The sequence below is a fragment of the Panthera uncia genome, chromosome C2 (assembly GCF_023721935.1).
Source record: "Panthera uncia isolate 11264 chromosome C2, Puncia_PCG_1.0, whole genome shotgun sequence".
Taxonomy (NCBI): domain Eukaryota; kingdom Metazoa; phylum Chordata; class Mammalia; order Carnivora; family Felidae; genus Panthera; species Panthera uncia.
The window spans coordinates 19400869-19472957 of record NC_064810.1 but is presented as its reverse complement, the minus strand read 5'-3'; the positions used below and the strand labels follow the sequence as shown (position 1 = coordinate 19472957).

General features: G+C 36.4%; 1 long non-coding RNA gene across 1 annotated transcript; it reads right to left on the bottom strand.

Annotated features, from left to right (window-relative positions):
- Positions 1–34361: 34361 nt before the first annotated feature.
- Positions 34362–50191, bottom strand: LOC125921731 (uncharacterized). Its single transcript, XR_007457474.1, has 3 exons — positions 49615–50191; positions 46945–47059; positions 34362–34551 (listed from the first exon to the last, which is right to left on the bottom strand). It is a non-coding gene; the product is annotated as an uncharacterized LOC125921731 (long non-coding RNA).
- Positions 50192–72089: the final 21898 nt, after the last annotated feature.

The following is a 72089-nucleotide window of genomic DNA, read 5'->3' as shown; positions in this document are numbered from 1 at the left end:
CACAGTCATGAGCTCGATCCCTGTGTCCAGCTCTGTGCTGATACACACCGAGTACGGAAGCTGCTTAAGATACTGTCTCCCTGGGGAGTCCGGGTGGCTCAGTCAGTTGTGACCAACTCTTGGTTTTGTCTCAGGTCATGATCTCACAGTTGGTGAGTTCAAGGCCCGCATCAGGCTCTGAGTTGACAGTGCAGAGCCTGCTTGGGATTCTCTATCTGTCCCTATCTGTCTGCCCCTCCCCACCTCTCTCACTCTCTCAAAATAAATACATTTAATTAAAAAAAAAAACAGATCCTCCCTTTCTCTGGCCCTCCCCTACTTGTGCTCTCTCTCTCAAAAATAAATAAACAAATACATAATAAAATAAAAAGAATATAATGAGAATTTATATATATAAACAATTCTTATTTAAAAGGAAATGTTTTATGATTTGCGTGAAATCTGTTCTTCTAAAACACATGCGTTCAGCTGAAATGGAAGGTATAAAGCATGGTAAATTTTTTGCACTATGAACCATTTATATATTCAATCCGTCTTGATGATATGAAAATATGTCTTCCTTTTTACTGATGTCTTATTAAAAATGCTGCGGAATTGGGAAGTTTTAATACTTGAGTAGAACACATCAACCTCTTCCCCCCAACACACACACACACACACACACACACACACACACACACACACACTTAAATGCTTCAACAAAATTAACAAAAACAGCCGGTTGGTATTTTAGCAATGAACGCTACCTGAATTCAAGCGCTCATAATGTCCCCTAGCTAATTCAGCTGTGGAAAATCTGGCGTCAATGTGATGGTATATTTCCTTTCTTCTTTTCTTTTTTTTCTGGACAGGGACATGGAGAATGGGAATGATGCTGTGTTTTCTGCCCTAAAGTGATGAGGAAGCAGGCGATTAGCTGGAAAGGAAAATGCACACCCAGAAAGGTCTTGTCAGGGCTCTGATCTATGGAGTTGACACGTTTCAGCTTTCGGCGTACTATCCTCTCTACTCTCCATACATCCAAGGATTACTGGGCACCTTCTGTATTATCGGGGCGTCTCCAGGCTTTTAATAAATTTTGGTAAACGCTTTCTCTGGGTTCCTGTAATTGTGAAAGCATCCCAGTGTCAATAACAGATAGAGATAGATACTTGATTCTAAGTTATACTGGGTTGTTAGTATGCCCCTAGGGGACGACAATCGTCCAGAGCTCTCTGTAACTGACTCCTTTTGGGGGGCATTAACTAAGAGAAAACAGTAAATGGAATAGAATTCCACAGACAAACAGAGACGGGGCAAAATGTATACATTATAATCTACATGAAAGGAGAAGAGCTTTAGTTTGTGGGAACCAAGAAACAGCAGCTACAAAGGAGAAATTTTATATTCCTGGAAGGGAGATTTGAAATTCCCTGGAAAGGAGAAAACTGAACTGGGGTCTTTTGTGAAGAGAGCAACAAGCAGCAAAGTTTATGTTACATCCTGAAGGTTATTCCCCTTTCTGTGTGATGACATTCTGTACGATTGAAGGATGCAGTGTTTTGCAAAAGCTTCATGGTCTTTTTATTGCTTTCTAGGTGTTGTTTAAATTACTGAGTAAAACTGAGCATTTGTTTTAAATTTCTGACAACGGAAAAAGCCTAACAAGCATAACGTTGTATAAATTTGGGAAAGCAGAGGAATTTTCGATTACATAAAAGAATAACCACATATCTACGGACATGCAATAAGACATACTGAAACAAAAACTGTTGAGTCAAAATTCTAAAATTGTAATTTATTATACATTTTTAATTCTACAAAGACACAAATAGCCGCTGAGTCATTTTATCAAGAAACAAACAAATAGGTGGGAGTCCTGTGTAACTAATTTATCAAATCTAAAATCTGACGACTAAGCCAGACTCTGTGGTGTGTGTGTGTATGTGTGTGTGTCTGTGTTTGTGTGTGTGTGTGTGTGTGTGAGTGTGTTTATACTTCTCTATGCCCACATGGTTCTGGAAGCAAAGTATTGATGTGAAAGTAGCACAATGCTGGGGGTAAGGGAACAAGGCGACAGGGATAAGGGAAGGTAACATATTCCTTAATAATTTTTTTCAATGCTAATTTTGCTGACTGAGAGTAAAGAAAAATTCCTATGATGGAGTTAAGAAGGTTAGGCTTCACATAAAGCTTAAATGTAATTGAGTTGATAGGATGACAAATTGTCCAATTACCTAAACTCTGCTCCATTCTGTCTTGTTTCCTCCTCTGGTTGATTCTCTGTGCCACAGCCCCCGTCAGCTTCTCTGCACTCCGCTCTCACTCTCCAAATTCAAGAAATAGCATCTTGTTTTTGTCCTCTTAATTTAATAGGAGTAATGGAATTCTGTTATTAGCCCCAGAAAAAGGCAATAATCCTTTTGGCTTAATAAACCCTACACTTTGATTTATTCAATGACCCTGCAATAACCCAAATGATTCATGTCCTCTGTATCTCGCCAGGACTGATACAGAGTAATGGACTGTGATATCATACATCCATGGCAAATTAAGTAATTTGGTCAATTAGGACATCAAATCAATTTGCAGAAAAGTTATTTTTTAAATTGTTCTGAGGGAAAAGATAAAAGAAATAACACAATAAAGTATAAGAAAAGCTATAATTTCTGTGAAGAATATTTTGGCTTATTATTTGTATTGTAGAGTGCCAACACAAATGACATGCCCCAAGTACAACTTTCAGTTAGGAAGATCATGTTATCCCTTTTTGTTTCCATGACTTCCTGTTTAATAAGGTGAGAATTTCTTCAAATATGATCTTTTCCCTCCACTTCAATGAGACCAGTCTTTTGATAATCTTACATTTCCCAACGAGTGACCTATTTATCCTATTTTGGCACAAAGCTAGGGGTGCACATATGTTTTAAACCTTACATTTACTTTGAAAGTTGAAAAAGGTTTCCACTATTCACTATCAACATAGTGAATTTATGGTTCAAACCGTACCTTTCACCCCATTTCAAAAATTGTCCAAACTTGTACAGCTATACTATGAAATAGATTATCCAAATGGCCAAGAAGCATGTAAAAGGGTGCCAGATGCCAACAAGAAGGTATAAATGAAAATCACGATGTGATACGATTACACAGTGAACAGAATGCCTAACAAAAACTATCAAGTTTTGGAAGGAATGTCATTTATTTATTTTCCTCCTGATATCTTCCTAGTCCCTTCTCAGATTAAGCCAAATGAGGGAGGATTTTTTTTTTTTTTTTTTGTAATCTTCACCATCATGACTGTCTCAAGAGCACAACTGAAATCAGGGAAGATAGTCAACCATCTCCTAAATGACTAACGGTTCCCTTTGCTTGGCACCTAAGATCATTTCTTACACACAAACACACAGAGAAACACACAGAGATACTCTTGGCAAATCTCGCTGCTCTGAGATTTAATCGCAAGTACCCTTATTTAATTGCAAGTAAAGTAAGGGAGTAACGCTAAGGTGTATGGGACCACTGTATGATACCCTAGAACGGAGAGATCTGCCCAAGAAAGGACTTGAAAGAAGTTCAGACATGTTGGAGAAGATGTGGTTCACCTTAAACTCACTTGTTTGGTCAGGTCAGAGATGGTCCAGAGTTGTTGGGTAATCAATGGACCACCAGGAGAGTGTAGGTGGGGGAGAAAGCAATGTGAGCATGTAGTGGGAGGCCAGGGAGGGCAGGACGCCTTCAGAGTGTGGGGTTATGTGGGGGCTGCAGAAGGAATGGCACCTCCACATGTGACCCCCCCCAGGCCACCAGCAGCTGCCTGTGGGCTCTATTGAGATCTACAGAACTCTCAGGCTGGTCAGGGGCTGTAGTCTTCAAGTAAAGAGGTAATGAAAAGGTCAATGTCAGGCTGAGGCTATGAGGTGAGGGGAACCCAGATTATTGGCCTACCGGCCTCCACCAGATGCTCTCACACCCAGACAAATACACCTTCTCACTCTCGAAATGGCAGAACAGTGTCTTTTTCCTGCAATGCCCTTCCTGGGGTCTCTCCTAAGAATGCTTAACATCCTGCTTACTGTAAAGGATCAACACTTTAAATAACTTATTTATCACAGAGCATGTATTGTAGGGTACACTCAAAACTGAGGGGCAACAGATTAATAACGGATACAGGGGGCCATCCAAAATTCTCAGTACTTTGTCAGTGTTGACCTGGAGGTAGCACTAGGCCATAGTCGTGACACTATGCTTGTCTGCTGGAAAGAACTAGTTTTTCCTTTGATATCTCTGAAGGAAGAAAGGGGAGAAGGAAAAATAAAGGATTAAGACACAGTGGAGTGAAAAGATGTATGTATTCTTTTGCGAGGGATGCCATAGCGAAATACCACAGACTAGGTGACTAAGTCTGGACAATTTCATTTTCTCACAGTTCTGGAAGCTAGAAGTTGACCATCAAGTTGTTGGCAGGTCTCCTTCCTTCTGAGCTTTCTCTCCTTGGCTTGTAGATGGTGGTGTTCTCTCTGTGTCTTCACCTGCCCCTGCTCCCACCCTGTGCAAACTTGTGTCCTAATCTCCTCTTTCTATGAGGATATCAGTTTTACTGGATTAATGCCCTCTTCTACGACCTTCTTTTACCCTAAATAGCCCTTTAAAGACTCTGTCTCCAAATACAATTACATTCTGACGTACTAGTGATTAGAGTTTCAGCATATGCATTTTGAGGGGATAAAATTTAGCCTGTAGCAGGATAGTAACTATTTCTGGAGTGATAGGTAATTCTTCTGTAGCAATTTATTTAATATATATTCAATAAGTCAGCCACAGGGATGCCTGGGTGGCTCAGTCCGTTAAGCATCTGACTGCAGCTCGGGTCATGATTTCATGGTTTGTGACTTCAAGCTCCACATCGGGCTCTTTGGATCCTTCCCCTCTCCTTTCTCTGCCCCTCCCCTGCTCTCTCTCTCTCTCTCTCTCAAAAATAAACAATAATAATAATAATAATAATTCAGCTACCAACTCATTCTGACTCTGACATCATTCTAAGTATTGGAATTTTCATCCCCAACTTCAATCCTGCTCTTATGGTGAGAAGCAGCTTAACGACAACCCTACTTTAATTGAGCTAGTTAGTATTCCATTATATTTAAGTCATTTTCTTTTAAAAATTACTTTTAGTTCATTTTTAAATTTATTTTCCTCAAAGAATGGAAAGATGTTTCCAGATAGTATTCAACTAGGATTGAAGAAGGGCAAAAATCTAGATCAATCTTACCAATTCTCGTCATAAAAAATATTTGTCTATAATGTTCAGAGTACTAAAAGGAAAGAAAGTACAATTAAAATTATCTTAAAGTAATACATAAAACAAAATTTTGGATTTAAATGTAGGCTTGATATGGACACAATATGAGAGGTAGCTTCGCGGGAATATAAATTATATAAAAATTATATTATATAATAGCCAATAATTAGTTAATCATTACAGAAGAAAAATACCTCTTCTGCATTTCTGGTTTCCATCATAAGGAACCTTAGAAGAAGTATATCTTCCTTTCTTCATCCCATTAAACTTCCATTGGAAATAGAGGAAGTTAAATCTTTGTTAAGTAATCTCTGTTGGTCCTATTGCTGGAGTTAATCTTTCGAAAGCTCCGGGTAGAGTATTTGACCTCCTTTTTGTTCTTTATTCATAGCATGCTGGGAAATGCTTCCCTGAACAAGTATTTTTTTTATTTAGGGATTCAAACTTTCCCTCTAGTAGAATGTTCCAAGATTTTGCAGAAGTAAAAAGTCAGGAAGATTATTTGTCTCTTAAATAAGTTTACCTTTAAGTGTAGTGTTTGTCAGTATTAAAGAGGTATTTTTTTCTCTATATATTATTTTGTCTTATTTCTTAATTGATTTAGAATTCAAGCGGGGAGAAAACTTGCCATTTATGTACTCCAGGTTCCTAATAATTATCTACTATTACTCTGGCCCTGAAGCTAAAATAAAAATAAAGAGACCTATAATACATATAATTGAACAACCGAGCTTAGAAATTTACTGAGATTAAACATTCATTTTAGTTTTTAGTATACCACTAGGGTGCTATGAAAGAAACCTAGAGAAAAGTTGCAAAGCATAAAAATGATATGCTCTCTCTTCTCAGCAAATGTGAAATACGTCCAGTTTCCCTTTAAATGGAAATAGATGTAGTAGGGAGTGCAATTTTACGTCAATTAATTGTAGATGTCCGTTCATTATAGAACTTGAGAATTATTCGTTTTAGAGGTACATACATAAATATATTTACTGCACAATACAAAGTTTTGTTTTTTTTTCCACGTAGAGTATGTAACAATTCTTACCATTTATAAAGGCTGAAAGCTTTTCACTGCTTTTTTTCCTCCACAATAACAGCATTTCATGCAGAATTTGCAAGAAGAGGGTTGCCTGGGTGGCTCAGTCAGTTAAGCATCCGACTTCAGCTCAGGTCATGATCTCCCAGTTCACAGGTTTGAGACCCGCATCGGGCTTGCTGACCGCTCAGAGCCTGGAGCCTGCCTTGGATCTGTTGTCTCCCGCTGCCCGTGCTCTGTCTGTCTCTCTCTCTCTCAAAAAATAAAAATTATTTTTTTAAATAAAAATAAAAGCGTCAAAAGAATAAAAAGGCAAGCCATAACAGGAGAAAATATTTAAAGAACATTTATCTGATAAAAGAACTCCTACCCAAGTATACAAAAAAAAAAAATCTTAACACTCCTATTAAGATATCCCAACATGAAGAACATTGACAATACCAAAAATTCCCTTGCTGATGGGAATGCAAAATGGCACAGCCACACTGGAGAAAGTTCTGGCAGTTTCTTACAAAATTAAACAAGCTCTTAACCTACGATCCAGTGGTTGCACTCCTTAACATTTACCCGAAAGAGTTGAAAATGTATTTCTACACAGAGCCCTACACACGGATGTTTGTAGCAACTTTGTTCACAATTGAAAATCTTTGGAAGCAACAAAGATGCTCTTCAGTAGGTGAACGGATAAACTGTGTTCCATCCAGACAATGTACTAGGACTCAGGGCCACGAAGAAACAAGCTACCAAGCCACGAGAAGGCATAGATGAACCTTACATGCATTCCTAGGTAAAGAAGGTCAACTGGAAAAGACTAACTATTGTATGGTTCCAACCATATGAAATTTTGGAAAAGGCAAAAGGATGGAGACAGTAACAAGATCAGTGGTTGTCAGGGATGAAGAGGAGAGGGGAGTACGAATAGGCAGCACACAGAGGACTCTCAGAGCAATGAAACTGCTCTGTGGGACACTATTACGATGTCTGCTGTAACTAGGATGCTATCTTAGTTTTACATGTTATTATGAATTTTTCAAAACTTATAGAATGTACAACACCAAGAGTGAACCTTAACATAAACCTTGGACCTTGGGTGATCATGATGGGTCAATGACGGTCCATCAGTTATAAAAAATGAACCACTCTGGTGATGGATGTTGATAACGGGAGAGGCTATGTATGGGTGGCAGGCAGTGAATGTGTTGAAATCTCTACCCTCTGTTCAATTTTGCTATGAACCCTTAAAGTTTTCATCTAGGGGCGCCTGGGTGGCTCAGTTGGTTAAGTGTCCGACTTCGGCTCAGGTCGTGATCTCTCAGTTTGTGAGTTCAAGCCCTACATCAAGCTCTGTGCTGACAACTTGCTCAGAACCTGGAGGCTGCTCTGGATTCTGTCTCCCTCTGTCTCTGCCTCTCCCCCGTTCACACTCTCTGTCTCTCTCAAAAATAAATAAGCATTATTTTTTTCTTAATTTTTTCAACTATTGGGGTGCCTGGGTCAGTTCAGTCAGTTAAGCAACCAACTTCAGCTCAGGTCATGATCTCACGGTTTGTGGGTTCGAGCCCCACGTTGGGCTCTGTGCTGACAGCTCAGAGCCTGGAGCCTGCTTCAGATTCTGTGTCTCCTCTCTCTACCCCACCCCCGACACGTGCAATGTCTGTCTCTGTGTCTTAAAAATAAATAAATGTAAGAAAATTATTTTAAAAATTTCATCAATTAAAAAAACAATAGAGACAATGCTAAATAAAAAACAAATAAACAAACAAAAAACAAAAATAATGTGTGCACATACTAGGACATATTTCTCTACCCTACAAACACCTTTTTCAGTTCTGCTTCTTATGACATTAGAACACGTCCATGACATATTCATTCATGTTCCGTCTTATAACATGACATACACACCGAGAGTTCTGGAAGCAGTGTGGGTCCAAAAGGTTTGAGAAGTCCTGAATTACCTATATTTAAACTTCTAGGTTAGAAACAAAAGGACTTTTACCTTGTTTGGTAAGTTTTTATTTTATTACTCATTTTAAACGTTACCGACCCCCAAAAAGCTAATTGATTTTTCAAGCAATAGAAGAAACCGTTTCTCTTTGGGTGTTTTATAGATATTGACAGTTTAATGCGTTGCTTACTAAAAAGCTCCCCCACCAGGGTGGTTTAAGTGTTAAAATCTGTTTAGTCACCTCACGTCCATATAAGGATATATATGCTCCATATATATCTTTATTAAACTTTATTACACTTTCGGAGTAATTATTTTTATACTCACTTGTCACCCATTTTTCTCCTACTTTAATCGAAATAACTAATGAAAATACCAGTCGTCTTACTCATGTTTTCAATATCAGAGTCACTGACACAGAATTGGGATTAAAACAAACACACAAAAACGTTTGAATTAAATAGTCATTATCAAGTAGATGCTAGCAGTAGCTAAATAAGAATAAAAGGCTAACTAAAGAAAGTAGAAAATAAGTCATAGTTGAAAACTATTTTATCTATCTGGACCAATATTTGATCTATCTGTGCATGACGACAAATCTGACATCAGATTGATGGTACAAATGTAGCTAGGAATATGGTCCCAAAAGACTGGACTTCAGGTGCGATCTGAAGGTAAATAGGACAGGGAAAATAGATGAGGAAAATAGGGGTGTGTAGGAGGTGGATAAAATTAGAAAGAAGGCTATTTATTTAGAACCCAATTGTGTAGGCACCCTTTTCCATAGCGAACTCACCCAACAACACTTTATTTTTCATTCATTGTTGTCGAGTTTGAATACGAGATTCTGATTTATATCTTCTGCTATTTACAGGCAGCTATATGTTTCATGGATTTTTATCCTACCTAATAAAGCCCTATGTCAAGTGAAGTATTAGGAAGCATGTGGTTTATGCCAGCTTTCACTCTAGGCTTCTCTGGTTGATACAGGCACAAGGAGATTCAGGTTTCCTCTCAGTTCACCTTCACACTGAGGCCCTTAGACGTGATTTCGGATTGGACACAATTTGAGAAAAACAACTTCCCGGTAAACTTCACAGAAAGCAGGAACAATTTTCTCATATTCACCCCACAGACTGCTTTACTGTCTATTTCTTGCTCTAACATATGTCTTCCCATATGTCCAGAGGTTGAATATATATTTTTAAGCTCTGCATCAGCACTGCACCCCTACCTAATATCATTTGGCATGTGGTGAAGGTTTGAGTTTTGCCAAATGATAGACGACATCTGAAGTTTTGAGGCTACAGGAAGTTTGAGCTTTCCACGTATCACTGCATAGAAGAACATGACCTGAATCTTCCCTCCTCACTTACAATATACTATAGTTAGATTAAATTTCTTCACCACAAAATCAGCCTCAGTGGCCCTTTGGAAGTTAAAGATGTGCTAACTTTTCTCCAGACTTTGTATTTATTCTGGTTATGGCCTTTCCGTATTCTGCTCGGTTATTTTTATTAAAAAAAAAAATTAATCAGAACGCACCAAGTAACTGCAATATATTTCTTTTTTAGGTTATTTATTTTGAGAGAGAGAGAGCACTGCACGAGCAGAGCAGGCGAAGGGCAGAGAAAGAATCCTAAGCAAGCTCTGAGCTGCCAGCAGAGAGCCCTATGCGGGGCTTCAATTCACGAACCATGGATCATGACCTGAACCAAAATCAAGAGTCAGATGCTTAACCGACTAAGCCTCGTAACTACAATCTTTAGAATCACCCAGTAGCCTGCTTTCAGTATTGTTCCCCTCATGTAATTTTGGAGAATGCATACTACCTTATTCTGTAATGCACTTAATATGTATTTATATTTTGATATATTTGTATATATTTACGTGCACACCTAAAATGTATATTTCAAGTATGAATATTTTGCATACACACACTATACACAAGCATGTGCACATGCGTTTACGGGTGTATGTTTCTTATATGGTTTGTCATAGGTGTGCTTTCTTGATGATTTTTGCACTTTCAGGAACAAACGCTTTAAAATTTATGAAAGAAAAATGATACGAGTATGTTCCATTTCTTAATTTAGGAAGATCCTAAGAAATATTATTTTTGAGTACTGATACACTTTATTAAACCAGATGAGTTGTTCTGCCACATAATCCTTTCCTTCTTACTTTAGATAACTCCGTTTGTTTTAAAGACTGAATGAAGAAAGCTGCTGTTCATGCAGACAGCTCAATCTATAAAATATTGGAGAAAATTTCTTCTCAATAGTGTGAATAAGATTACAAAATGAGATTCAGTATAAGCCTTATTTTTCATAATGATCTTAAATGAAACAGATGGCGGTTTATTTCTACTCCTTTATGTTTGGCACATAAAATCATTTAATTTTTATATCAATCTTCTTCTTTGAGGTAGAATATGTTAAATTATTAATATGATTTGCCCAGTTTCTTTCTTTAAACCCTCTCTTCACGATTATAAATTTGGTGCTTGAAATATACAGCATGATATTTTGTAATTAGGAAAGTCTGTTATGCTCAAATATTTTCTATTAAATTTTGCATGCGAAGCTCAATTTCATTACCCATTAGTTTACCTAAGATAAACAACCAAACATGTTGGATTCCACCAACTAATCATAATTAATCGTAAGTGTAATCATAGTGAGTCATGACAGAAGCTTCCCTGTATTGGTACGCTAATACAAATAATAAAATGGCTATCTAAATATTCCATAAAATATATTCTCTTAGGTATTTTGTTCGGTTCTCCGAAGCTGTATATAGTTGATATTATTTATATGTACAGTCACCCTTAAATTTAGATATTGAAAAAGATAAGTGCCAAGCTAGGCGGCTGTTGAAAGTAATCAAAATGTCAATTGATCAAATATTGTGTGAAAGAAGTTACTGAAAGAATCCCCATGGAGGATTGGAGCGGGGTCAGTGAACTTAGGAAATATGGCAAATATGGGGGCCATACTGTGAGCATCTGGTCACAACATTTCATCAATCATCAGTACATACCATTGTTTCGTGTATGCCTCTATTTAGGAACAACTTAATATTTTTGTTAATTTATTATCATTTAATTCCTTGCCAGCAACACTATAACTCATCTCTAAACACCACCCATCTGACATGCATTTTCCCTCACAAACTCCATTACTCTTCCTGAACTTAAGAACGCTAGACTGCATCTCAAACACTAGGACCTGGGGACATTTTGAACAGTACAATAATCCAAATAAATAAATAAATAAATAGGAAATGAAAAAAAAAAATAAAATAAAAACTAAAACACCCACATGTGAAAAACTTGTCCTTAAATGGCCCACAAAAGGGATTCTTGTTTACAGTAGGAGAGCTAACCAAGAAGGTGGAGCATTGCCCATTACCATGTTGAATCTCATCCGGACATGTGTGTATCAGACAACTCAACATTTTTGGCTCTCTGCCTATGCCCACAAATGAGTATGAAAAAAATGCCACCAGTAATTCTTCAGATTACAAATAAATTTTAGCCTGTAGCTAAATTTGCAAATATGCAATCCAGGAATAATGAGGCTTGTCAGTATAAATATCATAATGTACCGTATACCATATAAATATACACACACAATATATGTATATGTATATCATATAATGAGATATATATATACACCAACAGGATGAATTTAAGAATACATTGAGAATGTAAATATAATAGGTTAATTTATAAGACAGTTTTATCTGTCAATCAATAAATAACTCTAATGTTATAGCAAATATGCCAGAATATAAAAAAGAAGAAAATACCATTTCAAAAATTTTCTAAGGTCAATGTAACCTGGATACAAAAATACAACAGGGACAATCTTAAAACAAAACAAAACAAAGCAAAACTTGAACATACTTACAAACCCAGACTTTCAGGTCAACTCCTCCTCCCTTCCTGTTAATATCAGATCACTTCATCAGAGTGGATGTTCTCCATCTGCATTGGGAAGATGTTCTCTGACTGCATTGGGAAACTGTGATTCAGATAAAGCCCCATCCTCGCTAGTCTCTAATAGGTTGCTGGAGGACTTGCAGCTTAGATAAATATTCATGGAATGTTTAAGTCTTGTATTGTTTTGATGAGTGGTTATGATTGAACACTTGACTTTCATCTTGGTGCATATTGGTTTACGTCATTTAAAAATATTTGACCAGTTGCGTGTTATTTTCCCTATAGATGTTTTAGAAAACCTTGTTTATGAAACATTTATTCTTGAGTCTATCTCCTATGTTACAGATGTAGAACAAATTAAGAGTTTTAATTTTATATTTTTAAAAAATATGGTGTCAAATGTTCCAGTGCCATCAATAATTTTTCATGTATTAAACTCCTGTATATTATCATACCTGTTACTACTGTCTATATTGTAGCTGGTCTTTAGTCAATCATATCTCACAAATGTAACTGTTTTATAATACTATTCTTTGAAAGAATCTTTATAAATCTTCAATTATTTTGTTACTTTTAAAGTTTTTCAGGTTAAATGGTTTTGCAAACTCAAGAACAAATTAAAAAGTTAGAATTTTGATTGTTATTTTTTTTAGTTTACATTATAATTTGGCAAGAAATGAACTCCACTGGGTATCTTAATGTACTCTATCCTGTCTCCTATTTCCATAGGATGTGCTAGTGTTATGAGTAGAAAAACATGCCTCAGGTATAGTAGACTAGAACAACTGAAAATTTGCTAGTTGGGATATAAATTAGGGAACTGTTATAAAGCAACACAAAAATACAGTGCTTCAGGTATTTTACATATTTTAGTACTATAGAAAAATACTATAAAATTTTATTTTCTCCCTAATATGAATCCAAGTATCTCCAGGGGTGGACAAAAAGCTTACAAAGACACAGTCCCAGGCTCTTTCTCTCCTTTTGCTCTGCCACGTGCGGCATGATTTTGCTTTTTGCTCTCACCATCGCATCCAACTGGCTGGAAACAAGATGGAGGCACTTTCCTTTCCTTGAATGGCAGAAGCCAGCACTTGTACACATCACTTGCACCCTCTTATGATGAGTCAGAGTCTAGACCTAAGCACAGATGGGACGGGAAAAAGAATTTTACAAATAGAGTCTTCAGTTGCTGACTAGGGGTGCATTCAAAAATTTCATTATTGGGGCGCCTGGGTGGCTCAGTCGGTTAAGCGGCGGACTTCGGCTCAGGTCATGATCTCACAGTCCGCGAGTTCGAGCCCCGCGTCGGGCTCTGTGCTGACCGCTCAGAGCCTGGAGCCCGTTTCAGATTCTGTGTCTCCCTCTCTCTCTGCCCCTCCCCTGTTCATGCTCTGTCTCTCTCTGTCTCAAAAATAAATAAATATTTAAAAAAAAATTTCATTATTCATCTAATTAGAACCTGTATTGGGAGATAAATATTAGTCTGCACTACAGTAATCATTGTTATAGTCTAATTTTTTTTCTTTAAAAATGCACTAATTTGTAATTATCACCTTAAGTATTACCTGAGGGAGGTTTGTTTGTTTTTCCTAACACTTTGTATCTATTTCCTAGTTTTACTATATATTGTCAGTATATATATTTTTTTTCCTTTTGAGAATTTATTCAGTTTTCATATGGTCTAATATGTTATAAATATATGGGTCCTATGTTTTCTATTGAGGCTTTCAAAGAAAATGTATTATCTCTTCTACAAAGCACTTTTCACATACAGCTATTATATAGGATATTCAAACTTCTAGATATTTTTTCTTGAATTATTTTATGTATAAAAGATTATTTTTAAAAATAGTCTGTTATCTCTTCCACCAAGACAGTGATCGCTAGCCAGGAGACAAATTTATTAATAAATAAATTTTAGTAAATATTGATGATTTTACGCAGGTAAATTTATTATGCTTCAAACGCATGACATTTAAACCTGTACATACAAGCTTGTTTATACTCTTTGAAAACATATTCTCCTGCTACACAATAAGAAAAAAAAAAAACTATTCTTTTACCTCTATATTTTGTATCAGAAGAAAAAGTAAAAATTGAATAGAATACCTATAGGAAATAAAATAATTGGAAGTAAACAAGCTTTAGTTCAAGGCAATCACAAAGAAAGCATTTATTCAAACATACCAGGAGTTCTTAAAAAGAAAATCTTTTATGTACTAATTAAAGTAACAAACTTCACAACTTGAGTTACTCAGCTCATTTGTTTCCTGACTTCTTTATTTCAAGTTAAATACTTCTAAGGTAGGTCATATAATTCAGTGACCTTTAAAGTAAAATTGAAATATTTGGTTTTACTGCTTTTCTTTATATCCTTTTCTTTCACCACATGTAGCCTATAAATGCCAGTAGAATTAATTGCCTAATTACAGGGAATAAAAACATTGCCTTTTGAAAGGTTTTGAATTTGTATATCCTGCTGTGGAGATTTTGCTTCAATACCTGACGGGTATAGTCTGCATTTCTTAAAGAAGGAAAATAAGGGGACTACTTTGGAACACATTTTTAACTTGATAATGAGTGCAACAAGAGTGCTCTGTAATTTTATATTATTTTATACTTTAAGGGCTTAAAGTATAAAAATTGAAGCCATTTTACTGTTTAATCTTTGAACATAACAATTACATATACTCTTTAATAAGCACCTTTATGTATTTTCTTTCTTGATACAACTTAATAATATGACAGAAAAGTAACAATAAGGAAAATATTAATCATCGCCAGATTGTGTATAACACAAGTTGTACTTTTCCAGCGTGAGGATTGGATGAGTTTGATTTAAAGGTTGTACAAAGAAGCTGTATAGTTAAGCAACATACATCATTCCTTTTACCATATGCCTTGAAGAAGTATATATTACTAGGTATGCTTTATATTATTTTACCTTTTAGGTAATCTTGCTGCTTCTGGGTGATGTGGGTCCAGGTAAATATAATATAGTCATCAAAATTTTATAAGATCACACTTCAAGTATTTGATGCAAACAGATAGATACATAGGCAAAATTCTAGAATAGAAAGGGGTATTATGTGATATTACAGGAAGACATAAAGAAGAGACATTTTGTAACCAAACTGTGAAGAAAGAACAGAACCCACCACCTAATACTTCCTTCAGATACCAACACTGATGATGCCACATATGGATCAAAAGGTATGAAACACTGTATTTCTCACATAATGAGAATTCTTGTAGAGTGTGCCAGCTCCCAAACAGGTCTGAAAATGGCTTGAGAAAACATGGGGAAATTTCTAGTTTGTCTTTTGTTGTGTTTAGGGTTGTGGCTAGGTTGAGGGTTCTTGTGCATTTGGGATGGGGTGTATGTGGTTTGAACTCTCCACTGGCACCAATGTAGGGAGGCTGATTACATTATTGGCTTCCTAAGATACGGGGCAGAAGAGGAAAGGGGACTGATAGGGCATGAAAATTGTCAGAAATAAGACAAAAGTGGATTCAAACTCTGTAACAACTTACCCTAATGTTTGAATAAACTACAATGCGCCATGATTCATTTAATTGTATTTGAACGTGTTGAAGTAAGCCATTATGGCACTGTATGAGATTTGTAACATGAGGTTGGTAAGGAAGTAAAACTTCCATTGAATACTTTGGTCATGACTTGTGATTATTAATTTCATGTGTCAACTTAATTTGGCCATGAGATGCTCAGATATTTCCTCAAATATTATTCTGGGTGTGTTTAAGAAAGGGGCTGTGGATCAAATTAACATTTAAATTGGTGGACTAAGTAAAGCAGATTATCTTCCCTAATGTAGGTGAGCCTTATCCAATTAGTTGAAGGTCTGAAAAGAACAAAAAGAAGGTCTGACTCTTCCCCAAATAAGGAACTTCTTCCTGCCTGAGACATTTTAGATTTTTTTTTTTACTTTTTGTTTTTATTTATTTTTTCTTCTTCCTATCTTCCAACTCAAGCTGAAACATCTGCGTTTTTTGGGTCTTGAGCGTCCCCAGTCTTAAACTGGGACCATACCACCAGCTGGTTCTGAGTCTTTTGGATTTAGGACTGGAGCTAAACCATTGGCTTTCTAGGGTCTCCTACTTGCTGACTCATTCCGCAGAACTTGGGATTTGCCAGTCTCCATATTTGCTGATTCCTAAAGAAATCTCTTTCCGGGTCGCCTGGGTGGCTCAGTCGGTTGATCTTCCGAATTCGGCTCAGGTCATGATCTCCCAGTCTGTGAGTTCAAGCCCCGCGTCGGGCTCTGTGCTGACAGCTCAGAGCCTGGAGCCTGCTTCGGATTCTGTGTCTCCCTCTCTCTCTGCCCCTCCTTCGCTCATGCTCTGTCTCTCTCTCTCTCTGTCAAAAATAAATAAACATTAAAAAAAAAGAAATCTCTTTCTAATATGGTTATATAGATATAGATAGATATAGATATAGATATTTTATATTAATTATATGTTATATATATTTTATAACTATGTATATCTAATACCCCCCACCCACACACACACACACATCCATTTGTTTCTATTTCTCTGGAGAACCCTAATGCATGAGCTCAACTTTGTATATTTTGTGAAGTGTCTTGATCACTACCAATGATATCTAGAACTCTGAAGGGAATAAAGAGTTTCTTGACAAAAACTTGGAGTGTGGTTCTACTACATGAAGAGATATGTGTGACCTTGACATATATTGTGGGCATTTCCTAAGAGAAAAAAAAAACAGACACGGAAATCTTGTTGCTGCAATAATCCTGGACAGATGATGAGACCATTGTCAGTGGACAAATGATTCTGTCAAAATATGCAGATGGAGCCTGTTGTTGTTCAAGATACTCAGTGGTAAAATGACTGACTGAACTTGGGCCAGTTGTGCTGAGCCTTGAGTTTCATCCTTACTCAAGGATATCCTAGTTAAGGGATGAACAGCAGCAGCTATCCAGTGGGCTCCATCATGTGCGATGGAGGTGATTCCATCTATACGTTATAAAAACTATCTTTTCTTTTTACACTGTCGATCCCAAAAGACTCTCCAGTTGCCAGGGGGTCCAGGAGAGGGATGACCATCTTCAGCACTGTGACATCTAGCTGGGGCTCAGGACCGGAAAGGCTGGCTCCTCCTAAAGGTTGTATATGTCTCAGGGTACAGATTTGGCTCTTGCCTGTAGACAGCATTTTCATTTTAGCCAGAGGCTGGCGTCCGTACCGAGGTTGAGGAGTATCATTTCCGTGAGTATCTGGATATAGCGAGTTATGGGCTGAAGGCCTGTGAGAGCCTCTGATACAAGGAAAGCCCAGTTTGCAACCAGCAACTAGCATTCTGATGGCACAAACAGAAGAAAAGTAGTTTCTTGCATCAGAAACCCATTGGCAACATCGTGGGTGGTCTAGAAACTCTAAAAGACATCAAAGGAGCCTGTTAAAGCCTCTAAACAAGTATCTGTGGGACTCTAATGAGAGTTCCAGTTGTATTGTAGTTTTAACACATTTTACAACCTCTTGTTGGGGAGGGTCCGTTCAAAATGGGCCCATTTGTGAGTATCAGCATACATATGCTTAAGTAAAATTTGTGAATAAAGAATGTGTTGCTTTTAGAACCTAAAAACATCTAAAAGATACTGGGTTTGGGGGCACCTGGGTGACTCAGTCAGTTAAGTGTTGACTCTTGATTTCAGTTCAGGACACGATCTCACAGTTAGTGAGATCAAATGCCATGTCAGGCTCTGTACTGACAGCATGGAGCCTGCTTGGGATTCTCTCTCTCCCTCTCTGCCCCTCCCTGTTCACCCTTTCTCTCTCTCAAAATAAATAAATATTTTAAAAAAATAAAGGATAACTGGATTTGTATTTTAATGTTGTGGGTATTTAGAATCGAGAACTATTTCTTGATAGTCTCAGGGATGGAATACTCCTTATCTAATCAAATAACACTCAGAAATTTGATTGAGGTGGTGGGACCCTTTACTTTGTGTGAGGAATAGTCCATCACTGTTTGTGAGCTCCTTTGTGGATGTTTGCCTGCCCTGAATGAATATTTACGATAAATTTCTTCAGAGGAGCATTCCATCAGTGTAATGTTGTGTGTCTATCCTGAAATTTGGATATAAATATATATTGCCTTCAAAGATTGTGTGCAATTGTAAGACTTTGAGATGCCCAATGGGTAGCTGTATAAAGATGTTTCTTTGTGTCCTTTTGAGGTAAAGGCAAATTGTGGCTGAGAGGTTGCTGAAATAGGCACTGAACAGAATATATTGACTACATCTATGACTGCAAAGTGCTTACCAATTGCTGACTAAATTGGGTGGAGTTAGCTACCTACATAGTATTGCATATGCGGGTGAAGGTATGACATTAATTTTGTCATTATCCAATGTTAAGTGTTACTGGTTATTTCAAGTCTTAAGTACAGACCAAGTACAGTCGTTAAATGGAGAGAAACAGTGGGAATAATCACCTTTCCTCAAAATAACACCCATAAAATGTGCTTCATTCCTCAAAGGCTGTGTTATTTCATATGGAACCTATTAACTAGTTTGACCACAAGGAAATGTCTATGGGGTCTGATACTCTGAAGCTGATTATTTTTTAAATGTTTATTTTTCATATTGAGAGGGGGAAAGAAAGTGGGGGAGGGGCAGACAGAAAGGGAGAGAGTTTCCCAAGCAGGGTCTGCACTGTCAGCTCAGAACCCAACATGGGGCTTTATTTACAAACTGTGAGATCATGACCTGAGCTGAAATCCAGAGTCAGATTCTTAACCGGCTGAGCCACCCAGGTGTCACTCTGAAGCTTATAATAAATGTGAAATATTTCATTTTAGTAGATTACTCTTTAGGTCATGTCATCTATGCCCAGTATGGAACATTTTAGGGCAATTTGTAAGCTTATAAATAATCCCATCTTCCTTTCTTGATGGTGGTGGGTAATTCAAATCATGCAAATCTAGGCCTTCTTGTGGTAACCCTCACTCTAGCCCCACTCCCTAACTACAAGAAAACTCAAGCCACTGATCCAAACCTTATTTCTAAACCTCTCTCTCAAACCTATTCTGGAGTTTTCCGTATCGTCCCTAGAAGGCCTAGTTAGTAACAAACTTTTCATACCTACTCGTGTGTATGTGGCATCATCATTCTTCTGAACTAAATTTTGAGTGAGATGTTCATCCTTCCTTCAGATATTGACCACAAGAAACCACCCTCATCTGAAGTTGCTGTGAAAGACTTTATAGACTAATTGAAACTAGAGGTAAACTGAGGGAAAGGGATTTGCATGAACACAGGTCAGGAAAGAAAAAAAAATGAAAGGTTTTATGGACCATGACATTTACTGGTTTGGTATGTTATAAAATATTTAATGTGCAATGAGTTCATCTAAATTAAATGATGTTTGAATATACTTTGAATTATTTGTTATTTTCCCATGTATTTATTTTCTTTTTTTTTCCCTCTCTTTCCTCATATAGGAATACTTTGTGTTTATCGCTTCAAGGGTAATCACCAAAATATTTACTTTCCGGAATTCCATACATAGATATCCTTAAGGAAATAAAAAAGCTTAAATAAAATGTTTGCTAACATAGTATTTGATTAGGTTATATCTTCCCTGCCTCAAGGAGAAAAAAAAGTAAATATATAGATACAGATAGAAATATATATATATATATATATATATATATATATATATATATATATAGGTATCCCTAGGGCAGGAGAAGAAGAAGGAAGTAAGCAAAGAAAGTCTAGATATTTTTGAGTCATAAGTGAAGGGGACCTGGCTGTTGTTTCTAGTCTTGGCATTACTCGAGTATTTACTTACTGGTGGTATCGGAAAGTTTTTGAAACTTGAGAGAAGAGAAAACCCCTATGATACTCCTTCCACCCCTGAACGGTGTGAAAAGAAGTCAGGTAGAGAAAGACTATACATTTAGTTTTAGCAGTCAAACATTTAGACAACCTTCAATGATCCCTGCCAACTAGTGAGACATTGAAGCCACAGGTTTAATTTACTCGTATCAAAATGGAGCACAAAGATTGCTACTGGAACAGAAAGGACCAGGTCTTTGGGAACCAGGGGGATCTTAGCAGCAATCTACATGGTCTAGTAACTGAGAATCAGGGAGGAGATAGACAGATGGAACCAGATACCACAGGCTACTTGCCTTCCCATCCCCGTAGCCATGCTTTGACAATACATATGCCACTTAGAACGAAGTCCAAATCTGGAACAGATGCTAAGACAGGAAAGTTCCAACGTGCTAAAAGTGTTTCTGTCACTTGTATAGAATAGGAGTTACACAAGTAAAAAAGCTAGAAAAAAAAAATAAGGTAGGATTTGAGAGTTCTACATTGCATTTAAGTGGAATAAGGTTGAAAGTAATGTGGAAGGACTCACATGACAGATTAGAGATTGGACTTGATGCTTTCTAAAGAAGATTTTGAGTTTGTCATTTCATAATGAAATCAACGCTTAGGAAAAATTAACCTAGTAGCTGTTTGCAGATTGAGAAGGGGAGACATTTTAAAAAAGTATAAGTCAGGGGAGCCTGGGTGGCTCAGTTGGTTAAGCGTCTGACTCTTGATTTCAGCTCAGGTCTGATCTCACGCACTGTGGGTTGGGGAGAGTCCTGCATTGGGCTCTGTGCTGATAGCATGGAGCCTGCTTGGGTCCTCTCTTTCCCTCTCTCTCTGCCCCTTCCTTGCCTTGCGCTCCTTCTCTCTCTCACAGTAAATTATTTGTTAAATAAATAAAGTTAAAAATAAATTATTTGTTAAATAAATAAAGTTAAAAAAGTAAATAAAATAACAATATAAAGATGATTTATCTAGTCCAGTAATGAGATAAAATTGTCCCGGCTATAGTAATACAGCATGGTGGACAAAAATATATAAACAAAATGAAAAATTTAAGAAACTTGATTATAGATTCATTGGAAGAGCCAAAGGGCAGAAAAGTGTATAATACTGAAAAGTTTTAGCTCTGGTGATTAAAAAATGACAGAGCCAATGGATTAGAATCGAATCAGGAGAGATTTTTTGAGAAAAAAATAATGCCAGTTTAGGTCATGCAAATTCCCTGGTTATCAATGGGACAATCTGAAAAATAGTGGAAAATTTAAAAAAACGGAGTGTGTTGGCTATATTGAGAGGGATTAAAGGATTTCTAATTAGAGATTTGAAAAGCCCAAGGGAGAATTGAATTAAAACACTTCAAACATGAAAGTGCACCTTTTGGAAGGTTTTCACCTGCTTATTTGTAGGCGAGAGATTAACGGCAATACAAATGGGAGAAAAGGAGAAAGAAAGCAAGAGAAAAACAGTCACGAAAGGAATAAGAGATACCAGAAAGGAAAAGGGATTCAATTAAATTAAGGGAAGGCCTTCAGAAAACCTGGTAGGAATTCACACATGGGGAAGCTATTTATCATGCTCATTAATGCTAGTGATATGAGGCTTTCACTGTTGAATGTGTAATTATCGCGTAATAGTTTACAACAGAATGTGGCAAATACATTGAATAACAGGACACGTTAGTGTTCTAAGAGTTACAATTAAGTATTCAAATGTTCAAATACTTAAGCAATAGTGGGTATTAACACTTTTTTCATATTTTCTATTAGCCCCATTTTTCCTTTTTGGGGACTTTTATTATTCTATTTGTCAATCCTCCACTTTTTTATGGTAAAAACACACATAATATAAAATTTACCCTCTAAATCATTTTAAAAAAATTTTTTTTCATGTTTACTTTTGAGAGAGAGAGAGACAGAGTGTGAGCAGGGGAGGGGCAGAGAGAGGGGAAGACACAGAATCCGAAGCAAGCTCCAGGCTCCGAGCTGTCAGCACAGAGCCCGACGCGGGGCTGGAACTCACCAACCGTGAGATCATGACCACTTAACCAACTGAACCACCCAGGCGCCCCTACCCTCTAAATCATTTTTAAGTGCACAGTACAGTAAAGTGAACCCTATAAACATTGTTTTATAAAGGATCTCTAGAACTTTCTCATCCTGCAGACCTGAAGCTCTATGTACATCGAACAACTCCCTTTTCCTCCCACCCCCCAGCCCCTGGCAATCACCATTCTACTTTCCGTTTCTAAGAATGTGACTGTTTTAGGTACCTCGTACAAGTGTAATCATGTAGTGTTTGTCTTTTTGTGATTGGCTTGTCGTGCTTAGCATAATGTTCTCAAGTTTCACCCATGTTGTGGTATATGACAGTATGTCTTTATTTTATAGGACAAGTAACATTCTCTCGTATGTTTGTACCCTACTTTCTTTATTCATTCAGACATAATAGACATTCAGTTTGCTTCCACATTTAGTTTGGCTTTTCTGAATAATGCTGCAGTGAACATGAGTGTATACATTTATTTTCAAGATCTTCTTTCCAATTATTTGGGATAAATCCCAATTAATGGATCTGATGGTATTTCTATTTTTAATTTTTTTTGAATTAAAATGTTTTTTTGAATTAAATGAATTAGAACTCCTTACTGTTTTCCAGCAGCTATAGCATTTGTCATTTCCATCAACCGTGTGCAAGGATTCCGATTTCTCCATGTGTCCATCAAGACTTTTTACTCTATTTTAGTAGAGTAAAAGTCTCAAGACTTTTTCACTATTTTATTTTATTTTAATTTATTTTAATTAATTGATTAATTTTACTGTTTTACTGATAATGCCATGCTAAGAGGTGTGAGGTGATATCTTATTGCGGTTTTGATTTGTATTTCCCTAAGGTTTAGTGACGTCGAGCATCTTTCCATATGCCCGTAGGCCATTTGTACATCTTCTTTAGAGAAATGTGTATTGAAACTTCTTTGTACATTTTAAGTCAGGTTATTTGTTTTTATGTTGAGTTGTAGGGTTTCTTTATATATTCTGGATATTAAACCCTTATTAGATACATGGGTTGAAAATATTTTCTCCTAGTACGCAGGTGGCCTTTTTTAACTCTGTTAATTGTATCCTCTGTTGCAAAGTTTTTAAGTTTGGGGAGCCTGGGTGGCTCAGTCAGTTGAGTGTCTGACTCTTGATTTCAGTTCAGGTCATGATCTGAGGGTCATGGGATCGAGCCCCATGTTGGGCTCTGTGCTGAGCATGAAGCTTGCTTAAGATTTTCTCTCTCCCTCCGTCTGCTCCTCTCCCCCATTTGCACTCTGTCTCTAAAATAATTTTAAAAATACAAAAAATAATTGTAAAAAAAAGAAGTTTCTGGGGTGCCTGGGTGGCTCTGTCAGTTGAATGTCTGACTCTTGATTTTGGCTTGGGTCATGCTTTCACCGTTTGTGAAATGGAGCCCCATGACGGGCTCAGTGCTGATAGCACGGAGCCTGCGTGGGATTTTCTCTCTCCCTCTCTCTCTCTGCCCCTCCTCTGCACTCTGCGTCTGTCTCTGTCTCTCTGTCTGTCTCTCAAAAATAAATAAATAAACATCAGGGGTGCCTGGGTGGCTCAGTCGGTTAAGCGTCCGACTTCAGCTCAGGTCACGATCTCACGGTACGTGCGTTCGAGCCCCGCGTCGGGCTCTGGGCTGATGGCTCAGAGCCTGGAGTTTATTTGATAAATAAACATCAAAAAAGTTTTAAAGTTTGCTGTGGTTCCCTATGTCTGTTTTTGCCTTTGTAATCTATGCTTTTGATTTAAGAAAACATTGCCAAGTCCAATGCCAGGAAGATTTTCCCTATGTTATCTTTTAGCAGTTTCAGAGATTTAGGTCTTATGTCTAGTTCTTTAGTCCATTTTGAGTTAATGTTTCTATATGGTGTGAAGGGCCACCTTTGTTCTTTGCACATGGATATCCCATTTCCCAGCATCATTTGTTGAAGAGACTATCCTTTCCCCATTGTGTAGTCTTGTGAACCTTATCAAAGATCCTTGGGCCACATATGTGAGATTTCATTTCTGAGCTCTTTCTTCTGTTCTACTGATGTATATGTCTGTCTTTTTGCTAGTATCGATCTATTTCCATTAATAAAACTTTGTAGCATGTTTTGAAATCAGGAAGTATGAGGCCTGCAGCTTTCTCTCTCTCTCTCTCTCTCTCTCTCTCTCTCAAGACTTTTATCTATCCACGGTCTTTTGAGATTACATATGCATTTTAGAATTGTTTTATCTGTTTTTTGTTAAAAAGTACCATGTGGATTTTCACGGGGATTACAATGAATCTGTAGATTCCTTTGGGTAGTATGAATATGTTAATAATATTAAGTCTTCTAAGCTATGAACACAGGATGTCTTTCCAAAGGTTTGGCAATTATAAATAAAACTGCCATACTCACGAAGTTCCTCTAATCTTTTGTACACATAAAATTCAGGGCAGGGAGAGAACTGAGTAGAATTCAGCTAAAGTAAATACCCCATAAAACAGTAACCCAGTTTCCTTCAACTGACTTCACAATTAGAGTGATCAGATTTATTGCTGAGTTATTTATTGGTTGTTATTTTGAGAGAGAAAGGAGAAAGAGATTCACTTTCACCAGTTTTGACAAAGCTGTCCTCAACCCAGAGAAACTATGTTTATAGGGAGTCCAGTCTTTAGTAGGAACTATTATCAGTGCCCTAATTTTACATGTAGTAATCCTGAGACTGCTAAAAAGTTCACTATTGTTCGGTGAAATTTTATAAATTCGTTACATGGATGTTGACTAGATTTCTAAATCTAGAACCTCCAGTTTTAAAAGTACATAATTATTTATATTTTGGTAGAAAATAATCTTCAGTCAAAGCACAGCAGGCACTTAGTATTAAAATAAAACATGTTAACATCTTTTTGTTCTGGACTGTGACCATGAATTAAGGGAAGTTATTAACCATCCAGAGAAGAAGTAATGCTTTCCAGAAGGGACAATTTGGTGCCTTTGAAAAATACAAACTAAATAGCTTCAGAAAAACATTTTTTTAAAAATGAAGACCAGTAGAAGACTGTCAGCAAAGAAAGGAAGATTTTTAGGCAATAAAAAATGAGAATTCTTGAGAGAGAGAAATGGTAAGGCTATTGGTGACATTAATTTCTGAAAGTCAATGATCTCCTTGAAGGTACATTGTGAGTATGCCACGAAATCCTAATTGAAGAGTAGATATCACTTTGATAGCTGATCAAGGTCATACTTGGTAATGCATAATTCACAGTTATCAGAAGGCCACTGATCTTACTTAAGGGGCTCTTTAGGCATAAATGTGCTGGGAGAAAAAGTGAAATTTTGGTATGTTAAAAAATGGTCTGGGGGCACCTGGGTGGCTCTGTCGGTTAGGCAACCCACTTCAGCTCAGGTCATGATCTCGCAGTCTGTGAGTTTGAGCCCCACGTCACGCTCTGTGCTGACAGCTCGGAGCCTGGAGCCTGCTTCAGATTCCGTGTCTCCCTCTCTCTCCACCCCTCCCCCACTTGTGCTCTATGTCTCAAAAATAAATAAATAAATGTAAAAAAAAAAAAAGAATGGTCTACAATGACATCCCAGAATGTTCTCTCATTTAACAAAAATATGAACTTCAACTATGTTCTGTACACGTATTACAAGCTAGATTCCCGGGAGAGGCTGTATGGTGGTATCGAAGTACTTTTTTCTGTAATTAAACACTTAGTACTAATACTAGACAATTGAAACTACAGATCAATTATTCATAGGTGAATAGATCATTTGAAATTTAAAGTGAATACCTGGCCGTGAGCATCTCCTAAAGCAGACCTTTATAATATAATAATTAATTAATCAAGCAGTACTCACACTTCTTGGTTTCTTTATAACAGTGGACCTAGAGGGTATTATGCTAAGTGAAATAACTTAGAGACAAATACCATCTGATTTAATTTATGTGTGGAATCAAAACACAAACAAACAAGCGAGCAAATAAGTAAAATCTTAAATACAGAGAACAAACTGGTGGTTGCTAGAGGGGCAGTGGGTGGAAATGGGTGAAATAGGTAAAGGGGATTAAGACAAACTTTAAGGGACCCCTGGGTGACTGAGTTGGTTAAACATCCAACTCGTGGTTTCGGCTCAGGTCTTGATCTCACAGTTTGGTGATTTTGAGCTCCGCGTCGGGCTCCGCCCTGAGAGTATGGAGCCTGCTTGGGATTGTCTCTCTCTCCCTCTCTCTCTCTTTCTCTCTGCTCCTCCCCCACTTGTGTCTATAGTCTCATTGTTAGAAATATTCACTGTTGAGCTTAGATCCTAATCTTTTATATTTTTTAGGATCTACTGATTGGCGTGGAGGTGCAGGGTCATGGATATTGTTATAAATACATCCCTAGGTATAAGTACTCCAATATTGCAAAACTAATATTCTTGGGGTGTCTGGGTGGCTCAGTCAGGTAAGCCTTCGACTCTTGGTTTCGGCTCAGGTCTCTGGGTTTGTGAGATTGAGCCTCATGTTGGGCTCTGCCCTCACAGCAGAGTCTGCTTGGAATTCTCTCTCCCCCTCTTACTCTCTGCTCCTCCCCGACTCATGTTCTCCCTCTGTCTCTCTCTCTCTCTCATTCTCTTTTGCTCTTTAAAAATAAATACATAAATTTTCAAAAAGGTAATAGTCTTACCATTTTATTAGCTGCATTTTGATTTTAAGCATTTTATTAATTTTTTGTGATAATGAAAAAGATTCTTATTTGATTCTCATAACTATTTGGTTTGCCACTGTAAGATTCATCATAAAAAATTTAACAAGTTTATGTTATTAGGTATACAGATCGTATCAAGTATTTTATCACCATAAAGAATACTGTACTAGACATCCTTATGGATAATTTGTTCACATTTTTCGTTATTCCCTGGGAGAATATTTGCAGTGCTCATTTATTTTATCAAAATGCAAACATATTGCCCAATCGTCCTCCAGATAGTTTATCATAGTTTTCACACCTACCAGTAGGATTTGAGAGATTTAGCACCCTAATAATTTGCCAATCCTTCATATTAAGAATGTTTAATAAATGCAGTGAACAAATCTGTAGAAATATCTCTTGTTTTTAAAAATCCTGAACAATATTTACGTTGGTAAGTGCTGAAAAGAGCAAAGTGGCATCGGTATTTTGTGGACTTCTTTAAAACCAATGCAACACGATTGTAGGGAAAAGAATTCACACTCACAGATCCTGTGGAACTCTTTGCTGCTCATAATTGAAAAAGAAATTTTATGACACTGTATTTTCTTCTCTCTTGACAGACTGAAATATTGATACCTTCTCACCAGAGAGTGTCTATATAGAAAAGCAATTATTTTTGTGGCGGTGGTGAGGCAGAAAATCTGTAAAGAATAACTTAAGTATCAAAATAGTCCAATGGTGCAAAGTGGTGCTTTCAGTCTGTAGCAATAAAAATGGTACCTACCTCTCTCAAAAACTCCGTGATGTCTATATTCTCTTAATAATAAAAGCTGAATGAACAATCATAGCCATCATACATGTATTTAGCTCACACGTCTTTAATAGTCTCCAGGAAACATTAAAGAAAAGTTAGATGTCTTAAAGAATATTGATATTCAAGAAATTGAAAAAACAAAACAAAACAAACAAACCTGCAACTGCAAACGATGTGATTGCTTTGATTCATCACAATTAAAATGGATGAATTGAGGGGCGCCTGGGTGGCTTGGTGGGTTAAGCGTCCGACTTTGGCTCAGGTGTTGATCCCACCGTCCGTGAGTTTGAGTTCGAGCCCCGCGTCCGGCTCTGTGCTGACAGTTCAGAGCCTGGAGCCTGTTTCGGATTCTGTGTCTCCCTCTCTGTCTGCCCCTCCCCTGTTCATGCTCTGTCTCTCTCTGTCTCAAAAATAAATAAACGTTAAAAAAATTTAAAAAAATAAAAATAAAAAAAATAAATAAAATGGATGAATTGAAATTGTAGTCCAATGAGTGATGCTATGTAAGTGAAAATTCGGGGTTATACTACCACCTAGTGGTAAATGTGCTGCTCAAGGGAAACTATTGTCTTTTTTCTTCTTTTTTTTTTTTCCCTTCCAAATAAACACCAGGCTGATAGGTGATTGTTTTAGGGTTAAATGAGGTGTGTAGTAATTAACAAACTTTTGCATGTGTTAGGTTCTTAACCACAGCACACGTTATTCTATTTACTTCAACAGTTTAAGCATTTACACACAAAGAAGGTAGATTTTATGGTAGATATGCATCTAAGGAAAAAATAATAAGCTAGTTTCCTTATGGAATGATCAAAGATAAATTTTGATGGACAAGGTGGTAACTGATACTCTAGACTACTTAAAAAACTTTGAAAGATAACGTTCCATTTAAAATATTTTTTGTTTCAATAACTATACATTCAGGTTTTGTCCACATAACACTATGGTGGAGATTTCAAGATCTGGATAAATAGTAGGTTAAATTAACAAGTATAGAAGGAAAACATTGAATACCTTAATGAAAATTACCTCTTAGAAATAAAATATGTGCAGTTTAAGAACTCGAGTTTTAAAATAAAAATAAATAGGACAATATTTTTTTACATTTATCTTAAAAATGTTATGTGCTATTTAAACAGTATGTTTTCTAAGAAATAGTATGAATCTGCGTATCATTGTGATTATGCGTGTGTTCGTATATTGTGTAAAATACAGGTTCTTTTTGTTAGATTGTACAGTCATAAAGCGATACCCGTGACACATAAATACAAACAGACATTATTAAAAAATAATATACTTGAATGCTTTTGTTGCTTGCTTGATAAATTATTAAGTTTGGATAGGTGTTCACTCTTTTCAGAATTGTAGTATATTCTTAAGAATAGTTTTCCTTTTGTTCTGCATGTTATCTACATTTGCACCGTGTATGTACCAGGAAACAACAGAGGAGGAAGTTTTAAATACGATCTTTTATCATTTCAAAACCCACTGAAGGTTTATTTTATCATAAAATAATATTCTGTCAAAACAACACACCTGGAAGCCAAAATGAGTTTTATTAGTGTCTTATGCTATTTAACCAGGAAATAAAGGATGCTATTATAAGAAAATACCTGATGAAACATTAATTCACTAATTTGTTTATTCACCAAAAGCTTTTTTGTTTGTTTGTTTTAGAGAGAGAGAGAGAGAAGGCTCAAGTGAGCTAGAGGCAGAGAGAGAAAGAGAGAAAGAGAGAGGGAGGGAGGGGCTCATGTTTTTACCCAAAGTAGGGCTGGAGCTCACCCGAATTGGGGCTCATGTTCACATGATGTGGGACTCGAACTCACCAACCATGAGATCATGACCTAAGCCGAAATCAGATGCTTAATGACTGAGCCACCCAGGTGCCCCTATTCACCGAATACTTATTAAATTAAAGATACTTATATTGCCATATATATATAAAGGTGGCTTTATATATAGGTGGCTATATATATAGCCAAAGGTGGCTCTGAATGGACAGACAAGGTCCTATCCACATAGGAACTTCTGCTCATTCTATAACCTGCTCCTCCTCTTTCTCCTTTTTCTAGTATCTTAAGCTACAGATTAAAAAAAAAAAAGTTTGTTTGATATCCTTGATTGTCTCTATTTAAAAAAAATATTTCCTCAATCCTTGCTGTCTTTATTATTTTCTTTATTCTCTATTCTCTTTGGGGTAATTTGATCTTATTTTTCTAGATTCATAATTTGAAAAGTGAAGTCACTATTTAAGATTTTTTTTCTAGTAGTATTTAAAGCTCTAAATTTCCTCTAACTTCCGTTTTATCCACTTCCCATAAATTTTGATATGTTGCATTTTAATTGTAAGTTTCTTTAACTTTAAAATACATTTTAATTTCTCACTGAGGTGTTTTCTTGGCCTTTGGGTTATCTAGAAGTATGTTATTCAGTTTCTAAATATTAGGTGATTTTCTAGATATTATTTTCCTGTTGATTTAGATTGAGTATCATTGTAGTTGGAGAACATATTGGGTATGACTTGTTTTATGTCATAGAATCTGGTGTATCTTTCAAATGTTCCTTGAAAATTTAAAGAGTTTTCTGCCAACTTTAACTCTAGTGTTACATGAATGCTGATTAGATCGATGTGTTTGATGGTGTTATTAAATTTTTATATACTTGTTAATTTTTTTTCTAATTTTACTATTGACAGTGTTTAAAAATCTCTGATTTTAACTTTGGACTTGTGTTTTTCTCTTTAAACATCTATTAAATTTTGCTGGATGAATTTTGAAGCTTTGTTATTAGGTAGGTAAATATTTATAGATATTATGTCCTGTGTTAAATTGACCCTGTTATCACTATGAAATGACCCTCTTTTTTATGATGATCTTCTTAGCTCTAAAAATTAATTTTTCAGGGGCACCTGTGTGGCTCAGTCGGGTAGGTGTCCAACTCTTGATTTTGATTCGGGTCCTGATCTCATGGTTAGTGAATTTGAGTCCTGCATCGGTCTCTGCACTGGCAGTGGGGAGCCTGCTTGGGACTGTCTCTCTCTCCCCTCTCTTTTTGTCCCACCCCCACTCATGCTGCCTCTCCCTCAAAATAAATGAACAAATAACTTAAAAAATAAAATAAACACTATTTTTACATATATAAACATAGCTACTTCAGCTTTCTTTCTTTTTGTGTTTAGCATATGAGAGATTTTTTTCATCATTTTACTTTGTAACTTGTGTCATATGTTAAATTTTTTTTTGTTAGAACCATATAGTTAAGTCTTACTTTTTTAAAAAATCAAATGTGATAATGCATGCCTTTTAAGTGAAGTATTTAGGCCATTCATATTATTGTGACATTTTCTTTTGTTTGAAAGCCTTCTTTAAAATGTTTGTATTGTTTTTGTGCTGGTTATGAAGATTTTAGGTTTTTATATATTAAATAAAATCTTAATTTCACTTTACTTATGAAACAGATATTCACTAGGCAAAGGTCGGGTGACAGTTTTGTGTTGTTTTATTTTGGTTTTTCAATGATGTTAGAATAATTCAGATAAAAGAATATTTTTGTTTTGGTTCTTTGAAATATGTATTTTAAAAGTACTGTAAGACTTTTCTACTAATTTTATTATTTATACCATTTCTTTGTTAATGTTGTTTGATCACATTTTTTTTCTTTACTGTGAGTTATATTTTCCTGATCCTTGGAATGCCTGGTGATTTTGATGGCATGCCAGATAAAGCGAATTTACCTGGTTGGCTGCTACATATTTGCATTCGTAAAAGATATTCTTGAATCTTTTTACTTGTTTTCTTTCTCTTTTTTCGGATGCAGTTAAAATGACTTAAAGTCAGTCTCCTTGGGTCTTTGTCTGGATATTTCATAGCTATCAAGGTAAGGTCGTTCTTATTACTGGATCCAATGTCCATGAATTAGGAGGCTTTCCACCGGCCCTGGGCGTGTTTTGGCACAGTTCCTTCTAATATTTAGACTTGAGGTAGTTTTTTTTCTCTGGCATCAGGTGACTTTGTACCTGTGCCCTAATTTGTACTCAGATCCATAATGTATGATGAATTTCAGATCTTCAGTGTTCTCTCTAGGCAGCTTTTTCTTCTCTACCCTGTGCTACAAACTCTGGCCACCAGGACTTCCCTGAATTGCTATTTCAGTTTCCTGAACTCAGGGGACACCTGAACTGTGGCTACTTCCTGGGTTTCTCCTCCTCATGTTTGGGATCTCTCCGGGTAGGAAGCTGGGACAATTTTACAACTCAACAAATTTTTCTTCCCTCCAACTCTTAAACATCACCAAATTTCTCTGCCTGTAATCAAGTGTGTTTTGTGGACCACTGTTTCATACATTTAGGTTACTCTTTCGGTTGTTTCCGATGGGAATTTGTTTCCTGTTATTCCATTAGAAACACTTACTTTCATTTTTTTTGGTTCAAATTTCAATTTTCAATTTAAAAAGTATGGCAAAACTTTAAAAATATAACCAACATCTATATCCCTTTCACTTAGATTATTTACTTTTTAGTATGTTGCCATATTTTCTCACTACATATTTTTAAATCATTTTTTCCTGAATTATTTGAAAGAAGTAATAGAGAGCATGATCTCTCACTCCTTAATACTTTGGCAAGTAGCTCATAAGGAGAATCATGTAGCCCAAATAACAAAAGCATTCTGTTATTCCAATGATGTAAAAGCAAACATCGCCTGATGTTTCTGTTTACCAAAAGAGAGGAAATAAATTCATCAAGCCAATAGTTGAGAATCAGAAACTAGGCATTGAATTAATTTGTTCTGAATTAGATATTGACATCTAGAAGATACACGCCAGCTAATGAGAGTAGGGGTGATAGAAAATAATAAGAAAGCAGAGCTTAAAACATGCAGTCTTGGGGCGCCTGGGTGGCGCAGTCGGTTAAGCGTCCGACTTCAGCCAGGTCACGATCTCGCGGTCTGTGAGTTCGAGCCCCGCGTCAGGCTCTGGGCTGATGGCTCGGAGCCTGGAGCCTGTTTCCGATTCTGTGTCTCCCTCTCTCTCTGCCCCTCCCCCGTTCATGCTCTGTCTCTCTCTGTCCCAAAAATAAATAAAAAAAAAAAAAACGTTGAAAAAAAGGAAAAAAAAAATTAAAAAAAACATGCAGTCTTTATAAATTATGTGATAAACTCTGCATTGCCAAGAATCTGAGGAGTTAAATATTAACAGAGTTTAAATGAAGTGTCTTTGTATTCTTAACTTCTCTTATTTGCTAGTTTGTAGAGAATACATGTAAAGTTGCAGAAGAGCAAACAAAGCAAGACAGGGGTCATAAACTGTGACCCTAATCTAGGGGAATTATGGTTACCTGACATAGATTACTTGCTGAGAAACATAGAAATATTTGATTTAATAATTATGAGAAATTATAAGGCTCAATTGCTGACTAACCAGATACATAGAGTAGAGGAAATAAGGAAAGTTTCAGATATATTTGAACTGGATCATTAGTGGTTTTACTTATTGAAATGAAGAAGATAGATTGGGTTTTCTTTTTTGATGGTTAGGAGTAATGAACGTTGGTTTTTGAGATGGGCAATTAGTAACACCTCTCTAGTAGGTATCTGTCACTATGTAACAAATAGCTCCCAAAATTCCTGTCCTAAAAATCAATGAACATCTTTATCTCACACATTTTATTACAGTTAAGAATCCAAGAGTGGTTTAACCGGACACTTCTGGCTCTGGGCCTCTTATGACGTCACAGTCAAGATGGTGGCTGGGCCTGCAATGATCTGACTCCTTGACCAGAGCTGGAGGATCCATTTCTAATGAACTCAGTCAAATGTTTGCATGCTAATGTTGATTGAAGCAGAGACCTCAGTTTCTCACCATAATTACTTCTTTTTAGAGCTACTTGAGTGTCCTTATGAACAGCACCTGGCTTCCCCAGAATGACTCATCCGAGAAAGAGCCAGGCAGAAGCCACAATGACACTTATTACCAAGCCTCAGATGTCACACAGTATCATTTCCACAATAATATCCTGCTAATGACACACGTCGGCCTCATTCAGTGTATGAGACGGCTACACAAGGCTGTGAATTTCTGGACAATAGGGCCTCTTGAAGGCTGACGATCATAAACCCTGTTTTCCCTACATGTTTATAACCAACTGAAAAGTAGATATAGGAGTGTATTGGCTGTTGAAACTAAATGAGCAATTAGCAGGATATTAGTAGGATAGTTAATATATCCTTGAGTTGGGGAAATGGCTATTTATTCATTGCCATGTCTAGGTAATAGCAGGCTCCTCTCCTGGGTGCCGCTCCAGAGGACAAAATAGAAAACTGACCAAAACACATAAATATTGTGGAGAGCCTGGCTGAATCTCAAGAAGAGAGCTCAAAGCAACCAAAGAGATGCACGAAAATCCTGTCTTTTCTACTGGAGCAGGAGTAAGAGAAGGACAAAGAATAATTTACTTTAATATTTCTAAGAAAATGACTTCTAACTAGAAGAATAAGGTCAGAAACAAAACAATGATCTTGAGTTTGGTACTTCAATACCATGTCTTGATCTCATTCAAGGAACTAAACTGGAGATAAATAGATTTAAAAACATAACACCCTATACACAACTGAGATTATTAACCTGAGAGTATAAGGAGAGTGAAGTAAAGAGAGAAAAGTGTCTGGTAAACACTTTGTTACAGAGAAATATTTATACTCTCTGTTCTTCAATATGGGAAAATCACAGTGTAACGATCACCAAAGCATTTGACATGACATTGACGGACTTTTTCAGTCATCTTTACCGTGTCTTGCATAGTAGTTCAGAAGTGAAGCTCAGTTTCTTTTACATAAAATAACAAAGATGATATGGCATACAGGTTTTTGTGCAGTCGTGCATACACATGGATTAGTCTTCGGAAACCTTTATGAAGAGATGGCTAAAAATTGATGTCTGCACAGGGCTGATACATGCTGGAAAAGGAAATAAGTTTTTGGTGAGTAAAATTGACAGGGTTTTTTAAAACAGAAAATTGTTTTTAAACATACATTTTTGGGGGCGCATGAGTGGGTCAGGTGGTTAAGCGCCTGACATCGGCTCAGGTCATGATCTTGTGGTTCCTGAGATCGAGCCCCACATCGGGCTCTGTGCTGACAGCTCAGACCCTGGATACCTCTTCATGTTCTGTGTGTCTCTCTCTCTCTGTTCCTCCCCCCCACACTCTGTCTCACTGCCTCTCTCTCAAAAATAAGAAAAGAATAAAAAAGAAATTAAACATACATTTTAATCTACGAAGGCGTTTTAAAGTATTTATATATTTATTCTTAACATTTTGGCTTGGCATAAGCAAATGTTGTATGAATTTAGTTTGTGTATTTGATGATCATTGGTCTCTTTTATCATTTTCTCCCAATTTTAAGTAAATACTGTAAGTTTAGAATTCCTCTGCCAAGCATGTATGGAAAAAAGCAGGCTGTGTGTGTCCAAACAAAGAGCAGAGTCTTGTGCTCTACAAATTTTGTCGTAGTCATTATGTATCACAATATGGCATAATGCAATCATTTTGCTATTTCTATCTCCATGTAATAAATTTGTAGTTATATTTGTTGTACTTTTTATATAAAATTATGCGTCAAATTTCAATAACACTTTCCTATAATTAAGTTAATTGCTCTGTTGTTTTTAATTCAAGGGTCTCTTTCATTTCATTGTGCCCCCGCTAGTGTTTTGTCCTTATAATATTTAAACATAAAAAAGAGCGTTATGTGGCCAAAAATATTTGTGAAATTCTAGACTAAAGCATGTACTGTCTAACAGTGTTCTGGAAAAGAGATGTGAAAAGATAAGCAGTGTCCAACAATAGGTGGGCTCAATACCATGCAAAGAGAATCGGGGAAATAGGGGATATATTTTTTCTTTGTTTTTTTTTTTAATGTTTATTTATTTTGAGAAAGAGAGCAACCACTCAGTCAGGGGAGGTGCAGAGAGAGGAAGAGAGAGAGAATCCCAAGCAGGCTCCACACTGTTAGTGCAGAGTCTGATGTGGGGCTCGAACCCACCAATGGTGAGATTGTGACCTGAGCGAAAACCAAAAGTCAGACGTTCAGCTGACTGAGCCGCCCAGGCGCCCATGTATTTTGTAATTTAATATACCATTGAAAAACTTAGTTTTCAGCAAAGTCAGCATCAAAAACTTATTTTTTTTGCTGGAGCAATTGTTCGAAATGATTTAAATAAGGCAGCTATTTGTGACTGTCCATTGAAATGCATAGTATTTTGGGGGAAATTACTCACTATTATCATGTTTAGAGGATTAAAAGTAATTTGATATGCTGAAAATGCCCAGGAAATTGGGAATGGTTATTATATTTATTGGCATCTAGAGACATCATACAGGATTTCTGTAAATAGTATAAGAGTATACTATAAATAGTATAAAGTATAAATTGTACAAAGGATCAACTGCTATAAATTTGTTTCTTCTAGATCAGGTTAGCAATTTATTTTTTGTGTGTTTATGTTCATATTTAATTAGGAAAATTCAGTATATATTTTGAGATGACTCACTTGCAATTTCTCTATTTCTTTCATTCAAGGGCTTAAAATCCGCTAAAATCAGCTGACCAATTTGCCACTTACTTTTGCATTAGAACTTTTTAAAGTTTTTAAATTCCGGTTAGTTAACATACAGCACAGTATTGGTTTCAGGTGTACAATATAGTGATTCAACACCTCCATACAAACCCGGTGCTCATCACAAGTGCCCTCCTTCATCCCCATCACCTACTTAACAACCCCCCTCTCTGGTAACCAGCAGTTCTCTATAGTTAAGAGTCTATTTCTTGGTTTGCCTCTCTGTCTCTTTTTCCCCCTTTGCTCTTTGTTTTATTTATTAAATGTCATCTATGAGTGAAATCGTATGGTATTTGTCTTTTTCTGATTGACTTATTTCATTTCACGTAATAATCTGTAGCTCCATTCATGTTGTTACAAATGGCAAGATTTCATTCTTTTTTTATGGCTAAGCAATATTCCATTATATATATATATATATTTATAAATATGTAAGTATATAATGTATATAATATATAATAAATATATATTTCATATAAATATTTTATAAATATATTTTAAATATTATATATTGTAAATCATATATATTTCTCTATGTATATTTCTCCCTATATATACATATATGTGTGTATATATACATATATATGTGTGTGTGTGTATATATATGTATGTATGTCACATCTTCTTTATCCATTCATGCGTCAATGGACATTGGGCTGTTTCCATAATTTGGCTGTTGTAGGTTATGCTGCTATAAACATCAGGTACATGCATCCCTTTAAGTTAGTATGTTTGTATTCTTTGGGTAAACATCTAGTAGTGCAATTGCTGGATTGTGGGGTAGTTCTATTTTTACCTTTTGAGGAACTTCCATACTGTTTTCCAGAGTGGCTGCACCATTTTATTTTCCCACCAATAGTGCAAAAGGGTAACCCTTTCTCCACATCCTCCCCAGCACCTGTTGTTTCTTGTATTGTTGGTTTTAGCCATTCTGACAGGTGTGAGATGATATAGTTTTGATTTGTATTTTCTAGCATCATTTCACAAATTAAAAAAATTTTAAAAAAATTTTTTAATCTTTATTTTTGAGAGAGAGTGACAGAGTGTGAGTGGGGAAGGAGTACAGAGAGAGGGAGACACAGAATCTGAAGCAGGCTCCAGGCTCTGAGCTGTCAGCACAGAGACCGACGCGGGGCTCGAATTCATGAACAGTGAGATCATGACCTGAACTGAAGTCAGACACCCAACAGACTGCGCCACCCAGGCACCCCTCATTTGACAAATTTTAAAATGGTTTCCTACTTCATGTTTCCTTACAATCGCCTTTTTATAGAGTTACCAATTCTTTAAACCCACATACTTTAAATATCCCAAAGCTTTTGTATGTTTTACAATTGTCTTGAATCTTATTTTTTCTTTCATTCAGATTTTAAATTAATAGTTGTTTTTGTAGCAGAAGCATGGAAACAAAATGACTTCTAAGATAAGTTCAGTTTGCACAAAGATGTATTGTCTTGCCTAAAGCATGGTGATAAATGTTTAAGTTGCTCGCTCATATTGTTTTATATTTTAATGCCTCCCAGACCATGCAGCAGCACATTTAAAACTTAACAGGCATGTGCAGTAATGAATTGAGACAAGTATTCCATGGTATTTCTCTAAGAATAATCTCACTTCTAGCAACATCTACTGAAGTCCTCATTAAATTAAATGATTTGTTACTTTCAATAGGATTCACGTGACTTCAGAAATGTTGAAGTTTCCAAGGCAAATAAAAATTTAGTCTACTTCTTTAAGGAAAGTGTGATCTTGAAATTTAACCAATCTCATATAGTACAGGTATAGAATACCTTGAAGTCTTACAAATACCTGAAGAAGTTACTGTTAAACCTCAAGAAGTTATTCTGTTTCTTAAACTGTGATTATATTGGCATGTTTTTCTTCCCATGGAATTCTTTAAAACGTTTTTTTTTTTTTCAGTATTTAGTCATAATTAAAATCTCACACTTCAGAGAACTTTCTAGAAGTCTTCAAGATTACTCTAGTAACTCATTCCTACCCATTGTACAAAATTACTAAATTGTATTGAAACAGTTTACATATTCAAAAGGATGTATATGCAAAATACTAGAAACCAATTTAAATGTATGTACTCTTACAGAAATACCTCATTATGGCTTAAGAAAAAAAAACCTACCAGCTTTAATAACTGATAAAGCATACAGTTGAATATAAGTTTCCAAAGTATAATCAAGAATATAATCAAGCTTTAGCATCTTATGAGTAAATATCTTGAATTTTATGAAACCACATCTATATGTATAGGGTAGTGTTATCTGCTTCATTACCATTATGAAAGTTGACTTGTTAAGCTGTCAAGGATGTGATATGGTAATGAACAGATAATTTCAGATGAATTGCAATCAACGTTCCCCATAACTTCCCAGGCTTTTCCTCCTCAGATTATTAAGTTAGATATTATAATGTTGTCACTTAATGAATTCAGATCCGTGGGGTCATTTTAGACCATGACAGGAATTTAAAGTAAAATTAATCATTTAGTTATTTCAAAGAAAGCAATGCATTCAGTGTTCAGCATGAAAATGCAAAAAACTTTGTTAAAACTATTGAATATTCCACATTTTTAATAGATTATTTAAATGATCATGTGTAAAGAAAACACTTGTTCAGCCATATATGCTGTATCGCTGTATGAAAAAAATACCTATGAACATAGAAAATATTTGATATATGAAAATTATATGCATGAATATTTATAAGATGTTTATAAACTTAAGGTTCATCTATGAATTCCTTCATGCTAGTACTCAGCGAGTTATTTTGAGGGTAAAAGGAAATAATGTATGTGAGATAACTTACTCACAAAATTAATTAGCTAAATGGTATATGCTGATGGTTGGGTTTTAAGAACTCTAACGACTAGGAGACGAGGTTTGATGCTGAGCATCACGGAGAGCATGGCAGCGAGCTGCTGGTGACAAAGGAGCCGCCATAACCTCGTCAGTATTTTCAGAAATAATGACTGTTCTCTAGTTATAGGAGGATTGTTTCTGCTCCTCTTGTTTTGAATATTTGGACTTTATTAGTCATCCCATCACTCCTCGTTTTCCCCTATTCCTTTAAAAATATACTGTTTTGGGGCGCCTGGGTGGCGCAGTCGGTTAAGCGTCCGACTTCAGCCAGGTCACGATCTCGCGGTCCGTGAGTTCGAGCCCCGCGTCAGGCTCTGGGCTGATGGCTCGGAGCCTGGAGCCTGTTTCCGATTCTGTGTCTCCCTTTCTCTCTGCCCCTCCCCCGTTCATGCTCTGTCTCTCTCTGTCCCAAAAATAAATAAAAAACATTGAAAAAAAAATTTAAAAAAAATATACTGTTTTGCTGTATTTATATACTGTCTTTGCTGTTCATTTTTTTTTTTTTTATTTTAGCAGTTGTATTTGGATTAAGCTAAATACTTCTAAATGTACAAAATTTAAGGAAATACACTTTCTGGAAGCTTAATATGTAGACTACTCAAATTGGGATGATGGCTAATAAATAGGTTAACCAAATTATTTCCCTTGACACTGTAACGAAAGTATGATGATAAGGTTGATTCTCTGGGGAAGAAAATAGAAGCGTGCAGCACTGAGCTATATTAATGGTAGGATTGCTGTTTAACAAAATTGTTTTGTTGTTAACTCTCTTTCTGTTTCAAAATTAATAAAGACTCATCTGTTTTCTTCCCTCTCTGTCTCCCATTCCATCCTGATCCCTACCCACCTTTTAATTTCCTTTGTCCCTATGACCTTAGTCATGTGACCTAGTTTATGACATTTGATTGATATGGTTTTGTGCAAGAATATATACCCACATAACTGTGTGTGTATGTACATGTATATAATGAAATACTAAAATACTTGAAAATGGAAAGTGATAAACTGATCTTTAAGTTAAATTCTTGTTTTGTTTTTGCTTTTATTTTATTTATTTTATTTTAGATGAAACAAAGGAAGAAGTGAGAAGTTAAATTTAACTTTTAATTGGTGGCAGGATACAGCCGCCTCTCCCCCCCCCCCCCCCGCCCCCAGTGCCTTCATTGGCACTTGTGGGGTTTTTTTTTTGGTTTGTTTATAAAATTCTTTGATACTAAAAGTTATTGGAAAGAAACTTTTGTATTTCTGTACTTCATTAACCGTTAATAGTATGGTGCAATATTCAATTAGAAAATCATAGAGAAATTGTTAGTAAGTAATTTAAAATGATATCGAGAAAATGAATCGGGGTTGTATTGTCCGAATGTAACTCCTCTTAGCAAACAAATCCCTTGGAATATGGGACCAAAATTTCCTAGAATACCTGACATGGAGGAAAACTTGTGTTTGGAAATGAACAAGAGAGGGGTTTGAGGAAATTATGTATAGATTATGCAAAAGTAGACTGATTATCTTGTACATTACTGATGTAGCTTGCAATTGAGCAGCCGTTCTTCCTATTACAGTTGAAGATGAATTGGAAGGTTGCTTTAATCATTTCCACATTTGAAAGCTTTTATCTTTCTCCATGCTGGCCGGCAGCTCTAGCTTAGATCAGTAAGGTCTGTGCCTGTCCAGATGCACCGTATAATCAGCGCGGGAATCTACCAGGGGATCAAACAACAAAAAGTAATTGGCATGTCCATGGCATTTTTCTCTCTGGCCTTCAACTGCTGTATTCATTCATTTCCTGGTTGTGCTTTTAGTATTTGACACCAGTACCAAAAAGTGGTCATTTGTTCTTTAGTAAATAGGATAATCGTATACAACACCGAAAAAATAGACATCAAAATGGGCAGCTCAATGTCAAAAGAGCTCTAATCCTCCCATAATTCTCATTCTCTCCTAAACAGCTGCTAGATGAACAAAATCATTTTTTAAAAAGTCAGTGTTCAGAGTGTAGAATTTATTAGTAAGAACCGACCAAGTTAACTCTCCCAAGAACCACTACTAACAACATGGTGGGAAAGCTTCTGGAACAGTTGTCGGGTACTTCTATGTGCCATTGCATGAAGATAGGTTGGCGTTGCAGAAAGATGTGCTGTTTTTCAGCTGGCACGTATTTCCTTGGCTTTTGAATTCTTAGGGAACATTCTAATATGGGGGAGAAGGGAAAGGCAAAGGGCAAAACGTTGAAAAGTCAAGTTGGCATTTTCTATTAAGCATGGAATCAAGTCTACTCAGTGTGATATAGCTGGAGACATGGCAGGACAAAGGAGGAGGCAGTGTGGCTGGGCCCTACCTAGCTAGCATGTGCTGGAACGGCTCCATATTGGCTCCAACAGTGACTTTTGGAAAATTTTACAAGTTAGTTGTTAAAAACACTCATCGAACACTGAGTTTTACCAATTCAAAATAAATTAAAATACACTAAACACGAAAGGAGTAAGCACTCCAACTTATACGTCTACTCCACGTTCAATAAAGTTACACGGCTTAAAATCATGCATTGTGGTGGTATTTGCACCAAGGACACGAGCAAAATGCATACTGGTTTATTTTTTTTCCTGTAAAACCAGTTACGAAATATTTACCAGCACATAATGGCTGGACCCGGAGCCCTACGCTGAAAGCTCAGACCTTATTCTTCAGCTTCTAATGCTAAGATGATCTTGCAAGCTAGAACAATAAATCTCCGTGGCAAAAGATAAAAATGCATGACTACAAGGACGTTTATCATCAATGGAACTTGGATGTGGAATTAAACTTATATATATAGGAATTTAAAGTGACTTATATTAGGTGTGCCTGGGTGGCTCAGTCAGTTAAGCAACCGACTTGGGCTCAGGTCATGATCTCACAGTTTGTGAGTTCGAGCCCCGCGTCGGGCTCTGTGCTGACAGCTCAGAGCCTGGAGCCTGCTTCGGATTCTGTGTGTGTGTGTCTCTCTCTCTGCCCCTCCCCTGCTTGTGTTCTCTCTCTCTCTCTCTCTCTCTCTCTCTCTGAGATAACTAAATATATTTTAAAAAATAAATGAAGTGACATATTCTAACATATGACCCGTATCCAGTAAAACACCATTGTTTAAATATAAGTCATCCTCCTTCTGAAATTTTTGATGGAAAAGCCTTTCTGGATTCTAGTCTTTGTTAATTTTATCATGCCATGAATTTATTTTTAGCAGATAAGAATTAATTTTCTTATATGATCTTATTATGCTGTGATACAATTATGGCAGCTATTATTGTGCTAACATTACAGATTAGGAAATTAATACTCACTGAGATAAAAAAAAATCCCCCAAATTTAAACTTTTTAAAAAAGGTACATGCTTCTTGACAAGGACAATAACCAATCCATCTTTTTCCCTCATTGAGCAGGCATCCCTTAGAGGGAGGCTCATGACTACAGTATATTTATTATTCATAAATAATAAATAAGACATCTATGCTTTATAAATGAATACATTTATTAAGCAAATTATATATAATCTCTGCTCTTCTGGAGTGACTATAATATTGGCATAAAAATCAAGACAAGTAAAACAAAATAACAATCAAATCAATAAATGAAATTTCACAAAGTATGGAAAGAACAGTGAATTAAAGCAAAGAAAGTTATACAATTGAGTATCATTAAAATGAGGCTATGAATTGAATTAAATGAGTCATTTTTAAAAGGCCTCTGATAGAAAATGATACCCCTAGATGGCTTAGTCACCTTCTTCCCTTTAATAAAACTTAGATGTCCCCTGAAGATATTGCTCTCACTAAAAGCTTCTGGGGTAGAGACTTTGTTCCTCTCACATGTCCCTACCTGATATACTTTGTGCCAGGAAACCCTGTCTGTCCCCGAGCCTCAGGGAAAAGAATTCTTCACAGACAACCACTCCCATTTCCAAATCATTCCATTTCTTTTCTTCAGATACTGTGGTTGGGATTCTTCCTTAAGACTGTGCCATCATTGATTATTCATAATCGATCTAAGATGATAATTTGCTCAAAATAATACTAACAGTGTATATGATTATTTATGTTCATGTGTATATCTTACATATTAAGTTCCAAAAATGCCAAAAGAGCTCCCTGGGACTATCTTAAGTTGTTAGAAAACCTAACTCAGTAGAGTATTTGTTTAAATATTTCCATTGTGCTAAACACAGAAATCCTGAAATGCGATTTACAGACTTTTTATTTAAAGAATCTCCTCCAGTTTCCTTGTTATCTATTTATTTAATCAGACAGAGGGAAACATAAATACCATTTTTCTACCCTAACAACTGATTTAAAAAGTTTGTGGATTTCTCGTGGCTAATTAGAGATGGAAGTAAGGAAATAATAAGTTTACATTCAACAATAAGAATGCTAATATCTAATTCCCTGCTTATCTTCTTTCCTTCCTCCAAAATTAAACATAGTCAGAAACATTCATATATTAAGATGATTAGAAAAGTACAGCTAATTGTTCATCATTTAAAATGAAATGTATTAGAGCCTCAAAGACAAGAGCTACAGGATGATTAGTTTTCAATAAATATACTTGCACATCCATCGATGTATTAGAATTCTCTAGTTCTCCAAGAATTTGACTTGGAGAACATTCTGCTCACTCCAGGTTTGCTCCCCGCTATAAAATACAGCTTTTAAATCATAAATATTAATCAGGCCCCATATCAAGAACTCCAAAATATTTTAAAATGATGTTATGAATAAATATGCTTTTATCCTTTTTTTCCTTGGAAGGTGGGTAATATTTTAATATGTTCAAAACATGTACAGTTAAGATGCTTCACCAAATACAAAAATTACTAAAACAAGCTGATATGGTTGTGATAATTTGCAAGCAGCGTATTTTTGCGGATCCCATCTCTACTTCATATCTGGGAAATATCTAGAAATATAAAAACGGAGAGAAACGTAACGATCTTCTGAAGATGATGGACTTGCCGTGTCACTGTGAAAGCGATACATGTTTCAATGTCTGTTTAACAACTGAAAAGCAGATATTTTGAACAGAGGTGGCTTGATTGCTTTACATGTTGTTGTTCCCCGTAGCATTTTGGAATATTTCTAAGTGGGAAGAAATAGACGCAGGAGTGACGTAAGTAAAATGATGTAGTAAGCAGCTTCAAGTACTTCTTTTGTGCATTCATGTTACCAAGAGAGTGAAAAGAGAGCCTACAGAATGACAGAAAATATTTGCAAAAAAATATCTCTGATAAGGGTTTAATATCCAACGTATATAAAACTTATCACAATTAAACAACAGCAACAAAAAAGGACAAGCAAACTAATGTAACAAAAGGTCAAAGGACTTGACTGTACATTTTTGTAAAGAAGATTTATAAACAGTGGCACCTGCGTGGCTCCGTCGGTTGGCCTTCCAACTTCAGTTCAGTTCATTATCTCCCCGTTCATGAGTTCGAGCCCTATGATGGGTTTGCTGCTGTCAGCGCAGAGCCTGCTTGGGATTCTCTGCGCCCTTTTCTCTCTGCCCCTCCCCAGCTTGCACTCTCTCAAAATTAAAAAAAAAAAAAAAAAAGCTTTAAGAAAAGATATTTAAACAGACAATAAACACATAAAAAGATTCTCAGCATCATTAGTCACTAGGGAAATCGAAATCAAAGCCACAATGAGATACCACTTCTCATCTACTAGGATGGCTATAATTAACACATACAAACAAACAGCATGCTTTAGTAAAGATGTGGAAAAATTGGAACCCACATACATTGTTAGGAATAAAAATGGCAGGTCCACTGTGGAAAATATTTTGGTAGCTTCTCAAAAAGTTAAATATAGAATTACCATATGACACAGCAATTCTATTCCTAAGGGTTTGCCCAAAAGAATTAGACACAGGAACTCAAACAGGTATTTGTCTCCAATGCTCATTGCAGCATTATTTAAAATAGCCAAAGGTAGAAGCAATCCAAGCGGCTATCCACAGATGAATAATAAATGAAATGTGGCAATGGAATATTATTAACCACAAACAAGGAACGAAATACTGATAAATACTCCAACACGGGTCAACACTGAAAACACTATGCTAAGTGAAAGAAATCAGATATAAATGGACAAGTGTTGCACAACTCCACTTCTATGAAAAATCTGGAATGGACAAATTCCAAGGACGGAAATGATTACAGGTTATCAGAGACTGAGGGAAGGTGAGAGTGTGGCTTCATGCTCAATGGATACAAAGTTTCTGTGTCGGGTAACCAAAACTTCATGCCTGTTGCACAACAATGTGAATGTAGCTCAAGTCACCAAATTTTACACTTCGGATGTTTAAAATGGCAAATTTCATGTTATATGTTACCAGGGTAAAATATTTAAAAATGGAATTGATACAGAATCAAAAACTTGACAGCTAGAAATTAGCCCAGAGTGTTCAGCCAAAATTATATCAAGTGTAAAACGTATAAAATGCAGTTTGACGTGAAGATATTTTGAAAGTAAGGCAAGCAAAAGTAGCTTAAGAGCCATGTTTGTTTATTTTATGGATTCTGGAAAATCACAACTCAGAGCATGTTTCTCTGGGATACCTTTCTTCAGATATGCATGAAAGCAAGCTGTTCCACTGTATACGCACACAGATGAGGTTGATTCAGAGGGATGCAAAACAAGTCTCAGAATGTAAATGTCACATTGAGGGAGCCTAGCGTTTGACATGCTGGCTTGCCTATCGCAGTGGGACATCTAGGGGGCACCTCAGTGAAGGGAACGAAGTGTGTGAACTGACTCCATAGGTTGAATTTGTTCTCCTGGCTTCACCACCTTCGTATCCCAATGTGTTTTACGATGTTTTCTCAAGATAAGGCAAATTTATATCATGTGAACCTGTTTCTCTGGAAGTTGGCATGAAAACTGCCAAAGATGGATTCAAAGATGATGTCACTCTATTAGCAAGCCTCAATGTCACCACTCCAGAGTGAACTTATAAACATATTCCCTCAGAATAGGCAACAAAATCATTCTTTTGAGGTGCTCTGATTACATCTCATACCCTTTCTGTTGATTAACCTACTCCATCCTCCCTAGACCCAAATCTTCATCACCGAGTCAAAATATGTAAATCGAAGATTTATATGTGTCTATAAATCTAGGTTTATCTTCATTTTTACACTGGAAATGCATCTAGGTACATAATACATTTTAAGTGCAAATTAACATTGAAAAAGTGCAATTGGAGAGTCGATTTACCGGGGGAGGTGAATCTAGCAACACCCAGAACAAGAAAGCTCATAGAAAATATGGAGAATGTTGACTACAGAACAAACTTTGAGAACAGGAAGAACAAAATGCCACCAAAATGTCATAAGTAAATTGCAAATGATATCTTTATAACATATCTTAAGCGTTATATTCACCTACTTAATCATATTTAACTTATCACGCATATATGGAGCTTAAGAAGAATGAACATTTAAAAAAATCAAAGCAAAATAAATGTGGGAACACATTATGATGGATTAGTTATCAGATGTTATTGAAACAGAGTTAAGGTAATGAACAGTCGGTCCTCAACTTTTGCCCAGCTTCCTGTAATAAGTTAATGTGTAAAATATGTTAAAAGAGGATGCAAGGAAAATTGAGTAAAAGAATGATAAATGGATTTCACATAACTTTTTTTGTTTTAACTAAAATATAAGAAAAATATTTTACATATCCAAATTTTAATAGCCATGATTAATAAAATATTAGAAGACTAAATCCTTTATTATTAGCACTGAACCACTTTCCATCACATTCCTGTCTGGCTTCCCTAGAGGCAGTTATTACCATGAATCAGGTAAAGTACCTCTTGACCACTCACCCCACGTCTTTCTCCCTGTGATCTGCACAAGCCAGCAATGGGTATCAGTTAAAGCTTTCATAGAACACACATTTCTTCTGCATGAAAGGCAATAGTAAGCATTATTTCAGGAAATCTGCAAGAAGAATAAAAAAAATCTATTGGAGAAGTAGGTATATACCACATCTCTAAAGATAAACAGATACTAATTTCAGTTATAGTTATTATTTATTAAATATCAAACACAATTTTAAAACAAAGTACATGTATTAATTATTTCATTATATTTCTCTTTAAAAAATGCACAATGTAAGCAGCTTTATTATCTTTGGTTCACATAAACTTCTAAAGATCCAGTATATGAGAAAGGCTTGGGGTCAACCACAAGGCTATCTTATCTTACTTATGAAGTGGGTCCTATGGAAAATTCTGAAATAAATTTGGCATCGATTTTAATTTTTCTTTTTAATTAGATTACGTGCGAACTACTCTTTAAGGGCAACTTATTTATATTTAGTTAGATAGTTCTTTTGTTTTAGCTGAATATCTTGGGGAAAATAGGATAGATAGGAGTGGGATGGATTAGAGACAAGGCAGAAGACATAAGAAATTCTCATAATGGCATAGATTTTGGAGTAATTTCAAACATGTAAGTATCCCAAGATCTTTCATAAGAATTCATTGGCGGTGGTTCAGTAGCTTAAGTGTCTAAATTCGGCTCAGATCATGATCTCACAGTTCGTGCGTTCGAGTCCCATGTTGGGTTCTGTGTTGACAGCTCAGAGCCTGGAGCCTGCTTGGGATACTGTGTGTCTCTCTCTCTGCCCCTCCCCCACTCATGCTCTGTCTCTCTCTGTCTCTCAAAAAATAAATAAATGTTAAAACAATTAGAAACATAATTCATGGGTTAACCTAAATCACTATGAAGTTGTCTCTGTTTATTGTATATGAAAAAGAGATATTGTATGTCATTAGTAGACTTTATATATTTTTTCCCTTTCCTTTTAAGCTTGCATACTACTTTATGTAGGAAACGTACTCCTGAAAAGACGATCAATTAATAAATGAACTTTTTTACAGGTGACAATGATTGAAAACATATTTTACGAATTAATATGAAATTACCATTGTAAAACTTGAGTTTGAACATACCAATTATCTTTAGAATATGGAATATGTTTTAAAATAAAGAACAAGAATGAGCAAGCATAATATTGAGGTGGCTTTATCAGTAGCTTTTCATACAAATCTCTAAATCATGCTTCAACTCTATGTATTTAACGTAATCCAGTGCTCCCATTACGTTTGAATGATGAAGCAACATGGCACATTTCTACTCATGCAAATATATAATTTAATCACATTGTATAGAATGCCAGCTAAAACAAAAATAGTTCAATATCAAGCATCAACAAAAAATGCTACCTTGGAAAATTATTCAAATAAAAGTGATGTGTGAGAAATTTCATGCTTCGGTAATTTGTCAGAACAACTGATATATATTTAGACATACATGAATATGCTTTACACCCACATTTTACCTAACCTGCTCATTTTAACACATAAGCCAATTAAGTCATTCTCAAAGTGATCTTACATTGCTAATTTTCACAGAAATAAGTCAAGTTTTTCCTAGTCTCACTATTCTTTAAGTGGTGGTCGCATAGTGGAAGAAACTCAAAGTGAATAAGCACGTAATTAAAGATAAAACATAAAAATAAAAGCTACAGTTTAGTAGCTCTAAGTTTATTGATTTTTGTATATTGTACTTTTTTTGGTTGATAATATTGTGACATTCAGTAACAAATTTCTTCATATAATGGACTCACTGCTAATATCCAAGTAATTCTAGTATTTTTTATAATATTTTTTCAAAAATTTATAATGAATGCCTTTTTATTATAGTATTCCAGTGGGCTGATAAGATCTTATTGGTAGGTATAAAAACTCCTCTGCTCACCAAGAAAATCACTATGATCACACTTATTTTTTTTCTGATGAAATTTACCCAAATTGATATTGGAAAGGCAAATGTTTATCATCCATTTATTCACACATTCATTCATTTGTTCACCAAATATTCCCTGGAGATTTTCTCTCTGTCAGCATTGTTCTACAGCCCATTTTTAGTGCTGGGACACACACAATATTGCCCCCGTGACTTCTGTGGGAATAGCCCAACATTAAACAAAATAAATATTTGAACTACATAGAAGTTTACAAATATATTAGATCTGGGGCAGGATGAGAAATAGTGTTTTGAGAAGTCAGAGTTCATTAGGATATTATTAAGGTGATAAAGGAATTCCTTTGAGAAGGTAATATTTTATCAAAGAAGGAAGTGAAAGATAGTGATGTGATTCTCTAGGGGAAGAGCATCCAAAGCAAAGGAAAAGAACGTACAAAATGTCTGGGTTGGGGGGCATCCTCTCTATTAAAAAAAGGCTTCAAAGGAGTGGGCAAAAGGAAGAGAGAAGCAAATACAGACAAATGATGCAGGGAGAAATTGTACTGGCCATCTCAGGCCTCTGTATACATTTTGGTGTTTACTTTCAGGAAGAAGGGAAGGAGGGAAGCTATCGGTGGGTTTTCCACATGACATGGCTTCTGTTTTATCAAAATTACTCTGACTGCTGGGTTGCAAATAGACGATGAGAGAACAAGGAGGGAAGCAGGGTGACCAGTTATTACCTTCTCTTGGATCCTGTGAAACATCATGCAGACTCTCCATCAGGGATAAAGCACTCATTTCACAAGTTGCTGAGAGGGTTGGCGGCTGATGGCTTCCAGATGAGTCGGTGTGAGGAATTTCCCTTGGCTGGAGGAAGACGCTCACCCAAGGCTTACACCTGGCCCCCGAACTTCAGTTCAGTTTGTCTCTGAAGGGTTATCCCAGTCTAAAACTTCCTGGATGGTTGGTAAAGGCTTCTTGCAACTGAGTCACATTCCAACTTTCTCCCTCCCCCTGGTCATGCTCCCAATTATTTTTTACAAGTGTTGTTCTAGAAAGCCCTCCTCAATAAAATGTGTGCATATGTCTCCATTGCAGAGTCTGTTTTCAAGGTAACCCTACCTGGGACAGATTTAATTTCAATAATCCAGGCAAGTCATCAGGGCGTGACCAATGATCTTTATATTGCCTGATCCCTTGCTTAATACCTGCCCATCACCAGGATTTGACACTTCTGGTTTCTCTCTTCTTCTGAGAGGATTTGCTCATTTGGTCTTCAGAATATTAACTTCATCTTATTTTCCACTTACACACATGGCCAATCCTAGTCAGTGTTCTGTTTCATTCTTCTTCACATTCTGGATTCTAAATGTCACAGTGTCTCAGGGTCTGGTCCTTCATCCCTGTCTCTTTGGTAGCTACCCTCATTCCCTATACATTGACGAAGTTTCAAGTTTCTCAATTACACAGGTGAAAATACTTGCTGTCATCACTTATTCTTTTCTTCCTTTCATACCCTATTATGAGTCTTTCAAAAAATCTTGTTAGCTCTACCTTTGAAATATATCTGGAATTCATCCACTTTTCATCATACCATTGTCTCCATACTGTCCCATCGACCATCGTTCCACACCTGGGTTATTTTAATAGTTTCTTAACTGATCCCCCTGCTTCCATTTTTGCAGATGCTAGTGAAGCCATAACTGCTCTTTGAAATCTTAAGTTAGATCTTGATACTTGTATTTACAAATTTCCCGGTGGCTGACATCTGACCAAGAGCAAAACCCAATTGCCGCGCCATGATATACAAGACCATGTCTGATCTTCTCTTGATGTGTAGTTGCTTGAAAAGCTGTATGAAGACCAGAGGCTGTAGAGAAACCAAAGCTCTCTCTAGCCCACATCAAATACCAAGATTTTATCACAGACTTCTGATTTCAGTGGGGTATGTGTGTTTGTGTGTGTAGGATGCATCTAATTCTACCAGTGCCAGAAAGATGAAGCTGGGGTGAAGATTCTGTTTTATCACGTTGTTATAGCTCAGCACTGATTTCACCACCAGGTGTGAGAAGTCAGTGATTGCTTCCTTGCGCAGCATAAGACCCAAAGGGCCTGGGTGGATTCCTGGAAATCTGTCGTCTCAGATTTCCAGGTCTGTATGCACCCCCTAAGAGTTAAGCATGGGAACAGTGAGCCACATGTCCGCCAATCCTGTCTCTACAGCTGTTCCTTAGCGAACGTGCTCAAGTAGGTCAACATGTAGGCTGCTTGGACACTTGCTTTTGGCCACACAATGGCTCTCTACTTTACTTTGTGAACTTTATTTCTTGGCATCCTTGTCTTTCCTCCAGTATGCTCCAGATTCGCAGCTTCCTTGGGGATTTTTATGCTTAATACACAAGATCCCCGCTGAGGACCTTTGCTTTTTCTGCTCCTTCTGCCTGGGATGCTCTCCTTCCAGTGAATCTGAGACCTAACTCTCTTGGTTGCTTCAGAATTTTAAACAAAATATAATTCTTCGAGAGGCCATACTATTACTTCAAGGCTTTTGCCCTGACTCATTTCATTATCATATGATTTCTTCCTTCCCGCTGTTAACCTTAACAGTAAAATTTAGTTATTTTTACCAGCAAAAATAAGTTACTTAGATACAATTACAATTCAGGATAAACAAACTACGGTGAAACCATAAGCCCAGAAAACAAAGGAGAAGTACAACCCAGTACAGCGGAAAGGGAAGAGTTGAAAGGGCTATTATAAACAAAACGCCCCTTGGAATAAACCGAGAGCTTGAAATAGAACGACTTTTCATTGGCTACCTCGTGACAGTCTCTCACTAGTTAGGCTGTGGTCAGAGGAGAAGGAAAGCTTTCTTCTTCTTGCAGGGATAGTATGTAGTTTGGATTTTCAAGGTACACCTCTACCTGTTGGTCTGCATTTGACTAGGAGCAATAGGGTGTAACGGCTCCCTCGCTGCTGCCCTCCAGACTCCATTCCCTTTATTAATTTTCTCACCACATAACCATTACTCAGTATCAGAATTGTGTGTTTTGCCTCTTAGAGCCAGCATCGTTGTCTCTTGTACAGATAACTTCTTATAGCTAACTGAGTCTACACTGTAACACCTAGGATGACCCAGAAGTGCCAGAGAATTTGTATCCCTCTTAAAAGAGCCCTTAACTCAAAACTGACCTGCTTGCAATTGCATAAGTCCCAGCTCCCTTTTCTCATATCAGGACAAACATGTAGTGTAACATACCCCAGAGCTCTGCAACAGATTTACTGTAAAGCCGGTGTTTATGGGAGTGTGACTTTTTGACCTTCTCCCATTCCATACTTTGCTTTGCCATGTCTGCCTTTACTGGTCTCCCTGGGAGTCTCTCCCTAATAAAAGGCTTGCAGATGAAGGTTGTCTCATGTCTGCTTCTGGGAAACCTGACTTAAAACAGTGGGTAACAGAGGTGGCCTGGGGGCATGGAATATATTTATATGATTCTGAAATTGGTTCTCTCATCAATCACATAGCAACAGATTGGCCAATGGATGGTACTAATTTCTGGCATATTATAGGATCACAATTGATCATTATTTTATATGTCCTTATCTGAGATGTGATCAGCTGGGATGTAATACAAGCATGAGATCAATTTCAGGCGGTATCTATAGAGAGATATAGGAGGAATGACAATTACAAGGACTATGGGATTGATGGTCGCTGTGCCCCACTAATGCATTAAACAAAGAAAGTGATAGACTCAAGTAAACCAATTAATAATCGAATTTATGGTAGGAAAGTTATAAAGTATTCACATAAGCATTTAAAGATATATACTTTCCTGCAATTGAAAGAAAATTGATTTGGATCATCTGACAGATCTAACTGTACAAGTAGAACTTCTAACTGAACTGTTTGCTCAGCAAGTCAAAAACTGACTCAGAAATGCAAGGAATAAGACCGTAAGACTCGGAATGGGAAAATCTGAGTGAATGGATTAAAAACTATGGAACAAGCCAATCTTGAGCCCTCTACACATGTAGAAGTGGCTTACTTTCCTTTCTTAGACTATAGGTGATTCCTGGAAACTCTGAAGTGGGTCCATCTGAGACAGATTTCTTGCAAAGCAAAGCAGGTTCTTCTCCGACATTCCTTCTTGGCCATTTAGCCAAAAGTTATTATTAAGTTTTATCACGGCTTACAGGAGTTCCAGAATCCATAAGTGAGGAAAGAAATCATTTGTGATTGGAGTTGTTGGACCTGGCTAATATGTACCAGCAGGAAACAGAAAAACAATCCTACAGATTATAAGAATGAAAGATTTTTTAAAATGTATATTTATTTTTCAGAGAGAGAGACCGACAGAGCATGAGTGGGGCAGGGGCAGAGAGAGAGACAGAGAGAGAGAGAGAGAGAGAGAGAGAGAGAGAGAGAGAGAATCTGAAGCAGGCTCCAGGCTCCAAGCTGTCAGCACAGAGCCTGAAGCAGGGCTTGAACTCATGAACTGAGATCCTGACCTGAGCCAAAGTTGGATGCTTAATTGACTGAGCCACCCAGAAGCCCCAAGAATGAAAGAGATTTGAAGTGATATGGATTTTTGTCGTAGGAAAGGAACACAAAATTCAGTGGATTTCAAGAACATCTGGGCTCAGCCCTAGTACACTTTAAGGATGGCTCCTGGAAGTATTATGAGGTACATCACATGAGTTAAGTTTCCAGATACAGCATGCTAGAATGCGTAAAACCAATAAAAAGGCTGAGGGACTGGTCATGCTAGAATGACTGTGTACTTCAGGATGAACCAAAGGACGTTAGCCTTACTAAGGTTATAACAAATGCGCCTGTTATATGGTTGACAATGCCTATTGTTTGTAGGCCAAGAATGATTAGCAGGTGGTGATATTTTGGAACTAGTGTCAATGATGGCACACAATTCTGGAATAGCAAAGGCAAGGTGGTAAAACTTAACCACTACCAAGAGATAAGGAAGAACACACTTCCCATGATAGCAGGATTAACACAACAAGAAAGAGGACTTGGTAGGCAGGGATTTATGGGCGTGGCTAAAAGACCATCCTAGTTCCCGGGGAAAGATAGAAAGACCACCAACAAAGGTCTCTATGTATGTACACATATGTTAAAAATATCCAGAATAGATGAGCAGAAAGTTGATAGCCACTCCAGTGGATAGCCTTATTCCCTCAACCTAGTTTTCAAACCTGAACCAATTTACAGACTCAGGTCCAATGACTAAAGCAGGGCTGTGTCCTGGGAAGCATCACTGATGCCAGAGCAAGGATATACGGTAAACATAATTTCATTCTTTTACCCCAAGGGTCTATAGCCATAAGCATATGTGGAAAAGGAAGCACGCACCTCTTTTGACGCGGTGTGAATTGACACTGGTATCAGGTGAACCCAACTGTGATCATAGACTCTTCTAGGAGTATGTATGTACATCCGGTGGTAAATTTGGCCCAATCCTGTGTTCATCTCAGTGGGTGCAAAGAGTCAGTATCCTCACAGCGCGTCAGTCCCTATTTTCTAAATGTTTATCTAGGTGGGCATATATACTAGCAACTCACAGACCCTCACATCACTTCCATTTTATGTTGATAGTTATTGTTATAGGAGAGGCAAGGAGAAGACCTTGACAAGATTTCCTTTCACACCACAGCCAAGAGAATAAATAAAAGCAATACTGCCTCTGGGGTAACGGCAGAAATCAGTGCCATTGTGAAAGGCATGGAAAGTTGCACAAATGGTGATCCCTACTGTGTTCTTGTTTAATTCACTTGTCTGACTACTACAAGAAACAAATGCATCATGACACGCTGTAGCGAACTACAGCAAACTAAGCCAAATGGTAACCCCATACACAGCTGCTCTGGAAAGTATGGTATTCTTACTAGAACCGGTAAACAAACTCCGCTTTGTTATATATTTCAGTTTTTATTTTTAGTTCTAGAATTTTCGGTTTTCTTTTAAAATTTAATTTTCTACTCAAAAATATCACCCCATCTATCTTGATAAACGTAAAACTCTGTAGTTTTTCTCTTTTCTACTGATGACACTATTTCCCAGGTTTATAATGATCAAATTTGGTTATCCATTTGACTGCCAGGGAGTCGTTGAATTTTAATATTTTTAGACAGAAAGTTTCAAAGACATACTCATTTTTGATGAAGAGGGAACTCTTCTGCTTGGATAGACAAATAAAAACTGGCAAAGGGTCGAGCTAACTGTTGTTTTGTATCACAAGTTGTATTATCTTGAATCAAGGAAAAACATTTAAAAATCTAAACTCGTTACTGAAATTAACACATACTAGTGTTTCTAAGTTTTGATTACCAACAGTCTCTTGTAAGTGATGTATAAATAAAAGATTAGAAATATTAGAACGTGTTGTCAAACCTGACCCCATACATCCCTTAAGATATTAGTTGAAATTAACTTGATATAAAGGTATAATTGAAGTACCATACATTGCAAAGAGAAACATATTTAGATGAAATTAATTCGGTAGTAATAAACACCATCTTCTTCAAAATTATTAACACTATTAGAGGTTATAAAATGTCTTTACTAAAATCAAGCTTTTAATGTTTATTTACTTATTTTCGAGAGAGAGAGAAAGAATGACCAGGGGAGGGCAGAGAGAGAGAATCCCAGCTAGGCTCTGTTCAGAGCCCAGTGCAGAGCTCAGACTCACGAACTGTGAGGTCATGACAGAGCTGAAATCAAGAGTCCCACGCTTAACTGACGGATCCACCCAGGTGCCCCACACTAAAATTAATTTAATCAGCCATATCACCAAAGTAGTTATCATGCAGATAAATATGTAATCATACAAAGACATATTCAAAATAATATGAAGTATTAATTACAAATTTTATGTCATTCTTTCATTTATTTAACCTTTCTGACTTTTTTTTTCAATCACATATATCAGGCATGTTTTTCACTTGCTTAAAATAAAATTTTACTTGAAATAATATGGGCATAAAATGGAAGGCTATTAATATTTCAATTTTTTTCCTATTGCACCATGATCTGTGTTTAGTATTCCCTTTGCTGAATGTTTACTTTTCCAAACACAAGACAAAAAGACCTCTGAAGATCCTAAGAAAAATACTACAACGATTATCTATTAGTACTATTTAAATATATCTGTTGCTTTCCATTTTTTAATAACCTAGTGTGATTTCAGTAAAATAAAATTAAGTAAAGTTAATAACATTTAAATAGATGTTTCAAGCCTATAGGATTTTTTGGTTCGTTATTTGTCTTTTGAGATTATTTTTTAGGGAAAGAGAAGGTAAGAGTTGGTTTATACTGGGCTTGGCCATATATTCCCTTAATACTTTTTATTTGAATAAGTGCCTAAACAAGTACATGAATAAACTAATTAATAAATGCCTTCAGCTAAGTTGGCACACATACTATAATTAATTTTAAAATACAATTTTTAAATACACCCTTTTAGACGATGTATGCAGGATAAACACTCTGTCTCATGGCACAGCTTTAGAAACAAATAATAATAATAATAATATTTGCTTCCTAAATTCTGACCTTCACATTTTTGGTACTGTAAAAGATACAGCAGCATTTTCTCCATTTACTATTTCAGGATGAAATAACACATTTTTATTTAACTATTTATAAATAAGACACATGAACAGGTAAATTAATACTCACTTAATGAAATAAACAATCAAATGAAAGTGTAAATATAAAAACATATTAAATCTAATTGAACAGGTAACACACTATGGGCTAGAAACATTATTTATTGGCTATAGGTGAATCAGTGTAAATATTTCCTAACATACCACACGCCTCATATTTGTGAGGATTCAGAAAATAGAATCTATGAAAGAAAATATGACCTTGCGAGATATTTTTCAATAGCACAATTCAGCGATCTTTGGGTTTTGATGAATAGCGTTCTGTTGATCAATATTTGCTGTGACAGAGAAAAGATCCATAATCAATCTATATCAAAAAATAAAAATGTGTATTGATTTTTCTATTCCATCTATACCTTTTTAAAGGCTTGAAGATTCACACATATATGTGTGTGTGCCTATATATAGTTAACATATAATTAACTATAGTTAATTAACAAAAGTTCATCTTTACTCCAAAATACAATCTGAAATAATAGATGGGGTAATTTTGATATTGTGATGATGTTATTGGTAAAGATGAAAAAAACATTTTGTGAGCCATCTTCGGCATGCATAACCCACAGTTATTTTTTTCTGTTTGAAAATATATGTTACCTTATCCTGGGAAGATGCCAAGAAAGCCACTACAACAAAACCTGTGACTTGCTAAAGAGATACCAACACAAATTTAGCACACCTAGAAAATCTTTATTCCAGTGTTTCTAGAAGTATCTTTACCTTTTTTTTTTTTTTTTTTGTAATGCTTCTTTTTGAGAGAGAGTGGCGGAGGGGCAGAGAGAGGAGGACAGAGGATCCGAAATGGGCTCCCCGCTGACAGCAAAAAGCCCGGTATGGGCTCAAACCCACAAAATTGTGAGATCATGACCTGAGCTGAAGTCAGATGCTGAACTGACTGAGCCACCCAGGAGCCCCTCTTTACTTACTTATCTACCCCTCCTCTAATCTTGATAGATTCTCTTTGTTCTGGACTGTGTTCTAGAGCAAATCGGTATACTTATATATTTTTCCTTAAGGGTATTGCTAAGTATATCTGATAAAAATAAACATTAATTTTTTGGTAAGGTATACAGAGGCATTTTGATGCAACATTTACAAAATTATACACTTCCAATTGAATTCATCTATATTAACTAAGCTGCATTCAGCTACTATTCCCTTACATTCTTAGAGAAGTGGTGACTGAGGGAGAAATATTTTATTTTTGTGGCAGTTCACTGAACACTAACTTCTTACATTAGTAGTAATATGTCAGTCCTAGAGCCATTTTTCTTCGTGGGAATTGGCTTCGGAAGCATTCATAATGGCAGCAGGAAGCCTGAGTGTGGCTGCTGAGATCCATGCCACTTTACAGCAAAAATAAGAATATAACCATAAGATAAGCCTTGAAGTTTTTAAGCTGTACATTTAATTTCCATGGGGAATGACTCTCTCTACCGGAACAGTAGAATTCAGACCATAAACAATGCAGAAATTTACTACAAGCCAAGTTTTGAAAGAGAAAGCATGCGGGTCCTTGGTGAATTCTATTTTATTTTTGGTTGGAGATAAAAAGAATACGTGGACTTTCCCATAACTTTGGAAATTTTGATTCATATTAATGTCACACTTTGCAACACCTGGTATAGGCTCAAGATGAACAAAATATTCTATTTTTATCCCTTTAAGAATGAGTTTGGTATTTTTCTAAATCTGTATTGCTTCTTATGCCATTCAAACCTTATAGAGTAGTTTTTATTTAAATTCTGCCTAGAGGTGGTATCGAATTTCTGAGTGACTTTTCTCGAATTTTCTATGAATTCCAATCATACACATAGCTTTTTTTACTAACAAATATATTTTATGTGTTAACACAGAGTTAAACTTCCCTAAAGACTCTGAAAAGTGGAGGGATAGAAAAAAGAAATGTTTTGAGAAATATTTTTAAAAAGCAATTATAGAATACATATGTGGTAAAAATATTATTGATTTGAAATTAACTACCTATATATCTATGTATCATCTCTAACTATGTATCTATCTGCATGTTCATCTAAATATATACCAAAACATAAAGAACATGTCTCATAAATTATAATAATTGATTAAAAAAAGTACAATTGTTGAGGTCAGTTAATTCTGTAAATTATGATTTCAAATGATTGTGAATAAAACATTTCTTATAGAGCATGTTAAAATATCCTTTGGATGAAGGCTTCTATTCTATAGAAGAAAAAAATAGATCTGTAAACACAGTATTAGTTCTCAAAGGTGGACCTGATGAAATATCAAAAATATTATTTGGCGGGGCACCTGGGTGGGTCAGTTAGTTGAGCATCTGACTCTTGATTTCAGCTCAGGTCATTTTCCCAGGGTCATGGGCTCGAGCCCCATGTTGGGATCTACACTGAGCATGAAACCTGCTTTAAGATTCTCTCTCACTCTCCCTCTGCCTCTCTCCCTGGCTCTCTCCAGGGAGAAAATAAATAAATAAATAAATAAATAGGTTTTCTTGTAAAAAAATATTATTTGGCATATTACAAAATGGACAGCAGACAAATTACAAAGTAAAGTTTACATGTAATTGATTTTTGCAATATTGATGTACTATAATTTAACAAAGAAAATAATTTCATTTTTGACAAGTTATGAAAACAAAGATGAGAGAAGAAAAAAATCAACGATAAATGAAGAATCTTATATAATGACTTTGTATAGTATATAAAAACTTCACTTTGTGATTCGCACACTACCAATACATGATTCACAATCATCAGCTGATCACAACTGGGAAATGACAAAGAGGCAAAATCTCAACACTGAGATGAAAAAAGATCTAAAAACACATCAGGAAATCCCAAGGGAATTTATTCAGGGGCTAAAAACAAAACAAAACAAAACCACAAACAAACATACAAAAACAAATGACATTTTCTAGTTATAAAAAAATGTCGGCCGTGTCAAAGAGGTACTGACTGGGACAAATATAGTAGGCTGATCACGCGAGTGATGTAAAAAGACAAAGAGAGTGGATTCAGTCGTGCATAGTTCATCCTGGATAAAAAGGTTAAAATATACTCCATATAATTGGCCACTGACAAACCATTTGTTATAATTCCATGTCAGGAAGCCATAGTGGAAGATTTAATTTAATTTTACTTAAAATCTAAACAGCTTTGGGTCTCTATTTATATGACCTAGGCAGATAGCTTGGTCATATGTCCTGAGCCATGTGTACTAACAAGCAGTTACTTTAATTTTTGTATCATAGAGTTATTTTTATTGTATAATATATTGAATAATACAGAATTAAACACTAAGCACACACACAGACACACAGACATTAGAAAACTTGTTATTGGCCATAAAAGTCTACTCTAGATATTACTATTTTACTATTAGCCTATTCTTACATCATTTTTAGATACAAGCAAGAATCTTAAATTATTTGAAATTGGCATAAAAATTTGAAGTAGTAAAACAATAGTAGACAAAAAAGATAAATAATGGGAATGGAATCAAACATTTAAAAATTATAAAAAGCTATTTGGAAATAATGATCATTTAAACTGAAAACCAGAGGTGCCTGGGTGTTTTAGTCAGTTAAGCGTCTGACTTCAGCTCAGGTAACTATCTCACGGTTCATGGGTTGGAGCCCTGCGTTGGGCTCTGTGCTGACAGCTCAGAGCCTGGAGTCTGCTTTGGATTCTGTGTCTCCCTCCCTCTCTGCCCCTCTTCTGCTCAGGCTTCGTCTCTCTCTGTCTCTCAAAAATAAATAAACGTTAAAAAAAAAAGAGGAAAACCAAATAAATTACACATATGTAGTTTATAAATGCCATGTTTACATGTGATTTCTTTTTAATTTATTTTGGATATGGATGGAGGATTAGATAGATTATTGAAAAAAATAAACATTATCTGGCTTTCCAAACAATGATGAATGATATACCTGCAGAAAGTAAACTTATTTTATAATAAATATTACAAAGACTTGTGAGGAAGTAAAGGCAATTAATGGAATAACTAAACAATTCTGGAAAAAAATAATTAAACACAGCATTGCCATGTGAGAGTGCTTCAAGATCAAATTAAACAATCAACTCCTACTTAGTTTATTGGGATCCCATCAGGTCACATGACCTTGAGCCTGGCTATCCAGTTTACTGAGAACAACAATGGAAAAGTCCTCTTGAGCCTCATTGGAGGGACATTACTGTTAACCACAAACATGTCAGTAAAATTCCAGTGAATGAATGTCTCCCAGTAAAAAAACTTCATACACTCACCTCCCAGATTTCCAGGCTGATGGTTGATCTAAAACATATTTTCAGCAGTCTCCAAAAGCAAAGTTATCAAAAAAAGAGACATTATTCTCAAGAACTTCAGATATTAGATAATTAAACATGGACTTTTTCTGCCCAAACCTTCATATAGAGGATCCTAGGTGAGGGTACTCACTGATGGCCATGCTCCCTTTTGTCTCTTTCTTTTCTTTTATGCTTATGTTTCCATCTTTCTGTTGGTTTCAAGTTTTTAATTGCTAAACTGATGCTCTTAAGATGCTTTTAACCTGTCATTTTGTATATCAGAAGGATGACCACATTGTACACAAGCCTACTGACATCAGGCCTCATTTTCTTACAGACTTGGGTTAGGATGGGATATGTTCTCCTCAGGGATTTCAGGCTGGGAAGATTCTTGGCTTAAAGGAATTGTTCAAGACTTTCTAATAATTCTGTTTTTTTTTTCTGGTATTCACAGGTTTCTCTTTTCTTGCACTTTCTTCAGAGACTTAAAATATTCCAAACAGCAACTTGTTAGAGAAATTATTAGAACTCAACTGCAACATGTAAAAGTCATGGAAAGCCCTAATGGCGGCCATCATCAATGAGCCTGGGTGTTTGACTGATACTAGTGGTAGGGATTTGGAGGAACTAACAAAATTTGTCATATGATGAGACTCAATCTCTCCTTTGACCAAAAGGAGAAACTGTAAGAGGTTGTGAAGGACTGAAGAATGTCCACTTAGTCACCCATCCCCTCGACATTACTCTTGCCATGTGACTTTTCTCTTCCACCTCTGATATTTGCATGACCCTAACCCTTAAATACTTCTTAAATCCTCTTAGTAAGGCCACATAACCAAACAAACAGCTATTAAATCCCCACACAATCTCTCCCTCTTTTGAAATCCATATGTAGCCAACTATTCTCAAAACCTAACTGAACACTTGGGTAAAGCCCTATGGAATACTACCTATCTCTCCCAAGCTCAAACACATCTTTGAGATCATTGTTAAGCTGTCACATTCTAAAGAATTATGGTCAATAATACATCTGTTTCTTTTCTTCCACTGATCTCACAACTTTCACAGCCCTGAAGCCTTTACATGGAACACTGCCAAGAGATGATATTGTCTTTAAATGTGTGTTCTAACACTTCCATCCCAATGACACCGAATACCAAGTGAAAATACAAATGTAGTACCTCACTTGATTTTATTCTTTCTGTATTATGAATAAACTGAAGTTTTCAAGGTTCTCCATGAGGCATAATAAGCACTCTTGTTCTAAATATTGTGGCATTCTCGGACCACACAGAAGTTTGCTGGTCCTTTGTGACACACTGACCAGTCACTCTTTGTAGCCATTCTTTTGATCTACAGGGAAAAGTCTGGAGCAGAAGATGTTTTCAGAAGTTGTAACTCTCCCCCCCCCCCCTCCAAAAAAAAAAAAAAAAGAGTAAAAAGCCAGCATGGAGCTTGTAGAAAGAAAGAAGGGCCAACGATTTCTCCTTCAGTATGACTGTAGTGATTTGGCTTGCCTTTTATCCAATCCATTTGTCCCTATGGAGTTCATTACCACTTTAGCTACCTAGTAGGAAAATAGTAGTCCTTAATGGTACTATACATGCACAAACAACCAACTTTCCTTCTCCTGTTGACATGAATTTTCTGTCTCATTGAGGTAGTCTTCTCATTGGAAGACATGTAACACGCAGGAAATGTAACCCTCTTCTTTATAACTGTTAGTTTAATCTCGGACTTGATATATTATTCATTTGGACAAAACCTTCTGTTTTATTGCTGCTCTTTTACAACCCATCTTTCAGTCTGGGATCAGAACAGAAAAGCTTTTGACTATTTCCTGCCCACTTTGTATTGGCTGCTTAGGCACTTTACTTTTTCATTTTGCAAACACATTTTTCACATTCAATAGCTGACTTATTTTTACTTAATCAGAATAATCAGGGCCCTTGGAACACTATTTATCATAGGATAATGTAGAGACATTTTTCAGGGGTACAGTCCTTAATCATCTAATCCTATTCTTGGTTTGCTTTGAGTCATGGTAGGAGAGTACAACGATTGGAAGTTTAAAGTTTTTTTAAGTGTACTTATTCATTTTGAGAGAGTGATGGAGAGAGAGAGAGAGAGAGAGAGAGAGAGATATCATGAGGAGCAGGGGAGTAGCAGAGAGAGCAGGAGAAAGAAAATTCCAAGTAGGCTCCACACTGTCAGATCTTAGAAAGGAAACGGAGAGCTGTTTTCTTCTCCCAAAGTACAATTATTTGTTTTGGACATTAAGAAAAAATTAAACCCACAGGTTTTCTTCAAAGCAGTAGGTAAGAAGACACAATAAAGATTTTGAAAATTAAATTTAAATTGTGTATGATTATGAGTGGCAGGAAAACAAATCCATACTATGGTGTTAGCTACTGCTGTTTGGGTTGAAAAATAGGCATTTAGATTTGAGAAAGTGGTCAGGTTTACAGAGGGCTGGGAGAAAGAAACAGTTCTGAAAATTCTTCAAAATGTCCTAAGAATGAAAAGGTTGTCAATATATCTAATGTCACACTTTGTACGATTTACTATTTTGATTGGTTGCACGTGGTATTGATGAAAAAGGGGAGAAAAGCCAAATATGAAATCTGATTAATTACTTAAACTCAAGAAAAATGATTATAATCCTGTTTGTAGTTAGATTCATATTAGAATATCTCAATAACAATAAAGAGGTCTTTAAAATATAAGAAAAGGTAACATGATTGTCATATAATTGTATAATGTGCATATATATTTTATATTTATATGTACTTGAATAAAAAATATTTTATTAGGGGGCGCTGGGGTGGCTCGGTCAGTTAAGCGTCCAACTCTTGGTTTCAGGTCAGGTCATGATCTCGCGGTTCCACAGTGTGGAGCCTGCTTGGGATTCTCAGTCTCCATCCCTCTCTGCCCCTTCCTCACTCGTGCTGTCTCTATCTCTCTCCAAATAAATAAATAAAATTAAAAAATATTTTATTAGCTTACACGTATTTGTAAATACATTTGTAAATTTAGAACATGTAGAATCAGAATAAATAAAGAGACCTACCATTCAATGACAAAGATTGGAATGGAGAGAATGTATTACTGCTAGCAAATTCACCTCAACTTCTTGCACAATTCAAAATTCTAAAATACACAGCTCCAAAACAGCAGGAGTTTTCCAATACACTATTTTGTAGTGTCGGATTGCTTTTCAGTTCAACTATTCCAGATGTTTAATGATGAGAATTTTTTAAAAAAATTAATTTTCCGGTTTTATTGAGATATAATTAACATAACATTGTGTTTAAGGCATGCAAAATAATAATTTGATATATGTATTATGTGATTACCATGATAAGTTAATATCTATTACCTCACATAGTTACAAATATTTTTCTTGTGATAAGAACTTCTATATCTACTCTCTTAGCAAATTTCAACTATACTATACAATATTTTTAAAATTTTTTTAATGTTTATTTATTTCTGAGACAGAGAGAGACAGAGCATGAGCAGGGGAGGGGCAGAGAGAGAGAGAGAGAGACACAGAATCAGAAGCAGGCTCCAGGCTCTCAGCTGTCAGCACAGAGCCTGACGCAGGGCTTGAACTCACAGACTGTGAGATCATGACCTGAGCCGAAGTCGGTCACTCAACGGACTGAGCCACCCAGACGCCCCTATTATACAATATTTTTAACCATAGTCACCATGCTGTACATTACATCCCTGGACTTCATCTTATAACTAAACGTTTGTACCCTTTGACTACCTCTACCCATTTCCCTTGCCTCACCCCTGCCTCTGGCAACCATGAATCTGTTCTCTGTATTTATGAGTTTGGCTTCTTTAGATTCCAGTTATATGTGAGATCATACAATTTCTGTCTTTCTCTGCCTGATTTATTTCACATAACATAATGCCCTCAAGATCCATCCATATTCTCAAGTGGCAGAATTTCTTTTTTTTTTATGGATGAATAATGTCTGTGTTGTTTTAAATAATGCTGCAATGATCATGAGAGTTCAGGTAGCTCTTTGAGATAGTGATTTTACTTTGACTATATGCTCAGAGTGGACATGCTATGTCATATAGTAGTGCTAGTTTTAATTTTTTTGAGAAACTTCCATAGTGTTCTCCATAATGGCTGTATCAACTTATGTTCTCACCAAAGGTGCACAAGGATTCCATTTCCTCCACATTCTTGACAGCAATTATCTCTTGTCTTTTTGATGGTAACCATTCTAACAGGTATAAAATGATATTTTGTTGTTGTTTTTTTACATTTCCCTGATGATTAATGATATTGAGCACACTTTCATGTACCTGTTGGATATTCACATATCTTCCTTGGAAAAAAATGTCTGTTCCATTTCTTTGCTCATTTTTCATTTTAAAAGTTAAAAACTAACTATATAATAAATTCACATCTTTTTCCCTTAATGAAAATCAACTTTGATGGAGAAAGTTTTCTTTATCCATCAAAGGATATCCAACAAAGGCTGCATATTTTTCCCATTCAATGCATTGACTATATTATGCCACCTCCTTCTGGTCTGCCAAATTTCTATAGATAAGTTAACTCCTAACCTTATTTGTCTTTCCTTGTAAGTTAAGGATTTCTTTTCGCTTGCTGTTCTCAGGATTTTTTCCTTATCTCTATATTTTGCAAATTTTATTACAGTATGTTTAGCCTGCTTTTGTTGATTTTGGTGGGAGCTCTCTGTGCCTCCAGGATTTGTATGTCTGTTTCCTTCCCTAGATTAGGGAAGTTTTCAGATATAATTTGCTTAAATAAAACTCCTGCCCTTTTCCCTTCTTCTTTTCTGGGACTCCTTTGATAAGAATGTTATTATGCTTTATGGAATAATTGAGTTCCCTAAATCTACACTTGTGATCCAATATTTTTCTTTCTGTCTTCTTTTCAGCTGCATCACTTTTCCATAATTTTATTTTCTATATCATTTATTCATTCTTTTGTTTCTTCCATCCTTGTGGTTATTATATCCAATTCATTTTGCATCTCAGTGAACGTATTTTTTTAATTTCAGCTGCCTGGTTTTTAAGTCTTTTATCTCTGTGGTAAGGGACTCCCTGGTGTCTTCTATGCTTTTCTCAAGGCCAGCTAGGATACTTATAATTGTCTTAAATTCTGGATCAAGCATATTACTTATACCTGTTTTGATTAGATCCCTGGCTGTGACTTCTTGTTCTGTCTTTTGGGATGAATTCCTTCATCTTGGCATTTTGTCTAGGTCTCCATCTTCTGTGTGTTAGGGAAGCCTGTTTCCTTCTCCTCAGAATAACTGCTATATTAAGATAAGGTCATACACTGCTCAGGGCCTGGCGCTTTAGGAAGTGTTTCTATTGTGTTCTGTGTGCACTCTGCTCTTGTGTTTTGGCTGCTCTTTCCCTCAGGTTAGTCCTCTGCAGAGTTTCTCTTTGCCTGCAATGAGTGTTTGGACCTTGTCCAGTGTGTCATGACTTTTAACTCGGTATGTTCTGGTCTGCTTGTTAAAAGAGGCTAGATCTTATTTCCACTAGAGCTGAAGCTTTGCAGCGGTCCATGGTCAGTAGACTTAGTACATGCATGGGGGTTGTGCTGGTCTTCTGAGAGAAGGGGCCCACTGCGGCCCTGGCTCTCAGGCACACTTGCCTTAGTAAAAAAGCACCAAGGGAGATTGATTGCTCTTCTGTGAGGGCTTCCTGGACGATGGCATGTGAAAACTTCTTTCTCCAGGGTTAAAAAGAAGTAGGGTGCTTCCACGCATCCCCCCATCCATCAGCAGGGATGGACTTCACTGAGCAGCACAGCGTCCCCAGTGGAGGCTTGAGACACCTACATCAAGCCTTGTCCCCCTGTGCTATCCATTAATAGAAATCAGAAACAACTTAGTGTAACCGAAAACTTCCACAAGGGTAGCAACAGTAACAAGTCACATTTTTCTGTTTCCTATGAGCTATGCCCTGCTCTAAAGGTTGAACATGCACAATTTCTCATTTAATCTCTTTGGTGAGAGTGTCACAAATTTGCTTGTTTTCCACAACTGATAACGATGCCATGATGTCAATTTGCACTGAACATGGCATTTCAGCTGGCATGATATGTTTGTATAATGTCATTCCATTGGTCTATACCAATATATATCAAATGCTTACCATCAAAATATTACAGAAAAACACGACTAGGGAAGAATGCCTTCATGGATATATTGTGTAATAAAGGGCAGAATAATCAACTTTTAATCAAATTTTATGTTCTTAAATTATATTTCTAATTATTAAGATATCATAATACTTTTTTTTGACAGAGAGAGAGAGAGAGAGACAGGGAGCACGAGCAGGGGAAGAGCAGAGGGAGAGGGAGAGAGAATCTTAAGCAGTCTCTATGTTCAGCACAGAGCTCAACATGGTGTTCAACCTCATGACCATGGGATCATGACCTGAGCTAAAATCAGGAGTTGGACGCTTAAGTAACTGGACCACCCAAGTGCCCCAGATATCATGATTCTTTGAAGTAAATGTCCATATACTTGAATAGAGACAGTCTGCTGCTCTTAAGTTGCAAAAAGGTGCTATAGGAATAGAGTGTGTGTGTGTTAAAAATAATTAAACAATATTGCTAAATAATGTTAACTGGACAAGTTTAATAATCTGAGTCTTAGTGGCAGAAATTAGAAATTATATGCAAATTATTTTTAACTTCTGAAAAAGCAGTAATGGGTTCATTAATATATTTTTTGCATGTGTGAAAGAAAATATTATAAATTTTTAAAAACATACTGTTATATGGACACTATTCTAACATTGTAACAATGTCTCAGTGGGATGCACATATTACATTTACATTTATAGCTATCAGGAGCATGAGAACGTTTGCACAATAGGCTACAGGAAGATGGGGTGGGAAATTGCAGCATCACTGAAGCATGAATGTAGCCTAATTAACAAACTGAAGCTGCTACATTTATGCTTTCCTTTCATTTATCTTATTTTACTTGCATGATATATGCTTCTGCATTCAGTGAAATGTTGTTTGTCTCTGGCATGCTGTAATGTTTCTTGTCCACCTCTGCATCTTGCTGCTATCTCAGGATGCTGGGAGTGCAATTATCTTTTTGCTCAGGAGTACTCTAATTACAGTCTAGCATACCATGTGGCTTCTGCTGTTAAAAGCTAGTGTAAATATCCCATCCCTGGAAGCACATATTAAAACGTATTTCTTCATTTCTTATGCGTCATGCTTATGGATTGAATTTATTTCCACAAAATCCTAGCTAAATTCTTTCCTACAATTTTTTAATGCACACACATGTTAACATATATTACAGAGAACTAAGTAAAGGTGAAAACAAATGAGGCTCACGTCTCTTGAAAACAAGCAAAACAAATCTTCTGTGAGTATTTTTGTAAGCCTTTCAGTTGTCGTAAGAATATCCATCAAGGTTTTTCTGTTCCTCCATTCAATGGAATGACCAACTATTTATTTTAATATATTGTAAGAGATACAAATAACATTATCTGTTTGAAGTAGGGAAAGACCACTTGAAAGAACATCTTAAACCCTGCATTTGAACTCTGGATGCCATGAAATGTGTAATTATGGCCAAAAAAATAATGTTTCTATGTCATAGTTTCCTGAGTCATGAGAGTGATTTGATGACCCTTAGAATTTCATTGATTTCTTAATTTATTTAATTTATTTATCTTTACTCCTTGTCAAATACAACTTGAGAGGTAGGAACAAATCAGAAGCAGAATATATTTATTTATATCAATACCATATAGTTAAAAGAAAGCACCCTTAACCAGTTCTGTTGGTGGCATTGTCACCCATTTCATATTCATTAACTTCAGTCAAGTTCAGGCATTAAGAATCCTAAACAATATGGGGCGCTTGGGTGGCACAGTCCACTAAGCATCCAGCTCTTGATTTCGATTCATGCCAAGATCTCACAGTTCATGAGGTCGAGCCCTACGTCAGGCTCTGTGCTGACAGAGCAGAGCCTGCTTGCGATTCTCCCTCTCCTTCTCTCTCTGCCCCTCCCCTGCTCATTCTCTTTCTCTTTCTCTCCCTCTCTCTCTCTCTCTCAAAATAAATGAATAAACATGAAGAAAAAAACCCAAAAAACAAAGAATCCTAAACAATAGTGTCAGGCTTCTAGATAGTTAATGTGTCATGAGAAGATAATGGCAAGGAAGTTCTTCTCACCATACAGTCTTGCCAACAACTTGTAATGATGATTAAGGGTCAAGATATTTACGAAGGCATTCATATATACATATACAAACGTTTTATTGTATATATATATGCATTATATGCATTCGTTCTTTTCTTCACAGAGGCACTGAGTTATTATTGATGTAAAGGCAATTGAATACATTTACATTGTACAATCTGATAAATTTTGACATACGCAATGGGTATGAAATTATCACTGTAATCAAACTAATGAATGTATGTATTCCTCCCAAAAGTTTCCTGTGGGTCTTGAAGTCCTCTTTTGTTATTGTATTTTTAAGGTGGTGGCTAAATGCATTTTTTAAGAAAACATTTGATATTAGAGCGCTATTGCAATGTGTTTTACCAGCAGCCATAAATTATCATTATTTCCTTCCTGCCTCCCCACCTCCACCCCTACTCCAACATGTCAACTAATCTACGCTGCTTGGATGACTGGGTAGTCAAGAGCTTAATCTCTAAGTGGTATGAACCATTTATTCTCTTAGTCTATTAAGATTGTGATTACTGCAATTTCCAATTCATTGTTATCACCTGGCAGAGGAGCAACACTGAAACCCCTGTTTTTACACGTGCTCCAATTTGTATCAGGAAGTCTAACTACTCACAGTAACTTTTTGCTTTTTAATCTGTGGCTCTGCTGTTATGAGAACTCCAAAATGACCATAAGGCATTCATAACCTCGCATTCTACGGAAACCCTATGCTTACTTCCACCCAGTAAAGCTCTCTCTTCTTGGAAATAAGAGTTCTGATGCAACAGAGCTTAAACTTTCCACGATAGGAAGCACAATTCTACAAGTGAGTCACTGGGAATGTGGTTGAGAAGGGCCGCCTCCACACCTTGCTTTCTCCACACCATGTTTTACATATTCTAGTTCTTTGGCACCCACTGCTTTGGTGAGTATTGTGCCCAACCTGCATCAGCTGAATTCTTATCTGGGCTTTGGTGGTCCATTGCCATATTCTAACAGTTCAGATGCTTATCAGGGATGTACTATTGGATACAACCAGTGGATAACAGAGTCGTTTATCCATGTTGAACCTCCTCCTCCATTAAATGGTTCCTCTGGTCTAACGCAAAGTAATGCAAGAACTCGCATAATTCCGTCAGGAGTTTTTATAATGGCGAGGTCAGAGGCAGAGTCAGAAAGGGCAAGCCCATTTAAGAAATAGGTGTTAATTCCAATAATAATAAAGTTTCAATTTCTCAGAGGGAGAATAATTTAGCTTTAGTTGACTTGGCACTAAGTGGCTACTGGGCTTTCTCAAGAGACTTTGCTATGCAGAGTGCAGCATAGGCTTCTGTGGTTGAAAGATCTAGAATTCAACAGTGGCAGTAGCCATGCTTCTATGCCCATACATCGTGTTCGTCTCTTAACACCATGGAGACTGTGTTCACGGATCCATCATGTGAATCTACCAGTTAGTTGTGAAATAACTCATCTCAAATGATGCTCCCCTTTTTCAGGGACATTGATTTAGGGTTCAAAGACCCACATAGTTTGTTCCATTAATGCAATGCTATCTTTCTTCTCTAAACTGTTTTGTCTCCAAACATCTAGTAATACTCTTTCTAGGTATCTTACTTATGAACTAAGCTAATTACGACTGTCCAGGAATCCATATATATGTCTTCATCAAGCTATATACACGACATCACAACATTTATCAAAAAGAATATGGCTTACAGTGAGGATTTTAAAACTCCTGATGTTTTCTAGGGTTATCATTAAGCAAGGCAATAATCTGGAAGTGGTTTGTTTTCTGTTCTAACTGACATAGTGATCAATTTTTAATAATGTACTCAGGATTTTTAACTTCTTTCATTAAGTGCATAGAAGAAACCACACATGTAAGCATCGGTGTAGTCTAAGAAGAGGTGAACAGACCAAAAGATGTAGGTGAGATGAGAGTCTGACCCATCTCTTCTTTTTTCAACATTTATTTTTGAGAGAGAGAACACAAGTGGAGAAGGGGCGGAGAGAGAGAGGGAGACACTGAATCTGAAGCAGGCTCCAGGCTCTGAGCTGTCAGTGCAGAGCCTATTGGGGGCTTGAACCCACTAACTGTGACACCATGACTTGAGTGGAAGTTGGACGCTCAACCAACTGAGTCACCCAGGTGCCGCTGACCCATCTCTGTAAGTGGCCTTCAGTAGCATGCTGTTCTCGCTGAAGCTGTTTGAACTCTCCAAAGAATATCCTTTCCATCATAGATTTGATTACCAGTATCCCTGCTGACCTAATTATTTTGTAGATGTGACAAGACCCTAACTAACTCTGGTCACTTAGGTACTTGATATCCTGCTCTCAGCCTCTTGACTCCATTAAGTTTCAGTAATATGTCAAAAACTATTACTCTACAGGCAAACAGTTCTCTATGTGAGAAGACATAAATTTTCACTAAAACCTTGGTGTCTGTAGGAGATTGTAAACTCTGACTGCAAATTGTTGTTGATGTGCTTCCTTTAAAGAAGTGAAGTCCATTTTTTCCCATCCTTTTGAATTTGGGAAGGTTTCTTGAGTTGATTTCTTATACACACAAATGCATTTTGAAATAATGTTGTTTTTCACAGGTAGGATCCTTTAGGAACAGATTCTGAGTTAGAGTTTACTGTATGTGATGTTTCTCAGGGGATTCTCTTGCCTGAGAACAGACCTCTGATATGCAAACCAACCAAATCTGAGGCCATGACACCATCCACTCTCCCTCTCCCCTAAATCACACCAGGGCCAGGTATTGGACAACTAGGGACCATGCTCACAGTAAAGAGCCCACCAAAATTATTCAAACTATCCAATGTTACACCCACCTACCATGACACTCCCTTTCCTTCCCACAAAAAGAGGCATCTTCTGCCTCCTGAGTGACCCTGATGCTTCCCTCTGTGGCCCTTCCACTTGGGAACTGTAACATACCATTCTATAAAGGCAGGGGTCTTCTGATCTGTTGGACTCAACATACCTGAATAAAAACAAAATCCTGGGTGCATTCCA